Genomic DNA, 72,089 nt, shown 5'->3' on the forward strand with positions numbered 1-72,089 from the left:
GGTCTTTCTCGCAACCTTCGGAAGGCGTCCCTTTTCCCTCCCGAGTTCTAAAGAAAGTTCTTCCTTTTATGTATATTCTGCTGATTCTTGTGACATAGTCACGCTGGTTCTACATTTCGTTATACCTGTCTCTTCACTTTCGAAATTGTCCAAGGGTTTTTTCCCATTTTCTGGAACCTCATTTGCAAACTCGACTTGAGGTGCAGACGCTGACGCTCCTCCAGATGCTGCCTTTTTCAATTTTGTGCACTCTTTTGGTGTTGAAAGCTTTACTAGAATATTTTTCGTGACTTGTCTGTTCCTCTTTATGAATTACGAAATTTAGCTAAAATATTAGAACTAAGAACCACTTACCATGCAATTAGTACTTTCTAGTATCCAAGAAAAATTAATTTCCTGTACTGTAAGACGAGCCTAGGTCCAAGTGGCTGATGGTTGGCCAAAAGTACAGAGCTAAATTATCCAAAGTAATTGGCGAATATTGATCATATAGGTCAGCCGGCAAATATGTACAGCTTAACTGAAATGGTCCGGCAACACCCGCTTGCCTGCCTCTATGCTCACAAGTATGGGGAGATCCGTTGAACACGTTAGCGCCTCTTGTCCGACCATAAAAGGAATCGCGTATATTGTTCACAGGTGCAACAGAAATTTTGCGTCAAACGGGAACTTTAAAACCTATCTGAGGAACTTTAAAATTCCGACTCAAAGAATAATGATTCGATCGGGGGCGGACCTAAAAGACTCATCGCCGAAAACACCCACCTAGAGTCTGCTGGCATTGAAGTGCGGTCTCTGGGTCCCTACCAAACCTTGCCATTTCAATGCCTAAGTGATTCGAAATGCCCCTTTCTCCCTCTCCAGTTACAATCTTTGATCAAAACTTCATGAAAACACAAATCATTCGTTTTGAGAATGAAGGGGGTCCTAAGTCCGCATCAACTTAATGCAGGACCGGACCAATTGAGGAGCAACTTACTCCTTCTTTTCTGGTCCACGGACCCCTCGCTAGGGCTTGCACCCAAACTTTTTTAAAAAAAAAGTCAAGCGACGACGGCTTTACGGTTTCTTACCAGGGTAGAGGCAAATCGTCAGACGCTGCCTCACCTCTGCCCTGGGAGCACCGTGACCGTAGCGGCTCGCAGATGTTGAATGCTCCTTTATATAATTCGTAAAACACGACATGCCTACGAATTATATTGAGCGCAAATCCGCCTTATTGACCAAAGCTGGCCAGAGCGAATTACGAATTATATAAAGGAGCATTCAACATCTGCGAGCCGCTACGGTCACGCTGCTCCCAGGGCAGAGGTGAGGCAGCGTCTGACGATTTGCCTCTGCCCTGGTAAGAAACCGTAAAGCCGTCGTCGCTTGACTTTTTTTTCACAAATCATGTTTGACCGATCGAGGCACTACTATGGAAAACAATTGATTTCCTTTGCTCAAACTGCTGCTGCTGAGGGGGTTAAAAAGTGCGCATTTGAATCTGGGACCTATTCTCTTAGATTAGAATCATACTGAATACATATTCATTAATGTATCATTGTCTCGTTGACCTTGTATTGACAAAATGGGTTGGGGGATGGTCAAAAGACCATCCTGACTACCCGGGGATGGCCAAGAGGAGGGAGCTATCCCAAATACCATGAAGGTGCGCCCGCAAATATTGAAGCTTCATCGAAGTATGTTCCGTCGACACTTGCTTGCATGCCTCTATTCTAGCTAGGCTCGAGAGTGTGGGGATCCTTTGAGCACTTCGATCCCTCACGTGTCAACATACAGATTCAAGAGTACTTTTAACCGATGCGTGGGTTTGTACGGATGCGGAAATTTCGTCATTTAAAGGAGTCATCCCTTAAGTTGTATCCGCGGCATCAATTTTCTTTTATATCAATTGTGTCTAGGTGTAGTGTAGAATATATCGGAAAAGTGACTTTTTGATATTCAGAGTCGTTCGGAAATTATAGTGTCACCGTAATAAAGAGTGTATTTATCGGTCCGAATGACGTTCGAATGACTTCGCTAAAAGGACAAGAATTGAAACCAAGGCTTTACAAGTGTAAGGAAGGAGAGCTGGAAACTAGCAAAAGAGGTATGCTCAGAAGCTAGGCTAAGATGAGCAGTGGGAACTTTTAAACCACTGAAATTTCCCGGAGTAGGTGGAATTTTCCCAGTACTTATCCAGAGAGGCCTAGGAATTATCTTAGAGTCTCTTCTGAGGGTGGTAAGGGGGAGCATAGCACTGGGATACATACCAAGGGCATGGAGACGGGCAAAAGTGGTCTTTATTCCGAAAGCGGGTAAAAAGGATCCTTTTCACCCTAAATTTTTCAGACCAATTTGCCAAACATCGGTGGAGAATGTCATAGACAACTATAGTAGAACTAACGTTCTAAAGCGTAATCCCCTACATCACTGCCAGCACGCTTACTGGGCAGGACGGTCAACTGAAACTGCTCTGTATCAGCTGACAGAGGTACTACGGGATGCCATAGAAACAAAAGAAATTGCACTGTGCGTGTTTTTGGATATCGAAGGAGCATTCGACAACACATCGCACACAGAGATACAAGATGCCCTGAGCCGCAAAGGAAGAGGAAGCGCCCTGGAATCCTGGATGGGTACATGCTAGAAAGCAGGCAAATAGAGGTACCGACAAGTACAAATTCTATTATCATGAACACCACTCAAGGCTGTCCACAGGGTGGGGTACTATCGTCGCTGATGTGGAGTATGGTAGTGGATGAACTCCTGGGCGTGTTAACAAGTATGGGAATACAGGTCCAGGGTTACGCGGACGACATTGTTTTAATCTGTAGGGGCAAATATGAAGATACCCTATGTGATAGAATCCAAACTGAACTAAAGGTTACTAGTGTCTGGTGCAGGAAGGTGAGACTGCGGCTCAACCCAGCCAAAACCACCGTAGTGCCATTCACTAGGAGGCGTAAGCTTGATCACCTGAGAGCCATAACATTACATGGAGGTGAAACGAGAAACAGAGGTCAAATATTTGGGAATCACGCTAGACCAAAAATTACTCTGGAAGACACATGTCGGAAACACTTGTCGGAAAGCCACGAGGGCTCTGATGACTTGCAGATCCATAGCAGGAAAAAAAATGGGGTTGCAGCCCGAAGATACTACTTTGGATATATACTGCAATAGTAACACCAATGATTACCTATGGAGCGGTAATCTGGAAGAACCGAATTCAGCACACAAGCCAGCAAAATTACATAAGTTCCAAAGGCTGGCTTGCGTGTGTATCAGTGGGGCAATGAGGACATGCCCAACGGTATCCCTGGAGGTCCTTCTGCACATACAGATGCAGACAAGGGGGGCAATATTCAGGATGGCCGGTAGTATAAGTGAGGCGGGGAGCTGCCTAAATCGAAGGAAGATTGATATTCTTTCTAGGCGGTATCCCGAATTACTGATACCAAAGGATAACATGACAACGAGGTTTCACTTCGATAAGAAGTTTGAAAGACTTTGGAGTAACAAGGTAAACTGGGAGAGCGTGGCTGCGACATACGACTTAAACTAGCAACTGATTACTTGCTACAACGACGGATCCCTCACAGCAGAGGGAGCGGGTGCCAGTGTCATTGGTCCAAGGAAAATGTACTTTGAGCCAATGGGCAGGTACACTAGCATATCCCAGGCGGAAATATACGCCATAGGCAAATGTGCCTCCTTTAATCTGCAAAGCAACTATAGGGGGCAGAACATAGCTATTCTCACCGATAGCCAAGCAGCGATCAAGGCACTTAGGTCCAACCAGGTGAACTCTAAACTGGTATGGAAATGCCTTGAGGGACTGAACACACTCGGCTGGTCCAACAAGGTCTGGATACTTTGCGTTCCAGGCCATGCTTGGTTGGAAGGCAACGAGGCAGCGGACGCACTAGCCAAGAAGGGAGCAGGGAGGCCTTTACACGGGCCAGAACCCTTCTGGGGAATCGGAAACGGTTTCATGGCTATGAATCTAAGAAGTGAAGAAGAACGGTTAAGGGAACTATACTGGGCGGGCCTACCGGGGATCGAGCAGTCCAGGGTGCTTATTGGGGGATACGAATCCATGCGTACAAAGGATTGCTTAAACCTCACCAAAAGAATCTCCGAATCATAGTGGGAATTCTCACTGGTGATTGTCGGCTGAACTATCACTTAGGGAAGCTAGGGATATCTACGGACCCTGCCTGCAGGTTTTGTGAGGAGGAGGACGAAACCTCTATACACGTCCTGGGACAGTGTCCGGCACTTGTGCAAAGTAGGTCGAGACATCTGGGAGAACACTTACTACCAGATGCAAGGCTGAAAGATCTAGAAGTAGGGAACATTCTAAAGTTCCTAACGGTTATAGGCCTGCTTGAGATACTATGATCAATAGGTACACTATAACCAGTAAAAGGGGCACAATAGTTCTTCAAGGACGCGGTGCGACGTTCCCTTAACAGAACAATAATAATACAAGTGTTTCTTGAAGAAACCTAAGGTTTATGGACTAGGTATAGCAGATTAATGGTAAGTTAAGATTTGATGGCTAAAACTCGCATTCTACTTTTTCAATGCGTTTTTCTCGAAACTGCATATTGAAAATCTACTGCCACCATAGCCTAAAATCTATCCAATTTTCACGACTTATTTCGAACATATGTCTACGGTCCCAGGATAATTGTGATTCATTTGGTAGTTTTTTTATCCATTAAAGAAGTCTTGAAAAAACACAAATTCACAAAGAAAGTTTAACACAGCACCAAAAATTTAGCTTTTAATTTTTTTTTAATAATCCTAGTTTGCGGACCGTAGTTAAAATGACCGCAGCACCCTCTAGCATGACAGCAAAAAAACACCTTTTTTTAGAGATGGGTGTATAAAGTGCTCTGTATTTCAATAATGAACTATGTTATCGGACTGGAAAAATTATTACGCATGCTCGAAGTATTAGTAAATACATGGTGAAAAATGCCTGTATGTATCTTTATCCAGTTCTTCACAAAAAAATTTCTAAAAAAAAGTGAAAAAAACGGCCTTCACACGGGATGTCCCTCTAAATTTTTGGGATAGTTGTCCTTTCTTGGCCGTTTTTGGCACTCAGAATGATCTTTTGACCAACTCCGTTCTGGTGTGTCGGATAGAGATTCAATAGTTCCTAAATATTGTATGTGTGTGACTTCATCTTTCAAGTTTCACTCCTTTTTCCCTAGAAGCAAGTGTGCTTTTGCCTCAATTTCCCTTCCAACTTTGTAGATAGATTTTCTATCCTGATCTTGGTCGTTTCTTGTGCTTGCCTTTAAAACGTCTTGTAGGTGGTCGCCTTCCATAAGTCGCTGGAATTAGAGGTTTATCTTATTTCAACTATTACATGTGGTGTCATAAAATATAATTTCACCTTTATACTGGCGTTCTCGATTCGAGAATGAAAAAAAAGAAGAGCTATTTGTATGCTTTGTTTGCTTTATTTTAATAAATGTTATGCCTTAATAAATGAGCATAAACTTTTTTTAGAGAACATTTTTGAATAAACATATTAAAAACATCCCACTTCCAAAAGGAAGAAGTATTATTATACAATCTATGGATATCAATGACTAAAACAAATTTTAAAAACTAATGACAATGAAATTTAATCAGAGACCGTTCCTGCCGCTTATAAAATTTTTAATTTTTATCTTGTTCGGTTCGTCAGTGTAACGTATCTAATGACAATGAAAACAGAAGATGATCTTATAGGTTAATTAACACATCTAGCAAAGAATTAACTATTACATCCTTGCTTCAAATTGAAATAAATAAGGACCTAGGCGATGTTGTTGTCGAACATTACATTTCAATCTAATTTTCCACATCCTTGACTTTGAATTGCAACTTTCCATCAGGAACATTTATTCCAACTGTCTTAAATTTCAAATCTGGTTGGTCCCATTCAATATAAAAATTGCGGACAAGTTTCGACACAAATACTTCTATTTCGAGTTCGGCTAAACGTCGTCCAATACACATTCGAGGTCCGAATCCAAATGGAAGAAATGTGAATGGACTTACCTTTCTGGCTTCCTTGCTTAGCTCAGATTCCTGATTTTTGAGCCATCGTTCTGGCATGAACTTTTTCCCTCCAGTATATAGTTTCTCATCTACTTGAGTATATAAAGATTGCAATAAAACTAGTGTTCCTTTAGGTATCCTATAACCTTTCAAAACTAAATCCTTTCCCGTTTTGCGGGAATTACCATTCACCACGGGCAAGACCCTCAATGATTCTTTGATGCTTGCTCGAAGGTACGGTAAATTAGACATGTTTTGTTGAGTTAGTGGACTACCCTTTTCGGGGAGAATTTTCCGGAGTTCATTGCGAAGGATTTCTTGCTTATCGGGATTCTTTGCCAGGTTGTATAAGACACTGATGGCAGCCGAACTCGTCTAGGAAATAAGTGAAATTAAACTTTGATGAATGTGCTCACTTGCCTAATTCTGATCATAGAAACTTACTGTGTCGACACCTGCTGTGAACATATCCGTAGCCATGATTACGGCCGTTTTTGGATTGATTCTAATAAGCTTCTCAAAAACGCTCTGTTCTTTTTCACTTTTCGTATTGACTTTGGATTCAAGACGTTTTTTCGCTTCATTCACATGATGGAAACTGAAATCTGTTATAACATCTAAAACGCGCATCATTTCCTTGAAGTCGGCCGTAGGAAATACTTTCCACATCGATGGTTTTAAGTCGAGTACAGACCTCAAATAAATGAATCTTTTCAGAGCTGCTGTAAGTTCATATTCTCTACTATTTTTGTCCAATTCTCCGAAAATTTCGAGGCGACTATCGAGGGCTACTAAGCAAGTAGCCCCTAAGGACCACCTGTCCATTTCTTCTTCGAAATTTTCGGGTAGTTCGTATATGTTTGAATCTCGAATTTTCCTCATTCTACAAATATAAAATGTCCCATTAACCTCATTTTAGCATTGAAGAAAAAAAAATCACCTAATGATAAATTCATCTACGAATTGGTCAATTTGTGGAATATATAGTTTCACAAATTTAGGCTGCATCATGATCGGATTCACGGTTGTCCTGAATTCAGCCCATTCTTTTCCTTGCCTATTCAATTTGTATAGAGTTGAAAATTTTAAAACATATGTACATATACTCTCATCTGTCAAAAAAAAAACATACTCAACCCCCAATCCGCCGCTGTAAAAAGTATCTGGTCGAACCTTCTTTCTGTAATGTTCGACAGTTTCCAAAACGGGACGAAAAGGCCAAATTCCCTCTGTACGATAAATTGTCTCGAAGTCCTTTGGATCAAAAACAAACAAGGTGTCTGGTGTTCCAAATCCCCCGGATATTTTATAAATATTTCCATACTGATGGCGATACTGTTCCAGTACTTCCCCCAAATTTAGAGTTGCCAATTTCCCTAAGGAAAGTTAGTCAAATGCAATTTCTAAGAAAAATAATGGAAACTGAGCCACCTCCAGGTAAACTGTCCTTAATTAGCGTTAGCCGTGATGGTCCCGGGATTTTCTCGTAGGGTAACGCCTTATCCCATTCATTTTGAAATTGTGATTCAGCAACAGGCGGTGACGGAATCTGGAAAAGTACTTTAATTCAATTAATTGGCATAGGGGTGATTGTTCAGTGATGATAAGTAATACAAATTTAAAAGGAGGTTCAAAATTTATTTTGAGTAGCATTCACTACATATATATGACAGTATATCCGTCACCCCTCGGAACATTCTCAAACGTACGATTCTAAGAATAACGACCACAGGGTACATATCTAGTCAGCAACCAACTCTTACAACAGAACTCCTCAATGTGTTGGTCAAGGCTCTCTTCACATATCAATGTTCAAAGGAATGAAAGGCATGATCTTGATATGAGGTTCGCAGATCGTCCTGACCAATACATCCAGAAGTTCGTTGCTGAGAGTTTGGTTACTGATCTATATCTATCCTGTGATCGCAACGATAGGCGCGGTGGAAATGCGTTTTAGGTACCTGACCTATTCAATTTTGACGATTGCCAATTATTGTACCACCAATATCGCGCTGCTTCAAAATGGGAATCACTGCATTCACTTCGGGCTGCTGACAAAAATGATTGGCAAATTTAGAGATACCATGAAGTCCCTGCAATGAATGCTGATGCCATTATTCCCCCTATGAACGAAAAACAGTACATCATGCCACTGAGTACTAAGAGTAGAACTACCAGCTGACTTCCACTACGCGGGCCATATCAAGCAGCGACTTCGTGATTCCGTCCAATGCGAAAGCAACCGACAAATGAAACAAAGATGACACCCGAAGCAGAGAAGATATACCTTAAGATGGTTGCAGAGGAGCAACAAGAAGAGCAGTTCAACTTCGTCTGCCGGCGACAAGAATGGGCAAAGAGCAGCAGGTGAGTACTAAAAGTTTAAATGCTCCGCAAGTACCAAGTATCAGTGCCTCACCATTTAATATCACATATAATGTAACGGAGTCACTGAAATTGCTCAAGGACAAGTGCTTAAAGGCGATCCTAAAAAACACGAAAGGTGATAGCACCCTCATTTCTGCGGAGTACACAGAAGACCACGCCAACATTTTTTCGCTCATGAAATAGCAATGGCTTAACACTATGAGGACACCTCTATCCTTTGGGATTCTGATTGTAATTATCTGTGGTCTCCACAGGAGAACGGATCGCCAAGAAATTATGGCGGAACTCACCTCAGAGTTCTCACATCTGAAGGTTTGCCCCTTTGCAAATTCTGTGAGCTTGAAAAATAAGGCCCTCCACAGAGCGAATCCCTCGCTTTTATAGCTAACCAAGAGGTAAGTGAAGTTTTTAAGGTAAAGGACATCTTTCACCAAAAGTTTACTCTCGAAAAGGTGACATCAGTGGTGCAACTACAGTGTTACAACTACAAAAACGTCTTGCATATCTCCAAAATCGTTCGATAGTGCACAGACCCGTTCAATATACAATGAGCCATCAGCCAAGACTCAAGACTCACGACAGAGGTTCCGCATTGCTGCAACTGGAACAAGCTGGGCGCCTTCCAAAATATGGCAGGTGTCAACTTATAAGGGAATGTTAGCCAGACGGGAATCCGCCAAAAGCCGAAAGGCCACTGAGAAGTGTTCAGCCAAGCCAACGGTGGCTCGACTATCACAGAGCTTGACTACGCACAAGCTGCTAGAAAGTCTCTTTCCGAAGCGGCGGTTCAACCAGATGCCAAGCAGCCAACTATTGATTTCCCAGAGTTGATTGAAGCTCACGTTTTCGTGCCCCGCAACGAGAAGCGGGGTCCGTTCTAAATAAACTTATTCTTAACTTGTGTAGTTAAGTATTGTCACATTTAATTCCTCGTCCTCAATCTAGCACGCCGAATTGTTAAACAGCACACACTGTTACTGTGTTTCGGAGATTCGCCTTAAAAAGGGACATGACATAGACTTCACCAGATGTAACATTATCCAGCACGATAACAATTCCGGCGCTGCAAGTTCGAAAAGATTATGTTTTCGAGGAGATCGGCATCGAGAACTTGCAAATTTCTTCCGCTGCGGCACCAATAGTTAAAACTACATACGAAGACGGATCTTAGTAGTCTCCGCCTCCATCAAATGTAATTCTAGAACTGAGCCTGGAGGCCTTTGGTAATTTTTAATTAAAGTCAAAATACCTCCATCCCGGTTGCAATTTCATCTCGATACACAACCTGGAACCACAAGGCAGGGAAAGCGGCCTTCCAGATACACCCATATGACCAAGTAGTCAGTCTCAGTCTATCCTCGACTACTTTCAACTATCTGCGAAACCAAATAAAGTTTTTAGTTGAAATCCTGTCAAATATCACCAGGTATGTCTGACCATTTTGCAATTGAAGTCCAATTTTACTAATTAAAATCTCAAAAATATCACTATCAGCACGAAACAGCACATGCACTGAGCTACTTTCAGGACACTGTCGTTTCTACACTTAATATTGACAATAAACCAACTGTAGTTTTTGCATTCAACTTAAGAACAGTCTTCGTTTTCATATAAGGTAAACGGACTTATGTATGGTACAAACTAATCTAAAACTTCTTATTTTTCTTCAACCCTTATCCCATTCACAAGCGGGGTCAGCTCGTCGTGATCAGCCTCGCCATTTGACCCTATTAAATGCCTGATCTGGATGCAGTCGTGAGGCTTTTAAATCTCTATCCAGCGTATCAAGCCACCATTGTTTCGGCCTGCCTTTTGATCATTTACCATCGATTTCGATGTTCAGACCAATCTTGGCAAGTGAATTCTTGTTAGCGCGAATTACGTGACGATACCATCGAAGACGCCTTTCTCGTAGTTTTCCCATGATCGGTGCAACTCCGTATCAATCGCGTGTATCCTCATTTCGGATGTGATCAAAACGTGTCACGCGACTAGTCCAATGCAACATCTTTGTCTCCATTACCGCAAGACGCCGTTCATTGTATTTTATAGTTGGCGAACACTCAGAACCATAGCGAGTGACAGGACGGATGACATTGTGGTAAATTTTAGATTTGAGACGTTCGTTGATACGTCGATCACAAAGAATACCAGTTGTGGAACGCCACTTCATTCAGGTTGCGTTAATGCGTAAAGCAACTTCATAACGTAGTTCTCCATTAGCTGATAGCGTTGACCTGAGGTATTTGAATCGCTCAGTTCTGGGCAAGTCAGTGCTGCTGACAATGATTGTGCCTGTTTCATGGGGAAGAGTCGTCAAACAATCAGTTTTATTCAGATTCAATCTGAGACCGTGTTGCATGAGGCGATCATTCCATTTTTGGACAAGTTGCTGGAAATCATTTTTGCTATTAGATGCTAGAAAAACATCATCTGCATAAAGCAGTGTATAGGGTGCTAGACGTTGGATGTCTCGTGTGACGGTGTCCATAACAGAAACAAAGAGGAGTGAGTGGGCGCTTCCTTGATGAACACCAACAGAGACACGAGGCAGTTTTGATACACCCACCACACTTCGAAATTTACCTTTCGGATCGTGGTAGACCAATTGAACCCAGCGATCCGAGTTCTTCTGGCACTAAATGTTATCATGGAGCATACCAGATGCGTGTGGCACACGGTCAAACGGTTTCTCCAGATCCAGAAATACAATGTAACGAGAGCGATGCTTCTCACGGTCACAGTTAGACAGCTACCACACTCCCCCTTGCCCCTCAAGGGGGGAAATCAGTGCGAGTACACACGATTTCAAATTGTTTCGCCCTTGAGCATGAGCGAGATGTAACGAAATTTCGATCAGCTGTGTTTGACATACCGCCTGGACTTGCCAATGAATTGGTGAGATCGGCAAGTTTTTGCTTATGTAGAAGTGAATACGTGAAACAACTTTTTGCTATATGGGTGAGCACGCAAAGTAGCAAAAGCTCACCAATCTCTCTCTTACCAATACGAATTGACCAAGATTATGCCTTTTCCTTGTTTAGCGTCTCTGATGTGTACAGATAAGCTTCTGCAAGCACATTCACAAGTGGGATCATTTTAGTGTGGGTACTGCCTATAGTAGATCTACTGTGCTCACGGTGTTTCTCCATGAGTGACAGTCCACAGTTCTTGGCAAATCGAAAACAACACAATTGCGATTAACAGAATTACCATCAGCTTCTTCTAAGGTAGGCGATAGGAAACGGTGTTCTATGTGAATTTTTCGATCTCTTGCCGGTAACATCAGGAGTATTGCGAAGATCCATTCCTGCATCCACCTTATATAACGTTTTTATTCATTCATTCCTGAGACCGGCACTGAGATTATAAAATATATCAATGATAAGCTGACCTTCGCGTCAATTCTCCACCCCAACAAAGCCGTCAAAACGATACTTGGTACTTTTCTCCATCTATCAGTGAGACACACGTTTAGTAGGATCTACTATATTCTTTCAAAGAAAATAGGTATTAGTGCCAAAGCCAAACTAATACTCTATAAGAATCTGATTAAACCCATCACCTGTCACGGAACACCTATATGGATCAAGTGCTCCAACCATGTCTTAATTAAATGCTAAGCATTTGAGCGCCTAATACTAAGAGTGAATTTACACTCTCGATTTTCTTGCAAGTTAATCACTGCTTCATTATTATTTAAGGGGGTCATCCCGTGTGTCGGATTCGCGGAATCGATTTTTTTTTGGTCAATTGTATCTATATATAGTGTAGAATATATGGGCAAAGTGATTTTTTGATATTCGGAGTCGTTCGGAAATTATAGTGTTAAACACGTGATGAGTCACATGCCAGATTTATGTCGACCGCCGTAATAAAATGCTTATTTATCGGTCCGAATGACGGTCGAATGCCGTCACTAAAAGGACAAGAATTGAAGCCAAGGCTGTACACCTAAGGTTTATGCATTAGGTATGGCATATTAATGGTCAATTAAGGTTTTATGGCTAAAAATCACATTCTACTTTTTAAATGCATTTTTCTCGAAACTACGTGTTGAAAATCGGCTGCCACCATAGCCCAAAATCTATCCAGCGAAATTCTTTGAAATTTTCGCGAATTATTCAGAACGTATTTCTACAGTCTGCAAACTAGGATAATTGCAATTCGTTCAGTAGTTTTTTTTTATTCATCGAAGAAGCCGTAAAAAACACCAAAATTCACAAAAAAAAAGTTTAACACGGCACCAAAAATTTAGCTTTTAATATTTTTTAATAATCCTAGTTCGCGGACTGTAGTTTAGTCTGTACGTTAAAATGCCGTTTACTTTTTAAGGTTTTGTGTAAAACAAAACCTTATTAAAATCGATTCAATGTCTGTCTGTCTGTCTGTCTGTCTGTCACACGCATTTTTCTCCAAAACGGCTAAACCGATCCGAACGAAATTTGGTGGACAGATGGGAACTATGAAAACCCACGCATACAGTGAGTGGCATAAATTTAGGTGGAGTTCAAAGGGGGGCTCCCCATACATGCAAAGGGGGGATTCAAATTTTTTGTTCACCGGATATAGTTGTGTAGGGTATCAAATGAAAGGTCTCGGTTTGTACTTTCCGAAACTGACATTAGTTTTGACATAGATTGCAAAGTGCGTGAGTAAGGAGTCAAAATGTACGCACTTGAAGTGAGACAGGACTCATTTTCGGAAACTACCCAACCTTAAAATCCGCAAAAAATCAGGGTGGTGCGCCTAGATGAAATCTAAGCCTCAAAATATGTCCCATTCCGATATCTGCTCAAATAAACTTACTAATAGTATATTACTACTTTTTAGAAATTTACTGGAAAACCCCCCTTAAATACATCCTAGGACTTCCGAATTTTGTACCAGCATAGGGGACAATATTTCGTATGTATGTGTTAAATTTCATGGAAATCAGGCAATTAACGCCAAAGTTATAGCAGTTCAAACTTAGCAATTTCGCACGAGTTTACTGCTTCCAAAGCCATGCAAATCAGATGCTGACGTCATAATTACCCGGAATAATTGACATTCGCGTGGAATATTAAAGTCGCATTTATGAAGAATCTATTTATCTGCCGCCCTTCTTAAGGTTTTTTGTAAAACACTTATGTGAAATCTAATCTTCGAGAGATGTCCCATTCCGGTATCTGCTGAAAAAATTTACTAATAGTATATTATCAGCTTTTAGAAATTGACTAAAAAACTCCCCTTAAGTTTATCCTAAGTGTACTAAATTTTGCACCGACATAGAGGACAGCCTCGTGCATACACATGCCAAGTTTATGAAAATCCAACTAATATTGGGAAAGTTATAGCAGTTCAAACTTATCAATTTCGTGCTAATTAACAGCATCCTAAGCCATACAAATAAAATGCTGACGTCATAATTAACGAGAATAATTGAAATTCGAGTGAAATATTAAAATTCCATTCAAGAAGAATCTAATTCTCCCTAGCCCTTTTTTATATTTGATGTTGGTTAAATTGTTTTCATTCGCTAATAATATTAACCTGAGGGCGTGAAGCGTATGAGGTTGACCATTATCAACACAGGGCTTTCCATCAAATGATTTATTTAAATCGCTTTCTAGAAAATAGAGGGCAATGGAGTTTTTAGCTATATTACACGGAGCTGTCGTGCACTCGTCGCTCCTCACATCTTTTCCTTTTTCTTCAGCCTTCGGTTCAGAAGCGGGGTCGGCTCGTGGTGATCGGTTTCGTCATTTTATTTTATCAAATGCCTGATCAGAATGTAATCGCGAGACCTTTAAATCCCCATCCAGCGTATCAAGCCACCATTGTTTTGGCCGGCATTTTGGTTGCTTACCATTGCTTTCGATGTTCTGATCAATACTGGTTGTTGAATTCTCGTTGGCGTGAATTACGTGACCACACCATCGAAAACGCCTCTCTTGCAGTTTTTCCACGATCGATGCAAACCCATATCGATCGCGGATATTCTCATTTCAGACGTAATCAAAACGTGTCACGCCACCAGTGCAATGCAACATCTTCGTCCCCATTACCGCAAGACGCCGTTCATTGTCCTTGATAGTCGGCCAACACTCAGAACTATAGAGAGTGGTAGACGGATGACATTGCAGTAAATTTTAGATTTGGGACGTGCGCTGATACGTTGATCAGAAAGAACACCAGTTGGGGAATGCCACTTCATCCAGGTTGCATTAATGCGTGAAACAATTTCATTACGCAGTTCTCCATTAGCTGATAGCGTTGACTCGAGATTTTTAAATCGCTGAGTTCTGACAATGGCAGTAACCTGCCTTCGAGATACTTAAATCGCTCAATTCTGGCAATGGCAGTAACCTGCCCAGAACTGAACGATTTCAATATCTCGGGTCAATGCTATAAGCCAATGGAGAACTACGTTATGCTCCTCACATTGGGAAACACAAAACCTTTTATACCTGAAGCGTCAAGCTTCCGGTTTCCCGACTTGTTTTTCTTTAAGATGATCGCAGCGCCTTCTAACCTGGCAACAGAAAAACACCTTTTTTGGAGATGGTTGTATAAATTGCTCTGTATTTCAATAACGAACTATGCGATCGGACTGGAAAAATTACCATGCACGCTCAATATATTAATAGATATATGATGAACAATTGGTATATGTATCTTTATCCAGTTCTTCACAAAAAATTTCTAAAAAAAGCCAAAAAAAAACCCCTTAAGGGGGTCATTCCGTGTGAAGGTCGTTTTTTTTGCCTTTTTTGAAAAATTATTTTGGAAGGCTGGATAAAGATAGAAACGTGATTTTTTCACTATATGTTTATTGATATCTCTAGTATATGTGATAATGATTGATAATGATGATTTCAGCATGATATCGTGGCTAGTTTTCGGAATACGTGTCAATTTGTGCACCCATCTCCGGAAAAAGGTGTTTTTCTGCTGCCACGCTGGAGGGCGCTGTATTCATCTGACGAAAAAAAACTAAACGGCATTTTAATGTCAATATTCTACGGTCCGCAAACTAGGATAATTAGAAAATATTAAAAGGTAAATTTTTGGTGGGCTTTTAAACTTAATTTTTTGGATTTTGGTGTTTTTTTACGGCTTTTTTTATGAATAAAAAAAAACGACCAGTCCGATTGCAATTATCCTAGTTTGCGGACCGTAGAAATATATATTAAAGAAGTCGTGAAAATTTCAAAGAATTTGGTTGGATAGATTTTGAGCTATGGTGGCAGCCGATTTTCAAGATCCAGTTTCGAGAAAAACGCATTTGAAAATTTAAATGTCGTTATCAACAGTAAAATTTTAACTGACCATTAATCTGCTACACCTGGTTCATAGAGACCACCCTCCGTTTCTTCAAAAAAGTCTTGTAAGGCCGATTGTTGCTCTCTGGTTTCAATTCTGGCTCTTTTAGAGAGGTCAGTCGATCGTCGTTCGGACCGCCAAATTCGCCTTCATTTAGGCGGTCGACATAAACCGGACATATGTGACCAACTTGACATCCCATTGTCACTAGGATTTTGAGAATGCCATTGAATCCTTCATTGAAAATAATTACAGCCAGAAAAGTGACTATTTCTACATCCTTGGCCCCAGAATGAAGGTGTTTAGGAGAGAAAGTCCAGATCAATGCATTTAACGACTCATTGTTATTCTGGGTCTCTGCTCCTAAACATCTGTTCAAGAGATCATCTCGTGACAAATCTTCGTAGATTGGTTTGATGACTGTTTGAACTTCTTCAGTCCGCGTTCCCATTCTTTTCTCGACATGTCCTACACATTCCTTTTTTACTACTACGTATATTTTATTATTTGCAGAAATTTGCAGAAATACCGGAGAAAACTCCAGCAAAATCCAATATATAATACAATATACAAAACTTGTCGCAATTGGAACATCCATGTTCATGCTTGCTAAAAGTTTCTTTGCTGATGTTGATGCGAAGTCCTTTTCCTTCTCTGATAAGTATCGATTCCCATGAAATACTCGTTTTTTAGTGCGAGCATAACGTTGAACGTTAAAGCGATCTCCCTTCGTACGATCCAATTAAAAAAATCACTGAACACACAAACAGCACAATACTTACAAATAATATAGCTGAGTATATCTTGAAAGCCTTTCAGTGCTCACTCTAGACTGGATTATCCTTTTTATTCCAAACAGCAAATAAGTTTAGACAATTGATTGATTTTCCATCTTTTTATATTTATACCTGTGTTCGAATTTATAAGGCTCAGGTAAAAAACTAATAGGTAAAAAAACATTCGATGCTCTTTCTCACCGAGTACTCTAGCCGCGGCGACAAACTCTTTACCTGTTTTACACTGTAATTTCTGAACGACTCGGAATATCGGAAAATCCCTTTGCCCACATATTCTCCACTATATATAGATACAATTCATGCAAGAAAAAAAATCGATTTCTCCAACCCGACACACGGGATGACCCCCTTAAGGCGGGATCTTCACCTAATCGATTTCCATTACTCACTTTGTAAATAGCAGTTCATTCACATCTACCCCACTCTGAATCTATAATCGATAACTTCAAATTTCATTCCCAATCTATCTACTCCATTAGTTGATAACATTAAAGATAACTGAAAATTTAAGGCCACACTAAGTGAAGTAGTTCAACAGCAATGATTCGTAAATTAGGACTAATGAAAACAATAAAAAAGAATGATGGACATGGGGCTCACTAACGCTAATAGTTCACACGAGTCTAAAATTAACAGTTCCCCCCACTGTCACTTGCTCCTTCAACACCTCTTTGGACACAATTTTCGTTTATCCACATCGCATAGCTGCATCAATTACTGGAAATAAGGGAATTAGTGGTCTATATACCTGGGCTGCAAACAGTCGCACTAAACAGTTGCACTGGCCATTACTCTTCACAAACGAGCCACCAACCCGAATCACCTTTGAACCAACTAAAATTAACATGATTTTGTAGGGGTGCGAAGCGAACAGGTGAACGAAACTAAACTTTATATTTGTACGTTTCCAAAAGTGCTACAACCTTATCTACTCAGATAAGGTTTCGCTTCAGCGACCTTCTAGTCAGAATAAATAAACACAATTTTTAGATCAATCAATCAATCTCAAATGCGGGAATATAGTATAAATTAATCTCTTGGAATGCCCTTAAAACGCAGGTTATTTCGTAGATTCGAATTTTCCGCAGGGTCTTTAGTGGATTGTAATTCTAACAAATGTCTACTGATCGTTGTACCTTCCAAGTCATATTTCCTCAGTATATTATTGATACCTGAACTTCTGACTCTGATCCAATTTTTTGGCTCTTTGTTGTTTATTGATCATTGTCAGGACCCGATGTCCAAAGTGCAGACATGGCAGCAAAAGAATCTCGATATGAATTCGAACGACACTAAGGGGGTGAAATACGAAATTCCTGACCAAAATCCTTAAAATAAATATAACTATCTGCGATAATATCCTTTAAATAGGTGGTTTTAGTGTGTATGACCCTAAAATAACAGAGAAATAAACAATCAACATCTTAGCTAGAAACTATTTTAAGCTTCTGTGAGCCTTATTCTAGTCGTGGACGTACTTTGCTTGCCCTTACAGGGAAGTATCTTCATGCGTTTTTATCTTTCTAACTTAGGAAATAAAGTTATCATATTTAAAGAGTGGGATTTATCTCTTTACCATGATGTGTTTACAAAGGTCAACTTTTACCTTAGATAGGGATTGGAGTCATCCCTCTCCTTTGTTTTCCCACAGCCTTTTCGGCGTCCGGGAGCACGGGCGGTGCGCAATCATCCTCCTCCCAGTTCCACGAGACGAATCGAAGAAGGTCCCTGGAAGCAGTAGACCCAATAAATATCAGACGCCGGACAGTCACTCTTGAGGAGGTGTGCCGGGCCCCTCTTCAAGTTGCAAAGGAAGTGTGTACTATGGTCTTTCGACGGCCAAGAGAAGGACGAAAGGTCATGGACTGACTTCTATACATAAGTGAATTTTTGCCCAGGATTTCTTAGGATAGCGTCTCTCTTCATCGAGACTAATGTAGTGGAAATGCCGACGCGGCATTGTAGAGTCACATACGTCAGTTACCCGCTGAACTAGCTTACTCGCCTTTTCCAGCGCGGTTCCTTTCAGGTCATGACCTTTTTCTAAAGCCGCCAGGAACGTCCTTTCCTCGAAAGCTCCAGGATATCAGCCAGATATCCGGGTTTCTCGACTCCTGTTGCACATTCGGCTGTCACCTCCTTCTCCATTTGTAATGCCAAGAAGATGACTTGGTCGTCATTATGGGTGTAGTGTTCATACATCCGCCAAATCATCTCTCTCATCAACGAGGTACTAAAGTAAGTCAGATCGAGAATAAAGCCTAATCTTCTGCTTCGGAAGGTGGGCACGCATCCTACCTTGGCTGGTAAGATGTCCAGCTCCGCGAAAGTTCCAAGTAGGATCTCGCCTCTGGTGTTTGTCACTCAGCTTCCCCAGTTCAAGACCCACACGTGGAAACCGCCAGCAATAATTTTAGGACTGAAATCTCAAGTGTCCAATACTAAGGTCTCTCAACGAGGGAAGTAACAGCTGTATATATGGACGCCGTTGACTTTTGCCCTTACAAAGCAAGCGGTTATGCTGTTTTAATATCAAAAGGGTGTGATTTAGTTTTGAACCACACATTTGAAAAGAGTATGGAGGGAATGGTAGAAGAAACAACAGGTCCTTTCTCTCCAAACCCTTTAAAAAATTGCGGTGGTCACCCCCACTTAACGGGTTATGTCTGTTTGGAATTTTGCTTCTCCATTTCTTTATTGGTTGAAAATACACTAAACGTTCCTAGATTTATAATCTATACCATTCTTGTATAAAAACAATCAGAAATATTTTTAAAATTAGTTTCTCTGGAGTAACTTTTAAAAAATAAACCGTATTCAAGCGACTAAAAACTCAATCTCCTATATGGCGAAGAGGATCTGAGCAGCATTACAGCAACCAAAATGAGCTGGAACAGCAAAATATGACTGTGGGGTGTGACTGACAGGCGATTGATAAAATGATATTGCAGAGTTAAGGTAAAAAAAATATTTATGAACCATTATTATGATTTGGAGAAGTTCTAGCGTTTTCAAACTTAAAAAGCGTTTTTCTTGAAAACCTCTTTGGGGAATCGACGAGCAGTAGAACTCGTAGAATTGTCAACTAAGCAATACAAAAATTTAACTCTAATTTCTTCATTTGATTATCTAGTAAAGTACATCTGACAATTAATGAAATAATTTTTTTTTATAAGAAATTTAACTCAATTTTTTCGTCGAAAAAAAGAAGCTTCCAGCGGCGGAAGACCTTCAAAGAATCTTGCTTTGTAATATATGGTCAAACAGTGATAATTTTGTAAAAAAGTTGAGTTGCTTACTCGATTGGTATATTTGTATATTTGAATATATTTTGGTATATTTTATTTTCATTTAAAAATGTACTAACAGAAAAATATTGAAAAACCCCCTTTTTCGGACTCCAAACAGAAATCATCTTAAGACTTGCAATTTCGTTCAGAGCAGAGGCAATTTATCGGATACTACCTCCCCTCTGCTCTGGGAGCAGCGTGACTGAAGTGGCTATTAGGTGGTATTTGCTGCTTCATATAAATTCAGAAACACCATATTTGTACGAATTATATTCAGGATAAAACTGCCTACTAAAAATTGAGGCCTAAAGCCGGCCGAAGCAAGACTAAATTTTGTTTGCCTCGGCCGGTTTTTATGTGTGAAAATACATCCCCCCTTATACGTAATATAGGAAATAATTCTGAACGAAATCCAGTTATTATTAACAAAGTTGTTGGAAGCCAAATTTCATATTAATTTATTGCATTCTAGGACGTGTATGACGTCAGCATCATATGTATAAAGTGAACTTATATGAAAGGCGGAGTCAAGGAGGCCATTTTGTTTTTTTAGTTATTTGAATATCAGTATCAATTACTGGAGACAGGCATGTGTGTGTATATGCTAATGAAATTTGCTTGTAGTATTCAATGAGATGGACGTTTGTATACGTATGAATGCTTTCGTGCACAGAGTGAAGTGGAAATGCGTTAGATCAATTTTGTGCGCAATATTTATGTCTTTGATATGTATGTACATATGCATATTTTGTTTAGCAATATATGACGGATTATTTAGCATTTTTTTATGTATATATGGATGAAACAGGGGGATGCAGAAAAACAAATGCAAGGGAACAAATACTGCTAGAGACATTCTCGCGTTTAAATTCATACTTGCGAAATCTGGGGAGCCAACACACACCGGAGGGGAGAATTACAATCGGTAGTAGACCTCACTTTCGTCAGTGACACCCTTATCAAAGACTTGCAGTGGCATGTCAGCGAAGAGTACACACACAGCGATCATCAGGCTATTGTCTTCCAAACCTGGCGTAGGAATTATATGAAGCCACCAAAAAGAATAACGATGAGTTGGGTAACTAACAAATTCGATGAAGAAATATTTAAGGAGGTACTTCTAGATGACACATTATTATCGGGAAGCGCACAAGAAAAAGAAGCTTTACAGGTCGCGGAAAAATTGCAGCAGGCACGTGATGCCTCTATGCCACGGCATATCGCTTTCCGAAGACGAAATCTCAATTTCTGGTGGAATTCAGAAATTGGGGAATGTCGGAGAAACTGCCTCAGAGCTAGGAGATGCTCCCAGCGCAGAAGAAATCAACCTGAATTCGTTGAGCTACACATGCAATACATGAACGCGAGGAAAAAATTGCAAGTAACTATCACAAAGAGCAAATCCGAAAATTTCAAGCGGATGTGTACTGAAGCTGATTCTGATCCATGGGGTAGCGCCTACAGGTCTGCAATATCATCACTGAAAGGCAAGCGCTCCCCATCGATTACCTGTCCGAAATTATTACAAAACATAGTGGACACTCTCTTCCCAGAGGATGTGAACTACACAAATCTGCCTAAAGTCCATGTAAACCCCGACGAAATTCCTGTAGTGGTAGAAGATGAAATTTTTGATGCTGCAAGGAAATTCGCTGAAAATAAGACCCCAGCGCCAGATGGAATCCCGAATATCGCCCTGAAAGTGGCAGCCAGGTCAGCACCAGGTATGTTTGCCAAAGTTTTTACGGCATGCCTTAGAGAAGGAGAATTCCCGAGAGAAATGGAAGCTGCAAAAGTTGATACTTATTCCGAAGCCACGTAAACCATTGGGAGATCCCTCCTCAGTTACGTCATCAATACAACTCGATAACGCACCGCGATATCATAATGCGTCATCAATACCTGGGTTTTAAAACATAATTAGGGTGTTTGTCGGAAAAATACAAGACGATCATTAAGACATGCAAAATCCCTAGGTAATTAGGGTAAAGATAAAGATAGGATGTGGAAAATCCCACAAAAGATAAAATTGTGTATTAGAAACGTAAGTGTAAACCTAAGAAGAAATTTGTATCTGGTTTAGTATTAAAATTGTACTCGAGAAAGAACCAAGTCTTTTCTTTCGAAACGAAGATCGAAAACCGATCTTTTAAGTCCTCATATCGACCGATATGTTTCGTTAATACCATTGGTAAACTATTTGAACGAATATTATACAACAGGCTGCTCGCTGTTGCGGAAAAGGAAGGAGGGCTATCCGATAAGCAATTCGGGTTTCGTAAGGGGAGATCAACCATCGATGCAATCAACATGGTGACTGACCTGGCTTGCGCTGCAATACAAGATGACAAATGCTGCACAGTGGTGACACTCGATGTAAAAAATGCATTCAACACTACAAAGTGGACGAAAATCGTAGAGGCTCAAACCAAACTACAGGCTCCGAAGTACATTGTACGCATCGTTGTTACATTTCTTCTTGGAAGAAGATTAGATTGCGACTCGGACGATGGACAGAAATTATTCCCAATGACGTGCGGCGTACCACAGGTCCCTTACTATGGTTAATTATGTACAATGGAGTGCTGCCGCTACGCGTTCCTAACTATAACTATTGGCTTTGGACGATATCGGGGTAACAATAGTGGCAAAACGCTTAGACCAGATCGAAATCTATGCAAATGAAGCGATATGGGAGATCAATTCCTGGTTGAAAAAGTCCGGTCTATCACTTGCTGAACATAAAACGGAGCTAGTGCTAATCAGCAAAAGAATTAAAGACACGACCGGGAAAATTAAAGTTGGTGAAAAAACAATTTACTCCCAAGAGTCGCTTAAATATTTGGGAGTAATGATTGACAAAAGACTCAACTTTAAAAAAGACATTGAGTGCGCTGCAACTAAAGCATCTTGCATCGCTGTAACGCAGCTCCAGTTTGGGCAACCGTTCTGGAGAACAAATCAAACTGCGGAAAACTAGGAATGGCGTATCGACTAAGCGTACTCCGGGTATGCAGTGCTTATCGAACGACATCAGAAGAAGCAGCATATGTACTGGCAGGGACAATCCCCATAGACACCTTGCAGATGAAGGTCGGCGTCTCTACGACAAAATGTATGCAATCGGGGAATCTGTTGAATTTCGACGACAACTAGCACGGCGGGAATCCATCGCAAAATGGCAAAAGAGATGGAACGAGGCACAAACTGGCCGTTGGACTTACTGTATCATTCCACACATTCGAAGATGGATTGAAAGAAGCCACGGGGAACCAAGCTACGAGCTAACACAGTTTTTAAGTGGACATGGAGGTTATCGGGCTTATCTATAATATATCGATTTGGACACGACAAGTTACCATGATGACCAAGATGTGGTAACGTGGCTGAGAATGCGGGGCATGTTGTATTTGAGTGCCCAAGGTTTACAGCACACCGAACTAGGCTGGAGGCGACCGCAGACAGGCGCTTAACACCGTGAAATATAGTAGAGTTTATGTTGGAATCAACGGAGGCTTGGAATCAAGTGGTAATTGAGCTGAAAATGATTCATCAACCGCTAAGGCATGAAGAGCTGCGAAGAAAGGGAGCGAATAGTAATGCACCGCACTCAAGAACTGATCCAGCCCCGCGATGCAATGCTTATAGCAGTCCCGTGAGGAGAGTGGAAGAAGAAGGAGGTAGTTTTAGTGAGTAGGAGTCTCACATAACACTGATTTTAAAAAGGTTTTGTTTTGCGAACAAAACCTTAAAAAGGTTCATAGAGAGTTACTCACATAAGATGAACACAAAACCTTTATACCGGAGCCGAGCTTGATGCCATCATGGTAAATTTTGATTTACCATCCCCACCCCCAAAGAAGGCGAAGGCCAGCAAGGTTCACATGCAACCTTTCTTTTCTTCCTAACTCTATTAAAAAATTGCAGTGGTCACCCGTCCTTAGATTAAGGAAGAATCAAAATCAAGAGGAAAAATTACAGAATCAAAAGATTGCGTAAAGTACGTCTATTTAAGATAAATTGTTTGAGGTCCGGCTTTCATAATGGGGCGCAAAAGAACACTATGTCTTATTTAAACTATTCCACGTCGTGTCGCATTGCATAATATGATATCCACCATATTCTGACATATCCCACCTCAGGAGCACGGTTCCATTTTTAACTTCCAATTGAAAAAAAAAACAGAAAAGACAACTGTTTGAACACCTACTTCACTAATTTTATTTCCGTAAGTTTTATGCAAATATAGGAAATATATACATATATGTAAAAATTTTTTGTGGAGAATTATGCTAATACATTATACATTACAGTCAAAACATCTCATTTCTATTCCAGGAGAAAGTACCACAATCCATGGATATCAATGACTAAAATACATTTCAAAAACTAATGACATTAATTAACAAAAAAAAAACGAAGATCAACATGTACCTCAATTGACGAATCTCGCATTTATTACAACAATACCAATTTCCTTTGTGTGCTGCATCCCATATGCAAATTCAAAAACTAAATGAGGACTTACTAAATGCGCACTCAATTCAGTGGAAAATGCAGAGGAATCTCTTGGAAAATAATAAACGTTGTTGTTATCTAGATCTACCATTACATTTCAATCTAATTTTCCACATCCTTTATTTTAAATTGTAGTTTGCCATCAGGGACGTTAATTGCGACTGTCTTAAATTTCAAATCTGGTTGATCCCACTCAATATAAAAATTCCGAACAAGCTTCGAAACAAAAACTTCTATTTCGAGTTCAGCAAAACGGCGGCCAATACACATACGAGGTCCGAAACCGAATGGAAGAAATGTGAATGGATTCACCTTTTTGGCTTCCTTGCTAAGTTCAGATTCCTGATTTTTAAGCCATCTTTCGGGCATGAACTTTTTTCCGCCGGTATACAGTTTTTCATCCACCTGAGTATATGCAGATTGCAATAAAACCTGTGTTCCTTTAGGTATCTTGTAACCCTTCAACACTAAATCTTGTCCAGTCCGGCGAGCATTACCATTAACAACAGGTAAAATCCTCAAAGATTCTTTGATACATGCTCGAAAGTATGGTAAGTTAGACATGCTTTGTGGAGTTAGTGGACTATCCTTCTCGGGAAGAATTTTTCGTAATTCATTGCGAAGAATCTCCTGCTTATCGGGATTCTTTGCAAGAGTGAACAAAATACTGGTGATAGCCGAACTCGTCTATAAAATAAATTAATGTAATGAAAGCTTTCAACAAAGTCGTCGTAGTTCTAATCTTAGAAACTTACAGTATCAACACCTGCTATTACCATATCCGTAGCCATGACTGTAGCCACTTTTGAATCGATTTCAATAAGTTTCTCAAGAACGCTTTGTTCTTTTTCACCTTTTATATCCGTTTTGGATTCCAAACGTTTTTTCGCTTCATTCACATGGTGGAAACTGAAATCTGTTATAACATCTAAAACACGCATCATTTCCTTGAAGTCTGCGGTGGGAAATACTTTCCACATTGATGGTTTTAAGTCGAGTACAGACATCAAATAAAAGAATCTCTTCACAGCAGCTATAAATTTATGTTCTTTACTATTTCTGTCCAAGTTTCCCATAATTCCGAGGCGTGTGTCGAGGGCTATTATGCAAATAGCCTCCAAAGACCACCTGTTCAATTCCTCCTCGAAATTTTCGGGTAGTTCATTTGTATTTGAATCTCGAATTTTCTTCAATCTGAAAGTAATGAATAGCTGATTAAACACTTTTTAGCATCGAAACAAAAGAATTTTACCTAACGATAAATTCATCTACGAATTTATCAATTTGTGGAACATATAATTTCACAATCTTAGGTTTCATCATCACCGGATTTACGGCTGTCCTGAATTCAGCCCATTCTTTTCCTTGCCTATTCAATTTCAATTTGTATAATATATAATATATATATGTATATATTGTTACATATCGGAAAACTTACTCATTTCCCAGTCCACCGGTCGAATAAATATCTGGTCGAATCTTCTTCCTGTAATATGCGACGGTCTCCAAACTGGGACGAACAGGCCAAACACCTTCTGTGCGATAAATTGCTTCGAAGTCCTTTGGATCAAAAACAACCGTAGTATCAGGTTTTCCAAACATTCCAGGTAGTTTATAAATTTCTCCATATTGATGACGGTACTCTTCCATTACGTCGCCCAGATTCAGAGTTGTGAATTTACCTAAGCAAAATTAATCAAAGGCAATTTATAACCAGAATAATGGAGAATGAGCAACCTCCAGGTAAACTATCTTTTATTAGGGTTAGCCGTGATGGTCCGGGAATCTTTTCGTATGGTAACGCCATATTCCAGTCATTTTGAAATTGTGTTTCCGTAACGGGTAAGGAAGCAACCTGTAAAAATACTGCATTTCAATTAATCCAACTTGTTACAACGATGATGATATTCAATGCAAATTTGAAAGCACGCGCAATGTATACTTCTTTAGTTCATTGTAGACTGTGAAGTAATGCAAGCTGGTTCTCAAAGAAACCTTCAGAGTTCATTTTTAACATTTTGTGCGAACAAAACTCTATTATAGATTTACCCCCGTTTTTTGTTGAATCATCAATATTATCACCACATCAATATCACCAGTGCCGGTGTTGCTTGATTCCCACTGTTAATTCCAGTCTTTCTCAGTCCCCTCTACTAATTTATACAACCATTGAAAACAGTATTAATCTAAACTTAACTTAGATACCGAAGCGGTACCAATTTTTTTAACATCCGTCGAGCGCAATTTACTTAATCCAAGGCTCAAATCCCTAACATACTTATCCAGTTGACCCTTTTTAAACTCCTGCTCCGGTTAATACATCCACTGTTGAGAGATGACCGAGCCAACTCTGAAGGAACATGAGACCAGCTGAAATGATAAAATCAAAGAACTTCTCTCCTCCAGGATTGGATTTGCTACCGCCCCAACAAATATGCACAGCGTTCGCATCACAATCTATTAAGAGTTCACCCACTTAATTCTGCATACACTTCCAGATCCCTTAGTTCTTACGTCGGCGGAAAACACAAAGGATCATAGGATAAGTAAGCAGAGACAGCTGTGATCTTTCATCTCTTGCCATTAACTTGGTATTGTAAGTTTTCCGCTCAAGGTCCTGCGAACATAGTTGCCTATAACAATATCGACATCAGGACGCAATTTTGCTAGCCTTGCTGCTAGTAGATAGGAAGAGGTTTATCTTTATGTTTGTAGACCCAAGTGAAGTCTAATGTGAAAACCGCCGCGCCGTTAACTGTCTCCTGTGTGGATCCGCTACACTTGATGGTGTAGCAACCTCCATATCCTCATTATCAACAAACTTCGCCTTCTTTCGGAGTTCCTTCCGATATCGTCGGCTGCAAGCCCTTTCAGCTTCGTGGTATCCATGCTGCATGGATCTGTTCCCATATACCGAAACTAGAAAAGTTACGTCTACATCACCAGCTTCCCTTTCTTCCGCTTTTTGCTGGCGGAGACGGAAGAGAAGGTTCTCACAGACAAGTCAGTAGTCCTTTCTTCTTTTGCAGCTGAAGTTTTCTTCTGCCGAGCCTTTCTCTCCCGTTTTCAAGGAAAGTTAGGTAACAGCATCATCGACAGGCCCACCGCAGTCGGTTTTCCACTTCCTGCCATTAAGAAAGTTGGCGTACTATCCTTTCTGGTTGACCGAACCGTAGACACCGGGGGCAGGTTTTCGACTGAAAAGGAGAGCCTGTCTCATTTCAGACGTGATCAAAACGTGTTATAATCGGCCAACACTCAGAACTAGCCGCAGACGGACGATATTGTGATAAATTTTAGATTTGGGACGTGCGCTGATACGAGATATTTAAATCGCTCAGTTCTGGCAATGGCAGTAACCTGCCCATAACTGAGCGATTTAAATATCTCAGGCCAATACTATCAGTCAATGGAGAACTATGATACGTTATGCTTCTCACATAGGGATACACAAAACCTTTTATACCTGAAGCGTCAAGCTTCCGGTTTCCCGACTTGTTTTATTTAATATGCACTTTTGCTTAGAATTTGCCATTTAATCGATCTCTGTGTGGTGGAGGTGCATATAGGCGCTATATAACTATATAACTTCTGTTTCTTATGCCACCGTCTAACCCCCCTCCCTCCCTCCGAAATTTCATGCAGAATTCGCAGGTCGAAAGCTTTGAAAACTGGACTAAAAAGCTTTCAACAACTCTCCGGCCATCTCAATTTGGTAGCATTCCTGCTATCAGTGCTCCTGTATTTCATATTTTGGTTACTACGCACCCCAGGTGTGGTTTGGAATTTAGCTTACGATAGATTGTCACCCCTAAGTACCTGAGAATGAATTTTTTGCGCTCCAACTTTAATTTTTAAAGGCGTACACTTTCTCCGCTTGGTGATAAGTACTACTGCATGTTTCATTTTGTGTTCAATAGACCACTATTCTTCCAACGAGACTTAACACTATTAATTGCTTCGTTCGAATAAATATCGTTTTCTTCGGAGAAGCATGAAACAATTGCTAGTCCAATGCCGAGCCCAAAACTATCAGTGACCACACCAAAAAGAGATTTACCGTCAGTACTCGACTATACATAATTATCTACAAAACTGGGACTAGAAAGTATCCTTGTGGGATACTGATGTTGTTCGATACAATTTTGGTACTTCATCGGGATTACAGCACAGAAGCCTCCCGATTAGAAATATAGTTATGATATGCACCAATTACTCTGATTTGTCTAATTTGATTGGGTCGTTGACTATTTTGCTATATCTCGCGTTAACCTTAGGAGTCACCATGTCAACTGCATCGATCGCGGTTCTTTGGATCGTCTTAACTTCCTAAGAAAGGGAGCTAAGGAGGGAAGGCACTTTCCTTCCCGTCTTTGCTCTGGCTGTAGGATTGGCACATCAAAATTTACCAGGATGATATCAAAACACCTTTCGTATCGTAATTTTTTAAGCAGGACCGACCAGGACGATTTTTGAAAGAGGCCCTTCCGTTTCCCCCTTCATGCCCTCTCTAGCCTCTTCAAGTAGTTTTCAAAATTAAACCCTACCGTTTTGACATCAAAAGAGCCCCAGCGTTGGATTAATGGGGAGGAACTCCGAACTCTCGGGGGTAGTGCTGAAAATGTTAACTTCAGCATGAGCTATCAAACAATCTCACATTGACTCGCCATCATTTGTTAAAAGGGATATTCTGCTCTAGTTTTCATAGGGGTTATAGATGGGGACCTCCGCTTTTCCTCCCTAAACCATTCCCCTTGTCCGGCAATTGGCTTGAAAAATTTAAACTTAACCAATTTCTTATTAGGAATTTTTGTTGCACTTGGTGCCATCAAACTACTACTCCAACCTACCTTGTCACCACCAGTAAATCTAGCGATTGGCGACTGGCAAGTTCAATAGGGAAGGTGAATATGGAGGAAGAAAGTGAAAATAAAAATGAGCAAAAGAAATTAATTAAATGGTTGTTTATACAAAGATAGCCAATCGGTTTTACGTGACCGCTTGTCCTCGAACTCTTTTCACCACCTACACAATTTTCTATACTTCCTTCTCGTTATTTTCGCAATGAATTGTGAACTCCATCAAAAACACCAAGGCCGTTTCACAAGGGAGGAGTGACGAGTCACTATAGTCTTAATGTCTGTGTAGCACGGTGCTATCTCAAGAAGTAAATGCGGGTTCAATAGTATCTACTAATTAGATCAAAATTTATGAGCAGGTGACCTACAAACGTTATTCATCCAGGACATGAACTAATTTTAGAATTTTTAGACATTACGAGAAGAGAAGGCCGATACTTTTTACGAAGAACTGAATGCAGTCCAAGAGAGTCTTCCTAAAGGGGACATTATGATCACGATGAGTGATCTGAATGCCTGGACGATAGTGGTAGTTCCACCGCCTTCTCACTGGTGGTAACATATATTGTTCGATCACAGAGCCTATCAGCTGGGTTTAAGCTAACCGGCAATGTATGTGCAATCAGATTGACCACATTATGGTCAGCAATAGATTTCTGAGTCGACTTCTGGTCATGTGTAAAAAGAGGCCCACTGATATCGGTTTCGAATTGAATCATCATCTATTATTCTTCTAACTTCGTTTGGATATTACGTACGCTATTTCTCACATTCGACGACGATTGAATAAACCACCTGAAAGTATTGATGAGTATTAGGTTGCTACTCAGGCCAGCGGAAATGTTTGAAAGGATCATCACAAGAACTGGTTAAAGGTAGTAACAGATCTCTCTATGGTCTGGTCTAGAACATTAGCGGCCGACTCCACATTCACGATGATGAGCACCTGGAGGGGTGAAAGACATCTCGTGCAGCTCCACTTCTCGAGAAAGAAATTTCTAGCCTTCGTAGTATGAGAACACGGATTGAGGGATACTAAATCCAAATGTACTTGATGTCGGACAATTTTGAAAGAAAAATTTTAGCTTTAGTCAAATCTTGCTCTAAAATATAGGCGGATTTATATTTCCTCTGCCTTCATACGAAAACGTAAGACAACCCTCGCTGCCGCCTGAAGAGTCTGCAGTATATTCGGCCTGCTGAACTGGAAACACTATACACCTACCAGCAAGCCGGATGGCACAATGTGTTCAACTGTGGCCATGTAAGGCATTCATAAAATATGCTTACCAGCGGTGAAGATGCGGCCTAATCATCTTCACCTCTTAATGTGACCGATTGACATGAAATTTGAGGTGGAGTAAAAGGTGACATAAGAAACAAAATGTTATATAGCGCCGATATTCGCCTCCCCCGGTAGGAGTGCGGAATTTTTTTTCCAAATACCCACAGAAATCGAGTAAATAGTCAATTCTAAACAAAAAATGTTTAGTCAAAGTTGTTCGCACAAATAGTAGTTTTCCAGTTATTTATGTTCAAACATATTGTTTTTTATCGAAAAAATACATTTTTCTCAACGGCCTTTCGCACTCTAAACCCATGCATTTCATGTTGAAATGATATTAAGCAGAAACAAACCATATGTACGGTAGGTATATAAGAAGTCAGTGCGCTGGATAATAACGGAGCTACGATCAAAATAATGTAATTACTAATTACATTACATACATACAATTACATGTAATTTTTGAAATAAAAATCAGTTAAAGCAAAATCCGGTTTTCTGGTATAAATTGAAAATCAGCCGAATCCATTGCAAATCTACTGTACTTAAACCCCGGCAATAAATTCTGAAAATTTGATGAATGTATAGAGTGCGTAGTTTCAGAAAAAAGTGTGATTTTTGTTTCCATCTGAAAAAATAAAAAAGATAGTGAAGAAATATTAAAGTACTAAAATGTCGCTCCTCGCTAAAATATTAAGTCGGCATTTTTTCACTATCATCTTTATTTTTTGAGATATTTTTAAAAAATGAGAGTTGGAAAAATAGAATAAAATGGTTGGGAGTTAATCACATTTTTTTCCGAAACTACGGGGTCTATACACATCAAATTCTCAAAATTTATCACTAGGGCTTAAATACAGTAGATTCTCAAAGGTTTCGGTTTACTTTCAATTGGTATTAGAAAACCAGGTTTTGTTTTTACTGATTGTTATATCAAAAATTCAGGTAATTACGTTATTTTGATCGCAGCTCCATTATTATTTATCGCACTGACTCCTATCATACCCCTTTTTAAAAGTTTTCTCAAGCATTTTAAGGGAGTTTTAGAGCAATTTCCACTAATAGTTACTGGTTTTGTGTTATTTGACATTGAAAATATAAATTTTTTTAGACATTAGGGATTTACAGCTATAGCTCAGTTCATATTGCACCTACAAAAAAAAACAAAAAGATTCATTCTTTTTGTTATTTAATATGATTGTTTCTGCTCAATATCATCTCTATGGATGCAGCATAAAACCTGGAAAACGCCTGCTGAGCCAACACCAGCAGCTCTACAACCAAACCCTATCTCCACCTCCACTTAGTGATCGCTGGGAGTTCTTCCTTCGTAAAAAACTGCTCCCGCGCCTGAAAACGAGACAAAATGTACCAACTGCATTTTCTCATGGAACGTACGCTCCCTGTAAAGACTGAATGCTGTTGAGCAGCTAGCCAATACCCTGTCCCAATATAAGGCTGATGTAACAGCGTTGTAAGAGATGCGATGGACAGGGACCGGTTTCCTGGAGAAGAGCCGCTCCACCATATATTATAGCGGCCATCCAGTAAACCATGTGTTCGAAGTAGGTTTCTTAGTCAGCCAAAAAATAAAACCTGCTGTTACCGGCTTTGAAAATATAAGTGAAAGGATATGCACTCTGCGTTTGCGAGGCAAGTTTAGAAATATAAGCCTCATAAACGTCCACGGCAGAATCGGAGAAGGACCCTCGAAGCCTGTCCCAAGTATGATAGCAAAATCATACATGGAAATTTCAACAGTCAAGTAGGGTCCCATATTCAAGCATAACTACGACTCCCATAGCTTACAATTTATACCGTAAAATTTGTACTGTAATAACCGCAGTCAGCAGAAATCCTGGAGATAAAGCATCAACAAATTATCTTCAGAACCACCTGAAGAACGTTATCATAAATACGGCCACAAACATACTTGGCCCCAGCCGCAAAAAGAGTCGGAACGGCTGCTTCGACGATGAATGTAAGCTAGCAGGGGAACAGAAGAATGCCGCATGCCAAGCAATGTTGCATTCTCAAAGAACGCGGACATGCGCAGAGACTTATCACGAACTTCTCGAGGGGAGAAGCGACTTCACAGACGGAAAAATGAAGCCTGGGAAAACCAATAAGTCTGTGAACTAGAAGAGTACAGAGAGCAACCGCACCAGGCGCGCAAGTTTTACCAACAAGTCAGCAGGATGAAGCCTTACACACCTCGATGCTTATCCTGCCGAGACAAAAGGGGAAATCTGATTTCCGACAGAATGGGCATATTGGAGTGATGAGTTGAGTACTTTGATGAGCTGCTGAACAACCTGAACATCGGTGAGTTGAAGGTCCCGCCAACTGAAGACGAAGGACAAATGCTGCCACCACCAAGCATAGAAGAAACAGCCCGTGCAATTCATTGGCTTAAAAACCATAAGTCGCCAGGAGTCGATGGAATTACAGGCGAATTGGTTAAATATGGAGGCGACCAATTACACCAAGTGATTCATCAACTGATGCTCACAGTATGGAACAGCGAATCTATGCCTCACGACTGGCAACGGGGCATTATCTGTCCCATACATAAAAAGGGGGGGATAAGACGCAGTGCAGCAATTATAGAGGTGTCACATTACTGAGTAATATATACAAGATGTTCTCCTCTATCTTGTTAAGCCGGATAGCTCCACACGCTCAGAACATCATTGGCCCATACCAAAGAGGCTTCACTCCAGGCAAATCAGCAAGAGATCAGATTTTTATCTGAGTGAAATTATACGGTGTTTCCAACTATTAATTATCTGAAATAATAAAAACTTGTTGTTTCTTTTTCGTTCGTAACAAGTTCTGTTAGCACTGATGAAGGGAACAAGTGGTTCCCGAAATATCGGTATTTGCAAGAATAAATATTCACATCAACAAAAAAGAAACAACAAGTTTTTATTATTTCAGATCAGATTTTCTCTCTGCGGCAAGCGATGAAAAAACTGTTGGAATATGGACATCAGTTGCACCACCTTTTCCAACGTGCGAGGCCAGATAAAAGCAGCAGGATCACTCTCAAGACCATAACATCAACAACAGTCTAAAACAAGAGGATGCCCCATCATGGGTCCTTTTTAGACTGGCCTTGGAGAAAGTGATTCGTGATGCCGATGTTAATACGAGAGGCACCATCGTCTTCAAGTCCACCCAAATACTGACCTACGCTGACGATATTGACTTCATGGGAAGAACAACCCGAGATGTACAGTCTGCCTTCATCCAGATCGAGCAGGCAGCAATTGGCGTGAGATCTTGAGCTGCACATTAATGAAGGCAAGGCGATGTACATAGTGGCAACGTCAGCACCAAAACCAAAACCGAAAGAACGAACAACATCGAATCGCACTGGTCAAACGAAAACAATGAAGATAGGAGACTAAAATTTTGAGAGCTTTGAAAATTTCTCCTACCTAGGGTCGAAAATTACAACCGATAATAGCTATGACAATTAAATTCGCGCACGGTTGTTGACGGCCAACAGAGCCTATTTCAGCTTACAACGACTGGTCCGCTATACAAGACTATGATCTTGCCAGTCCTTATGTGTTCCTCGGAGAATTGTGTTCTTAGCAAAAAAAACTCTTGGCCATGGAATCCTCCGAAGAATTGTTGGCCCCCTATATGAGAATGGACGTTTCTTTAGCCTACATAATGACGAAATCTATGAGTGATTCCACGAGCGTCTGGTTGTGTATAAAATCCGGCTCAATATGTTGCGGTGGGCGGGTCACTTAATCCGTATGGATGAGGATGATCCAGCCCGAAAAGCCTATAAGGGCAATATCTATGGTAGAAAAAGAAGTCGACTGCCTGAGATGGAGCGATGGCGTAGGTCAGGACGCCAGACAACTTTTAGGGATATCGAATCGGTGGACCTCGGCGCAAAACCGGGATGTCTGGAGTTCCTAGGGAGTATTAAGGCAGGCCTAGATCGGATACCGGTTGTTGAGCATTTCTACGTGAAATGCATGTTTTTCGAGTTATTTGCAAAAAAAAACCGTTGAAAAACATGCATTTTTTCAATGAAAAAACAACATGTTTGAACATAAATAACTCGAAAACTGCTATTTGTACGAAAAATGTTCATAAAGCACGTTTTTCTTAGAATTGGCCATTTAATCGATTTCTGTGGTTATTTCGAAAAAAATTTTACCTGGAAGGGGGGTGCCACACCCCTCCGGGAAGGCGCACATCGGCGCTATATAACTTTTATTTCTTATGCCACCCTTTACTCCACCCTAAATTTCATATCAATCGGTTTTGACTGAAAGAGTTCGGCGGTCGCAACCGATTTTCAGCTTTAATGACTTGACTATATGACGAATCGGGATGCGAACCCGGGATCACCAAGTAATGGAGAGGTTGACGGTCAACGACCGGCTCCATCTGGTGCCGGATTTGTAAATATTGGCATATTCCTGTCGTTTTTCTAGCAAATGTAAACTATCATTGGAACGGAGGCATTCACTTCATCGATTTCCACTACTCATTCTATAAACACGAGTTCACTTATATCTATGGCACTCTGAATCTTTGACCGATAACTGCGCATAACTCGAAACTTTGCTAGAAATTTGTCTGCTAGGTTAGTTAATAGCATTAAAGATAAGTGGAAGTTCATGGTCACACTACGTGAATTAGTTTAACAGCAATAACCCGTAAATTAAAACTAACAGAAACCAAAACAGAGCATGTTTCTCAGTAATGGGCGACGAGACTAAAGCTAGCTTTAAAGCTTCCCACTATCATCTGCTCGCTCAAAACATCTTTGGACGCAAATTTCATTTGTCCGCATCGCATTGCTGCATCCAAACTTGCCACAAACCAACAAATTAGTCCTTTATATACCTGGGTTGCAAACAGTCGCACTAAACAGTTGCCCTGGCCACTACCCCTTACAAGGGAACCACCAACCCGAATCATCTTTGTATCAATTAAAATTAACGCGATTTAGCAGGGGACGAACTGAGCGAGCAGGTGAACCAAACTAAACTTTATATTCATACATTCTCAAAACTTCTGCAATCTTATCTAGTCAGACAAGCTTTCGCTTCAGCGAGAGCATCTAGTCATAATAAATAAACACAATTTTTAGAAAATATTGGTCAATCTCTAGCGCGGCAAATATAGAAACGTAGCTGAGCGGTTTAAACGCAACATCACCCGCACCCGAAAAGTAGCAAACGCGCGGTTGGATGAAAACATGGAGTTAGTTAGCATAGACGATGAAAAGTTTAGCTAGGGAAATTCAGAGTTGATCTAAGATGGTCACTTTTGTATTTGGGCATGAATGTTTAAAACAATAGGACAACTCGCAAGTTGGGAGCTGGATGCATCCGTCGCAAATTACCCCAGCAACCATGTGCTTAATCTACACTTCATACTTGTACAGCGCGCGAAATAATTATGGAGGACAGTAATTATTTTTATTACATATTTAATTAATTACTCCATTTGTAATCGGTAAAAAGGGAATATCACTGAAAAATGAAGCGTTCATGCTACAGTGCGAAATAATTATAAGTACAAAGGATACAAGTTCGATAAAATAATAATATTTTCGGCTATTTTGTATTGAAAGTTAGTGAGTAAAAAACTATAAACATTTGACAATTTTTTATAATAAAAGACATTTCAGTAAACAAAAATTTCCAATGTCGTGAAGTAAATTGTTTAGCAAGCAAATTGCGATACAAATTCATCGAAATAAGGGCACTGTTACTACTGATTACCTCAAAAGTCCTAGTGGTCCACCGAAAATCGATTCAAGGACGAAAAGACAAAAAAGATCATGCTACCACCAAAAAGGACTTGCTGTCAACAAAAAAAGAATACCAGCAATGGTTGCTGTTGCGCAATAAATGTAAAATTCATGTGTGAAATATCCTAAATTAAAGTATTAAAGTTAATTTTGCTTACAAATGCAATTCCTCTTAAAACTACTTTTGTTTATGGCGGAAGTTCTCCAATTTACTTTATAACCCGTAAAATGAACTCTGGCTACTATTATGGCTAGTTGGAGAATTTCAGATTTTGGTGATTATCCATGGGGTTCCACGTTTCGAAATGAACTACATATTTTTTGGCGTTGAAGAATATCGCGATGTTGGAATTCCCGGCTGTAAGTCCTGATCTAAACCCCATAATATCAATGGGTCAGTTTATCTAACCATTGGAAAACAAACTGTTAAAATACATTTTCAAGGTTTTGTGTGAAACAAAACCTTATTAGAATCGAGACGGTGACTGTCTGTCTGTCACACCCGATTTATTCGGCAACGCCTTGACAGATTGTCACGAAAACTGGTAAGAGTATGTGATCTGCTGTTCCCTTTACATGCAGCATATGACGCCATTTTGTGTTAAGTTTAAGGGGGGCTCCCCATACATGTGAATAGAGGGTGTAACATTTTTTTCATCAAATGTGGCCATATGGGGTATCAAATGAAAGGTCTCAGTTAGTACTTTTCAAAACTGGTTCCATATTTGATATTGGGTGAAACATAGGGGAGAGAGGGCTCAAAATATGACCCCCAAAAAGTGTAACAGGTCTCGTTCTCAGAACCTATCCAACCGAAAAATCTGAAAAAACCCCCTTATATTCATCCCAGAAGTACAAAATTTGGCATAGGTATAAGGAACTACATAATGCACAATTTGACCCAACTATTATTAACATTTTTTATGAATTTCGTGTATTCAGATAGATATATTTGTACATTAAACCAGCCGTATTTAATATACGTACTATATATGTACATATGTATGCTTTTGTGCACGAAGTAAATCGGAAATATGGGTACGAGTTTATATACGTGTATATAAATGTACAGTATTTAGAAATAGACAGTTTGTTTGTTTAGGGTGAGTATAATATCTATGGCTGTAATATGTACGTATGTTTTTTAGTTTGAAAAAATATGAAGGAATAGGATGGATTTGGAGCTATATGCGTTGAAGTTTCTTACATAAGATGAACACAAAACCTTTATACCCGAAGTGCGAGCTTCCGGTATTCCGACTTGTTTTCTAATTAAATCCATTATTTGGAAATGTTTATACTTGTCCGGTATATTTATTTCATTTGATTTGCTTGTTTATTATTGTTTTTTTGCTGCTATATATTATTAATTAGTGAAGTAAGTATCTATTGCTTTATGTAGCAAAATAAATTAAGTGATTTTGTAATAAATAAAATATTTTACCGATTTTGAGATACGCAAATCACCACTTTTCCCTCATTGTCATGCATTGATTTGGTGGAATAATTCATTTAATTGTAGGCGGCATATTTCTTTTTCTTTCTTTTCTCCTATCTAGCGTTTTTCGTCATCTCCGTCACTCCGCTTTCAATTTCCTACATCCCATTCCAACTCGAAAATATTGAAAAGCGTCGAAACCTCCTTCATTCTGTTGTCACTACGAGGGAAATCGGCAGACGAGCTGGCATTGGCGCGAAGGTGCATAACATATAGAACATAGTTCGAAAGTCAATGCTTATTTAAAGTAGGAAACTAAAACGGAAACCACCGCTGATAGCATAGAAACAAGGAACATCGTTTCAAATTTTGCAAACGCGAATTCCATGGGGAAAAAAGTGGAAAATTTTGTTTTTTCCGACGAGAAAAAAGTTAGTTTAGATGGTCCAGATGACTAAAGGTATTATTTCTTTTATTCTCTAAGCTAGGTGGAGTATGGTGAAGAATCCTCGATGTCGCGTTTAATGGTCGGTCGGAAATCGTGTCTAATAATCATTAATCATTTCATATGCTCCACCAATTTTTCAGCAAAACAATGTTTTTTCCAAGAACACTACACACTGGAGGTACAACTCCCGACACAATGCTCGAGTTTGTGTGGTGGAAGCAAAAAAGATTACACAACAACACACATTTACACAACAAATCGAATTTCTAGGGGCCACAAAATGTCATTGCATATACCCGAAGTTAGGTACGAGGTAGCTTACTTTGGCATGTGTCGATGAAGCCGAGATCGTTTTCTTGTGTATGCTTCTCCATCACATACAGCAGATCAATACCAGAAAAAAAATCTGGGGAATTTTTCACGCGCAGGTATTTGGAAGAAAGTCGAATATGCGCAATGTTTTTATTTCACCATACAAATTCAAGCAGTGCACCGGGAGATGAATCTGCTGTGTGTAATCTTCTTTGGCGGAAGAAAAGCATAGCAGTAATGCGACATATTGGCTGCGCAACTTCATTTGCAGGTATTAGTGCGCGTATGCGCTGCAAGTCTCACAACAATTTAAGCTAGGGTGCTCAAAGGTGACGGTGAGGAAGACGGGGCGGCAACCCTGGCGGCTGAACCAAAACCAAGTAACCGAGGAGAATCTCCATAGTGGTGGCACCGGGTGACGCTGTATCGCATTGACTTGCCGGCCGTGATGCAGTAGGCGAATGCTCCAAAGTCCTAATCAGGGCGATCAGACCCTAGTCTGCACGAGAACTCATCTAAACTGGCAATTGGTCACGAAACCTTACGAGAGGTATACTGATACCATGGGAACCGGGATAGCCCCTGGACTCACATACTTCGTGAGAATTCCTGTTGTATGTGAGTACAGCTCGGTTGTTTGCGGTTGGCCCCCTAGTTGAAGCTTCATGGGGGTTGCGGTTACGTTCATGCGAACAGAGACCTTCGGACCTCGACGTGGTGTTGCGTTTCAACACGGGTACCGTACTCCGTAGTTTGGTAGAGATTTAGGTAGGTATTGCATCCACCAGTATGAATGTTAAGCCATGCACCCGGTATAGACTGATACCGTCGTAGCTTGCTTCGGCGGGGCTCTGATTGTGGTCAGAAAATCAATCCGTGTCTTAAGAAGACCGTGGGATTAAGTCTACACGGCAGGTACTCACTTTAAACCCCCCAGAACTGACAACAATTTAAGCAAGCCAAGTCCCAAGACGACTATTCATTTCTAGTTAAGATCTTAATATGTTTCTTGGATCACAATTTGTTAACATCAGAACACTTACAATACATGTAAGTTTACATTTAACAATTTCTTATTGCAGCGTCACTTTGTCATGCTATTTATGACTTGTCACAGAAACATTGATTGATTGCAGGCAGGGTATTCCATTTTGTATCAAATCACGAACTGGCTCACTTGCGTGTGGTTTTCTTGGTCTTTTCATAGTGCCAGAAAACTGAAATTTTTCTTCCCGAGAGAAAGAAATCGAACTTCTGATTGTTCAATATGATTATCCAATGTGAAAACAATAAGAAATTATTGAAGACAGCTGAGTCGACGTGTCCTCGCCGGAGGGAGCCAATAAACCTTATCTTCAGTTTTTTTTATTATTTCCTCCAGGTTTGCTATGTTTTCTACCCACCTGAAGATTATAAAATTCTCCAGAATACTGTAATCTTGGAGAAAAATCTAATTTTTTTCATTTTAGTCGACGAGCGCAATCTGCAATACATTTTGTTAGCCTCCAATCTACGGGAGACAACGGAAAATTTTCAGGTGTGCTGTCTTTTTTACGGGCTGTGTATATGCTATGCGTGCAATTAGGTGCATTGTTCGCTAAATGGCGCAGACAATAAAGCAATATTTGTGTACAGCCGTTGTTAGCCTGCACATTTTTTATAAATTTTCGATATTCGTTGGAGAATTGTGTGAAACAAAACCTTATTAGAATTGACTCGATGTCTGTCTGTCACACCCGTTTTTTTCGGAAACGACTGAACCGATTATCACGAAAATTGCGCTTGTTGTCTTTTGTTCCCTTTTCATGGAGTAAATGGCGCCATTTTGTGTTAAGTTTAAGGGAAGGCTCCCCGTACATGCAAAAATAAAAAAAAAACACAGTGGTGTATCTAAACGAAATCTAAGCCTCAAAATGCATCCCGTTCCGAAATCGACACAAGTAAAGTTAATAATAGCATATAATAATAGCATATTTTAGAAATTTGATCGCAAACTCCTTTTAAGTTCGTGCTGGAAGTGCAAAATTTGGCAGTGGTATAAGGGCATAAGGCATAAAGAGAAAGTTTAAAGGAAAACCGATTATTTTTAACAAAATTATTCTCACACTTCTCTGGAAAGGTACAGGATTTCCGCACGAGTGAAAGTAGCAGATGTACAGAAACTGTATAATAACTAACGAGAGAGACGATCAAGTGCAGCAACTCCATCCCGTTCGAGTGCATTGACGACCGAGATGGGTTCTCTTCTATTTTTAGGAGCGGCCTGTATTCACAGTTTATGGTGACTAACTATTTTATCCACAAGAGAACCAAATGTAATGCGGTTAAGTCCCGTGATGAAGTGTTCTTTCCACCTATTCAGTTCCTCGTCATCGTCAATGAGGAGCCGATCTTTAATGTCCCTCCAATCACAGGACTATCGAGAAGTTTGCGAGTATATACAAGGTCTTTGTAATGCGCTACACATTTCTAAAATCATTGCATTCTGCGGCATCTCCCACTTCCTTGAACAACGCAATAGAAAAATTCCCATTTGTCACGGCGCCCACTATGTTGAACTTCCTGCGATTTCGCACCGTATCGGGGTTTGAGCGCGTCACGCCCGCCCGCCCCCATTCGTTCATCAATTCCCTTCCACGATTCCGTAGTAAATTAGATCTCCAACCCTATGAGAAGTAGCGGACGCAACACGCAACCGAACGTAAGCGAGCATTATATGGTCGTGTACAGTAAGAGCTTTGACCCTATGGTGAGACGTTTCGAGCGGAACAGTTTTTGTAAGCTGAAATAGGCTCTGTTGGCTGCCAACAATCGTGGGCGGATTACATCATCATAGCTGTTATCGGTTGTGATTTTCGACCCTAGATAGGAGAAATTATCAACGGTCTCAAAGTTGTAGTCTCCTATCTTTATTCTTCCCGTTTGACCAGTGCGGTTTAATGTTGTTGGTTTTTGGCGCTGACGCTGCCATCATATACTTTGTTTTGCCTTCATTGATGTGCAGCGCAAGATCTTGCGCCGATTACCGGCTGCTCGATCTGGATGAAGGCAGTTTGTACGTCTCGGGTCATTCCATAGAATATTCAATTTCTATTCTGACTAACCTAACTGACGGACCCAGGGTAAGGAAATCGAGAGCCTAAATTTCAACCAACTCCAACACACTTTCTTGTATCGGATTTGTAAAATTAACTTATGAACTATAGTCCTTTTGTTTTTCTAACGAATGGGTTACAACATTATAAATTATTACTTAGCAAGGGGCATTCACCCCATGGATTTGCGCGGTTCACTTTATAAACAACAATTCACTCGTATCTACCGCACTTTGTATCTATCCCCGATATCTTCCCATAACTTCAAATTTCTTTGTCAATTCATCTTCTCCATTAGTTAATGATATTAAAGAAGACTCATGGGCACACCAAGTGAAGTAATTTAATGGAATCGATTCGTGCATTAGAACTAATAAAAGTAGAACAAAGCCGAAAGACGAAAATGAGCTATAAACCCTCCCACTATCGCACTAGACGCAAATTTCGCTTACGCATATCACACTATTGCACCCAAAATCTCGGGAAGTTAGGAAGTTTGTCCCCTACATACCTGGGTTACAAACAATCGCACAAAACAGGTGCACTGGCCATTATTTCTTATAAATGAATTGCCGACCCGAATCATATTCAAATCTATTAGAGTTAACACGGTTTTGTAGAATGCGAACTAAGCAGACCGGTCAACGAAACTAAACTCTATACTCAAACTTTTCCAAAACTGATACAATCTTGGCTAGTCAGACAAGCTTTCGCTTCAGCGAGCATCATAATGATTGAACACAATTTTTAATCAATCTCAAATGAGGCCATCTAAATAGATACGTAGCTAAGCAGCTCAAACGCAACATCAACCGCAGCCAAAAAATTGCAAACGCGCGGTACAAAGAAATCTTAGCAAATTTTCGAAGTTCCTTGGTTTATGCAATGAAAATTTGCCGAAATAGTCTATTAGTTACGGAAAAATCAAAATAAGTCTTTGTAAGAATTTGTTTACCCAAAATTGTTGTTACGAAACATAACAGCCGACAATCAGAAGGTTCACTGGAAGACAAGTGCATGGCTTGTAAAACTGTTGACAAAAAAATGTACTACCAGCGAGGCTGTATTTTTGCACAGGGCACCAAACAAAAATCAGCAAATACCCGAAACATAATGTCAGAAGGGAAAGTGGAAAATTAAATTTACTTATTGAGAAGAACTTCTGAGAATTTGCATTAAGATTGTTTATGTATAGAAGAAACCACATGCAACATGCTAGAAGACAAAGTAGAAGAGACCATACATGTCCTGTAGCATATCTAACAATTTTCTTAAAAATTCATAAAGGAGCCAAATGGACGACTCTTTCCGTAAAGGCGCCTGCATTATCAGGTTGATCTAACTACACCTCTACGAAGGTCTGTTCATCCAAAGATTTTGCAGACCAGTGTGAAATCTTTTCGGTTTCGGGCATGATAACTCTTTGCCCTATGGCTGGACACATGCTTCAAAGAAGATTGCCTGGTGATCGCTGTAGGTGTAGCATTTGTTGACGCACCAGCACATATCACGCGCCAGCTCATGACTGACGAAAGTCAGGTCTACAATCGGGCCTGACCCCTTTCTGAAAGGTGTTTACAACACAGTACACAGCACAGTGCAATGATTCTGATTTATTTGAATAAACCTCATTTTCTCATTGCAGTGAGCGCCTTCGTAAATTCCGGACATTTACCACTTCTGGCAATATCCCAGTTATCCTGTCCCTATTTTACTTCGCACAATAGGCATTTGGGGTCCCTATTGCACTCTCTGGCAATATGGCCTTTCTCCCACACCTTCTGCATCGATCGGATCGATCAATGCTGCTGGTGCATGCCTTCGCGAAGTGCCCAAACATGAGACATTGAAAGCACCTCTTTAGTGAAGTTTGTTCTCTTAAATGGCATCCAATCCGAATCCTTCTGGCAGCTAACAACATCTGCGCTGCCTCCGCTGGTACTCGTATTGTGGCCGTTTGAGTACCACCATAGGCTTTCCGTAAGCCCACAACAGACTCCTCAATAAGTTTCTTCAACTTGAATTACTCTTTCAGAGGAGCACAAATTTCTCCTTTCTATGTCACTTCATCGAGATCCTCACATTGTATATTGATCTCATGCTTTTAGGAACGCTTTTAGCCGCCGCAACCATATTGTGATTTTGCTCCCGTCCAACGCTGTGTGTCAATCTTCTGCATAAGAAGATTCTCAAGCTTTGAGGATCGGTAACATGCGCTTTTCCAATAAAATTACGTCGCACTGAGAAGGGATTCCCTTGATTCGAAGCAGATATTGCATTTCGAGAAATTTACCGCGTTTCTACTTATAGGATAATAACACACTCCGAACAACCTTCCATTTAATATTACTTCCCAAACTCCACTACTTATAAATTTTTCTGGTGAAGATAAGCATTCGTACTTTGAAAGTACTTTAATCGGAGAGTGGAGTATGCAATATTGATTTATTTTCCTTTCGAAAAAATAGTCACCATTATTCAGTACTTTTTCCAACACAAGGATCGTGGTGCTATTCACAATACCCAGTATCAAGCTCCAATCTTAAAGGAAGCAGAAAATGGCTCTTCATTAGACCTCCTACACGACTCTCTAAGACCCCATGGTCAAAAACAAACGAAAAAAACGGTACTCCCCTCGAAAAAGCGCTCAATTGCGCTCCACCAATCGCATGCTGCATACGTTTAGCGGTACATAAATCAATAAATGTTTCCCAATTACCTGAACCAATTGGACAGGCGAAAGTGCATTTGCTAGCGGTCATCATGGGTTTTAGGGAATATATGTAAATGCTTTTGTGTGATATGAAGTCGGGAAAAAAGGGATTTGGGAATTTGAAAAGGAATAATGAAGGTAGTAAACGATTTTTTTGACCCTCTACAGAAGGTTGGACGATTCTGTAGTCTATAATATGAAAAAAATATATGACGACTCTTTGGTTGCGAATAAAATCCCTCTGAATAGACTGCGATGTTCGCATTCGCCCACCACACCCTGAAAAGTTTATAGAGGTACGTAGAAAAAAAAGATGTGGCCGCCCCTGTTATAGTTTATTGAAAGCCTCTGTTACATTTGACCAGTTGAAGAACAGAAAGAACGACTTGAATATTTCATCTGTTTTATTTTGATAAGTTTTGAACTATAAGGAAAAAATATAAAATTTGCTTGGGAAAAACATATCACAAATACTCGCATTAATTATAAAAATAACAATTTCCCTAGTATCCACCATAATAATAACTGTTGTATCACTGGTTCAAATAAAAATAAAGAAGACCGTTGCTGTGTGTTGTGGCCCCCTCAGTGGAAATGCCGAGTAAAGCTTTCAAGAAATAGCAAACTATTTTAACGATGACAACATTTCAATCTAATTTTCCACATCCTTAATTTTAAATTGCAGCTTTCCATCAGGGATGTTTATCGCAGCTGTTTTAAACTTCAAATCTGGTCTGTCCCATTCAATATAAAAGTTCCGAACAAGCTTAGAAACAAATACCTCTATCTCGAGTTCAGCAAAGCGCCGTCCAATACACATTCTTGGTCCAAATCCGAATGGAAGAAACGTGAATGGACTCACGCTTTTCGTTTCCTTACTAAGCTCAGATTCCTGATTTTTAAGCCATCGTTCGGGAATGAATTTTTTCGCGTTTGTATATAGTTTATCGTCCACTTGAGTAAATGCAGATTGCAATAACACTTGTGTACCTTTAGGTATCCTGTAACCCCTCAAAACTAAATCTTTTCCAGTCTCGCGGAAGTTACCATTCACCACAGGCAAGATTCTCATCGCTTCCTTGATGCATGCTCGAAGGTATGGTAAATTGGACATGTTTTGTGGAGTCAGAGGACTGTCCTTTTCGGGAAGAATTTTTCGTAACTCATTACGGAGGAGTTCTTGCTTATCAGGATTCTTTGCCAGGTTGTATACGACGCTAGTGACAGCCGAACTCGTCTAGGAAATAGATAAAATTTAACTTTGAACAATGCCCCGTCATTCTATGATAGAAACTTACTGTATCCACGCCTGCTACGACCATATCCGTAGCCATGACTGTGGCCACTTTTGGATTGATTTTAATAAGCTTCTCAAGGACGCTTTGCTCTTTCTCACTTTGCATATTGGTTTTGGATTCCAAACGTTTTTTAGCTTCATCCACATGGTGGTAACTAAAGTTTGTTATAACATCTAAAACACGCATCATTTCCTTGAAGTCTGCAGTGGGAAATACTTTCCACATAGATGGTTTTAAGTCGAGTACAGTAAGCAAATAAAAGAAAGATTTCACAGCGGCAATAAATTCATGCTCTTTACTATTTTTATCCAAATTTCCCATAATTCCGAGACGTGTATCCAGAGCTATTATGCAAATAGCCTCCAATGACCACCTATTCAATTCATCCTCGAAATTTTCAGGTAGTTCGTATGTGCTCGGATCTCGAATTTTCTTCATTCTGAAAATAACGAATAATTTATTAAATACATTTCAGCATCGAACCAGAAACTAGGAAACATCCTAAGTATACCACAAAAAACTTACCTAACCATAAAGTCATCCATAAATTTGTCGATTTGTGGAACATATAGTTTCACAATTTTAGGTTGCATCATCACCGGATTCACGGCTGTCCTGAATTCAGCCCATTCTTTTCCTTGCCTATTAAATTCAAATAGAATAAAACATTTTAAAATATACATATATATTTTGTCATATATTGAAAAACATACTCAATTCCCAGTCCCCCGCTGAAGAATATATCCGGTCGAACCTTCTTTCTGTAATGAGTGACGGTGTCCAAACCAGGACGAACAGGCCAAACGCCTTCTGTACGATAAATTGCTTCGAAATCTTTTGGATCAAAAACAAGGGCCATGTCAGGTTTTTCAAACATTCCAGGCATTTTATAAATTTCTCCATACTCATGACGGTACTGTTCCAATACTTCAGTCATATCGCGAGTTCGAAATTTTCCTAAGGGAAACTAATCAAATATAATTTATAAAAGGAAAAATCGAGAACAGGCAACCTCCAGGTAAAATATCTTTTAACAGTGTTAGCCGCGATGGTCCCGGTAGCTTCTCGTACGGTAGCGCCATATTCCATTCTTGTTGAAATTGTGTTTCCGCAGCAGGGGCGGAAGCGACCTGCAAAAATACTTCATTTTAATCTATGAAATACATACAATTCGTCCAACTAGGCTGAGCGGAAATGATTGGTAATATTAGTCAATGCAAACTTCAAAGGAGGCAGTCATTTCAAAATTCTATTCGAAAAGCGCGCACTTTATTTCTTCCCTTCGTTGTAGGTTGTGGAGTAATACCAACTGACCCTCATTGTATCTTGTTGTTATCATCACTATGGTTCACATTTAGTTCCTTTCTTTTCTTTAGCATGTAACCATCGTTACTGTCCTCCGCCCTTTGAGAAACACAAAAGTAATCAGACCTAAAAATGATCTTGTTAATCCATATGACATCAACAACAAGAATATCCCTCGCTCGTAGTTTTTCTGATTTGGGTCGACATTTCTTGAAATACCCTTCCAATATTCAGTTCGTTTCAGTTGATTGTGCATATGTACACATTATATATTGGCATTGTAAAAGGTTTCTGAATCTAAGTACATATCGTGGTGATGAGGGAGCTCAGTAGGGAAGATCTCCTAGGAAGTCAGAAGTGTCACCTGAAGCTAAGCCAAGGCGTGACTATCGTGCCAAGGGCTGAATTGTCACAGGAGTTAAGATGAAGCCATGAATGATGAACTCTGGGTACCAGGCGGCCCCCAGCTTGAACTAGTCTTGACTGTGGAAAGCGACTATGCCGAGATCGACTTATTTTCTCCGGTAAAACTAAGGTCATCGCAGCCAATTAAGAAAGAAAACAAAAAACGAAAACCTATAAAATTAAAACTAAATCTCAATCGTGACGATCCAACCCTGAGTGAAAGGGCAACCGTAAGCTCATCATTGGAGAACCTGAGTCTAAACTCAGATTCTCCACTTACTCAAGTGAGAACCAATCGGATTGAACCCAGTCATTAATGGACGAGCCGAAGCAGGCTCCTCCTGTCAGCACTCCTGACCCCGGGCTCAAATCGGCGCAACCTGCTGAGGCTAAAGTCTTGCTCACGGGTAAACATCTGTCTTTGTCTGCCTTCTGGTAAACCGTCTCCGGGTAAACCACCTCCAGGCAAATCACAACCCATGGGCTGCGGCAAGGTTGCCAAGGAACATCCGAAGCACCTGCGGTCAAGGGCAAGCTAAAGCTTCAGCGGACCTCGGACGATCCCAACTCTTCGTCACAAACGACAGCAAAGAGGGCCCGGCCGGCAATGACTAGGCCTTTATTTGCAGCCAAGGCTATCGAAGCCGATGGATAAATCTTGTATGACGACACCAACCTATCCGGTTACGATACGTGCGAACAACTTAGGAGGAAACTCATTCTTGCAGGGCATTAAGCTTCGCTTTAAGACGGTAGGTGTATACCGTTATGTTACGGCTAAACTGGCTCAGGCAGTATTGCTCGTCGATCAGTAATGTGTAGGAGTGGACGCGACTTAACCTGAAAGGGGTCTCTGAGCTTCCATTGTTCAAAAAGTGCTCCTCGTGGCTTCCAGAAGATGAGCCTAATGGTGCCGAGGTTTTAAAACAACTTAGTGTCAACACCTCCACCTATGACGCAGAAGAAGTTCCCAGTGGAACATTCATCGGAACTATCCAATATGTCAAAAGTAAAGGCAAGGGGTAATAGCAGGATTTGGCGTCAGCGCAACGCAAGACGATTGAGAATAATTAAAGTATCTGATGGGAACCGATCTGCAGATCCTCAATTTTTGTAATGAACCAATTTTCTTCAACGTGGTCAGGCGAGAGATCATCAATATCACAGTTGCAACCCCTGGTATTACGACTCTAGTCGGAAAGTGGAAAGTACCAAACGATATCAGAATTTCTGATCGCAGACGCATTGATTTCGTAGTGAACATGGATCTATCTTCAACCACTCCATTTCGGAATCCGTGGAAGACAGATTGGGTGATGTATAAAATAGAACTGAGCGCCCGAGTTACAATATCTAGAAGGCGCATCAAATCCATTGCTGGAATTGAAAAAACAACTAGCATGAGAAAAAGCTTCCGCAGGAAGCTGCCTACTCAAGACGCCAAAGGAAGGTAAAACACCATGGTTGAATTCGGATTTGGTAAAACAGAGGAAAACGGTATGGGTGCTCCTCAATCGTGGTCTGAAGTCTGATTCAGCCGCTGTGTGGAATCGGTATAAAGAGACTAACTCCCTTGAGGCAACCTCAAAGCAGAAGCGGATCCTTGTCAAAGAACATGACCAGAAGCTGGGTTATATACATATGTATACAGAGCGAGAAGTAAACAGAAAACGATGAAGAAACGGCAAACCATTTGGTTGAAGTGCATTTCCAAAGAAAAGTCCAAAATCTCAAATCGGAGTCAACAGGTGCATACAGTTCTTTACCGAGAAACTTGAATCTGGCACGCAGGCTAGTATCACTAAAGCGAATAAAATGGGCATATACATAAATGCAAGTCTGTAGGTCCGGATGGCATCATTCCTACTCTAGTAAGAGAGGGACTTGATGCCCTGGGTCGCCGAATTCGGAATACCGTGCATATCTAGCGCACGTTCATATGAAAGTGATATTCATTCCCAAACCAAAGAAAGAAGTCTAACGTCCTTTCTGCTAAAAGGACTAAAAACACTAGTAGATCGGATCATAAAGTATACATACATTCTTAAGTGGCCACTTCGCTACACACACACACCAACCAGAAAATCATATCCACGAAAGCAGCATTCCATGACCTCACGGCAAAAATTGAAAAGGCGATGTCCGAAAAACAATACACCTAAAGCACATTCATAGAATTCGCGGCAGTTTGTAGCGCGGCGAGGCAGCATGGAATCGATCCGCTGTTAATTAGTTGGATCCTTCACATGCTGAAATGGACAAAAAACCAGAAACTGGTGGCCCAGAATTCTATTGGCCCACAGGGAGAGGTTCTCTCTCCCCTGTTGTAGCTCCTAGTAGTTACAATCGCTCCTAGAGGATGCGAAGGCAAAAGCCTTTACGAGCGATCTAGCCATAATAATCACCGGCAAGTATGCGGGCATGGTATGTGACCGCTTAAGTGCAACTCGGGGCAATCCACTCGAAGCTATCCTAAACCTACTCCTCATTCATTTCTATGTGATCCGGAAAGCATCCAACGACGCATATGGACTCGATACTATTGGTGCGTGGAAAGGCAGCCATGCGTCCTTCTGGAATTTCCTTGACAAACATCCAGTAGCTGTGATCTCGACCGATCATATGGTTTCCAAATTTGTCTTTGAAAATACATACTCTGTCGTAATCACCAAAAAAGAAGAAGAAAAAGCCACGAATCTTTTGGGATTATAGACCTAATAATCTTCACCGATGGGTCAATCATGGAAGAGGGATGGGGTGCAGCGGTGCTCTCGAGTAATCCCATTACGAAACTGACCTGACCCCTCCGAAAAATGGCGACCATATTCTATGCGATATATTCCATTTTAATGGCAGCAGAAGAATACTTACGACAAAAATGGCGCACCATTCGAATCTGCTCCGACAGTCCGGCAGCGTTTTCAGCACTAAACAGCAACAGCATATCAAGCCAGAAGCAAGAACTTTCCACGAAGCATTTCTGATGTGGGTACCAGGGCACACAAAAATCGCTGGTAATGAGGAAGCTGACAGACTGACCCGCCAAGGATCGTGATCCACAATGGTGGGACCAGGACCACCCACTGTCAAGTCTACAATGAAGGACGAATTTGCAAGGAATCACCCAGCCGAGTGGGGAAGTTTGCACTCTTGCCGGTAGCCCAAAATCCTTGTGAAAGAACCCGACGCCGCTGGAACGATATTTGTGTTGTCCCCTAGAAGTAGTACACGAAAACCCCAGTAGGGCATTTACCGGGGTACTGCTTCTCAAACTATAATTCGAAAAAAGATGGGGTGGTGGTTTCGGCGATATACAGCCAATTTGAGGGGGAGCAAGAGACTCAGATCCCAGATTTGCCAACGCTGGGAACAACACGACACGACAGTCCACCGTTCAATCAGATCTGAAAGAGACTGCAAGAAGATCGATTTTGATAAGCTTTTGTTTTACACAAAACTTTAAAAATAAAGGGAATCCAGAAGAGTGTTTAAATTACCGTCCGATCTGGTTACTGTCCCATTCCATGAACATTTTTGAACACATTCTGGAAAACCGTATTCGCGACATCGTTCAAATTACCGTGAATCAAGCGGCGTTTGTCATGAACTGCGGAACCATGAGAAGTATCGCCCTGCTAACATTGCATTTCTCGGTCGTTCAGCGTGCCAAACGAATGCTTCCGGTATGCTCTGCGGCAACACCTAGTACCCGAAGAATACATATCTGCATCGGTATTCATCAATTAAATGCCCTCTCACCACTCTGCTTTGTTCTTGTTATCCAACGTCCAACGGAGCAAAGCAAAATGGAATTATCGCCTCATGCAACACGGTCTCAGATGGAATTTAAATAAAACTATCAACCCTAATGAAACATGCACTATCACTGTCAGTGGTAGTGACCAGCTCAGAACCGAGTGATTTAAATACTATATAATATTTCGGATTCCTGGCATATCATTTAGGAAATGGCAGTTTTCAAAGACATCAGCACCCTTGACGTGTAAGGGAGACTTCCAGGCTGTGCAGAATCCTTAATAAGGATGAGTCGGCCGAGTTGAACTCTATTTGAAAACCAGATGGTACTTTCGCGAACTCCAAAGTTGAGTCTGTACAGACCCTCTTGGAATTACACCACCCCGAATAATAAGTCTCAGAAGAGGGAGAAAAAGAATTGGCAGTTTCTGCAAACCCTTCAACACGATGGTGTTTGCCGAAAGCCCCTAAGGCCACACAATATTCACTAAATGAAAACCAACATGCTAACCAGCGTGGAAAGTCCTGTGAGTCTACTCTTCAATCTTTGGTTTCAAAGATAGAGGACGCATCTCTGAAGAGCGGGTACGCGATGTGGGGCTCGTGGACATTGAAGACGCGTTTTACTGTGCGCCCTTCCAAAAGCTCTGTGATGCCACCAGAGAGCATGGTGTTGATGAAACTTTAATTAAGTAGATCTATTACTATGCTTACGCAAAGATTGCTGTGTGCTGAAGCGGGGTATTGATCGCTACCTAAAAACGGAAGCGAAGAAAGGTTGCTCACAAGGAGGTGTGCTATCGCCGTTTCTGTGGAGTATATTGATCGACACATACTATGCCAACTGCAAAATCTGCCAATACATGCTCAAGCTTATGCAGATGACATGGCTGTGCTCATGTTGGTGGTCGATATCTCGGAACGGTGTGTAGAAATAGATAACGCGCCGTTGATTTGATTGACAGTTGGTGCCTCAGGCATGGACTTTCAGTAAATCCACAATTACAAAAAGGAGGAAACCGAATGGTCTTTGCCTTCCAGAGGTGAGGAGTAAAATCCTTCAACTCTCCAAAGAAGAAAAATATTTGGGAGTTATTCTAGACAAGAAGCTTCTTCGGAACAGACATGTAGAGGTGAAAGATTAAGTGAGCACTCATATGGACATATTTTGTTATCATTAAGCTGATGTTCGCTTATGCATCCGAAGTGTCGTTAGTTAAGGTGAAACAAAAGAGATTTCGTTGTAAACTAACCACATAGCAAAGAACTGTGTGTCTGGATATCACCGGTGCCATGAGCACGACATCCGGTGCAGCTCTGAATGCATTACTTTATTTGCAGCCCTTGGATTTATTTATACAGAGCACTGCAATGAGAGCAGCTCATAGACCAATTCAATTAGATCTATGGGGAAGCAATGGGCATGGGAGAGCACAGAGCATTGGAAGCGTTATTGGGAGAACTGAATCCGGTTTTCGCAAGGCCTTCTTATTCTCGGATCCTCATAAACCTGTTTGGTAGAAAATTTGAAGTTATCTTGAAACGAAGATAAATCTAGGATTAACCAGAATAATGCGTATCAGGATATATTAACGTCTTTTACACCGATGGCTCAAAAACAGAACAGGGTTCTTCGATACCCTTCGAATAAAACCGGGAAGTGAGCATTTACCTTGGGACAATATTCATTAGTCTTTCAGGCTGAAATGTATGCGATCTTTAGGGCGGCAACCTGGATGATTGACGAGCGGTTGAAGGACAGGCGCATCGCAATCTATAGCGATATTCAAGCTACATTGAGAGCTTTGAGTAGTCTTCGACCTCTTCAAAAATCGTTCAGGAATGTAGAAATCGATTGAACTCTGTTTCTAGATTCAATACGATGGAACTACTCTGTGCACCCGGTCATTGTGGTGTAGAGGAAAATGAAATTTCAGATGCTTTAGCAAAAGAGGGTTCAATTTCCCCCGGACCGGAACGAGGAATTGGGGTTTCATTAACATTGGACAATACTGCTATTAAAAGCTGGGAACAAGCTTCCCATATTGACAGGTAGCTGAGCGTTAATGTTGCTAAACACACCAGCACACAACAGCAAAGTTTATCCTGGCAAAAAGGAGGAATTCACTAGCTGGGCATGTGTTCAGAATAGGTTTTCTCCAAGATGATACGTGCCCATTATGTAATGAGGAAGCGGAGCCCATGGACCGGTTTCTATGTGAGTGCCCCGCCTATGTACGTATCAGACATCAGATTTTTGGTACTGATGTGCTACAACTACTGCGAATAGCATCACATCCACTAACGGAAATCCTGGGATACATATACGAATCCGGAATATTCCGTTAGACGGGGTAATCGATTACAACGGACCACTAAGGACTGAGTGCTCAGAGATTTTGCCTCTCCCCCACCTCAAACAACAAACATGGTAGGAGGAGATCGATGAGATGATTCAGAACGAGCATGTAAATAGCATGTGCCTCCTGCATGAATTAAGACATTTAGCGCTGGTAAAGTCCAGAAAGTTTAAAGCGAGTTCCACAAAGAACCATGCTGCTCTTTCGCTATGAAGTGACCGCAATGCGTCCTCAACCAGTCGTTGATCTATCTCTCGAGGGTTTCGAAGCAAGAGAAGGGGGGAGAGATAGAACGATAACTCATAGCTAGACCAAGGTATTCGCTTCTAAGGATAGGGGTAATAAGGACCTCTTTACAAAGATGAGGAAAGTAGCAATCCTCAAGACCTTTCTTGAAGATTATACATAAGTGGGGATGTATTGTTCTTAGTTAACAGGGAAAGGGTTCGAATGCCTATCAGAATCAGGTTCGACATTGATGTCAAACTTACTAATGAGGAGCACAACCAAAGAAAGAGTAAGAAGAAGTACGTCTTGCGATTCAGACCAGTCTGCACCTAAAAGACCTAGAGGCCTTTGTGACCGAGAAAATAAACACGGAAGAAGTAAAAACAGTGTATAGTATGTAACAGTAGAAGTTGGCAGCGTAATCAGCAAAATTGCTAGAAGCTGGGGTAGATTGAGATGAGAAAAACGGTTTTAGATCACCGCAACCAAGGACAGCCTCGATGCTCATCAAGTATTGCTTATGCTCTTAGACTTAATATGAACAAGGATGGGAGCACTTTTAAAATCCATACATTTTTCTGATGGTGGTTTTTATGGATCTCCGCAGTGGACCAAGTTGGATATGAGCACAAACATTTAGGAGCAGCATTGACGTATCTGGCGAGAAGATCGGAAGGGATAATATGAAAAATAATAAAAGCTTGGTCACACGTTAAGTTAGATAATACGCAATCCCAATTGATTGATGCTAAGGCTAAATTGAGAGGGTGCTCCTGAGCCAGCGCGAACAAATTGAAAACCCTCAACTTGTTACTTGAGCCTTCAAAACATTCTGTTAAAACAAATGGGCAAATAAGACGCAATCAATTTTATAGGTACAGCGGTTCAAACTCAAAATCGGACAAAAAGTGATTCATGTTTTGAACATTTTTTTTGAACTAATTTATTACTTTTTTTTGCAAAATTTATATGCTCTTTTGAGTTAATGAACAGACCTTTTAAGAGAAGTATATAATATTATATAATATATTTTTGTTAAACATCCCTATAAAAAACGTAACAACAAAACATAAGCAAACATTTATGTCAAACAAATAATCGGACAACCGCTTGAAAAACGGGGTTTCAATATTTTGAAGCATTTCCTTTCGCTTTTATCACTGCTTCTATGCGTTGGGTTATCGAGCGTACGAGATTCGTACCAAATTTTTGGAGAAATATTATTCCGCTCCTTCTTAATAGCCTCCTTAAACCTCTCTATATTTTTAAATCTTAATTTCTCTAATTCTCCACTTAATGGCGGACCTGACCAGGTGGAAAGCACCATTTTTTCCCATGGTCCAGACAATTCTACCCCCTCTATGTAGGTTTATTATTAGGTGGCATATTTTAAAAGTTATTAAGCACCGGTTAGCACCGATTTCTCTGTGTGTCCGATAATTCGTTTGATATGATTTTTTGCTTATTCCTTGTGTTTTGATTTTTTATAATAACGTTTATTGAAAATGTATTATGTTATTAATATCTCTTGAAAGGTAATTTGTTATCTAAAAGCTGCATATAAATTTTGAGAAAAAAACTTATAATTTAATGGAAATAAACATGTTCAAAACATGAAGCACCCTTTGTCCGATTATGCGTTTGTACATCGGCGTAGGAGGCGGGCTGTACTAAATTTTACTCGGGAATCGAAGCGTTTGCACGGTTTGATGAACATATCTTCCAGCCAGAAAGAAGGATTGGCGATCGAGACAAATTCGTTGGGATAAGTTAAATTGAACGATCCTATCGCTTCTCCGGGGTTGCTACTTTTAGTAAGTTTAACATATGACGGTAGTGAAAGTGAGCCAAATTTCGTCTCGATTTACTCCAATGCCTCATCACATCTTTCATTTGATAGGTGATCGTCGATTGATTTTCTAGTTCAAGCATTACCCATAAACATTCAAGCTGAAGCAGGCATCTTTTTAGGAGCTTTACATTTTCGTACCACGAAAAAATATTACGGCCAACACGACAACCATTATTGATATTTTTGAATGTCTCTAATTGATATACATTTATACATATGTGAATCATAAATGATGTTTGTTTGTTTACAAAAACGATAATAATAGTATATTCTTAAATATCTCAAATATCAACAATCAAGGCTTGTCGTATAGGTCACAGTGCAAAAAAAACGTAATCAGCTTCTCAAAAATAAAACATTTCTGGGAAAAACTTTCGTTCCAACAATATTATAAAAAATCTCCATAAATAAGTTCAGTCGTCTCATCAATTTACACCATTCAATCTACAAATACTACATAGACTCATTCATGCCTACTTAGTATCTGTTACTGATAAAATGAAGTAATTATTTGCCTGTGTAACTCGCTATTTTGATTTTCAGTTTATCGTTTCGAATATTGTGTGATACTGAAGATAACTAGAAATTCATGGCCACATTGGATGAAGTGGTTCAACAATAATGATTCGTAAATTCAGACAAAATATTTACATGTGACTCATTTTAATAGTCGACATGATGCTAAAATTAGCTTTCCAGCTTCCCAGTATCAGCTGTTTCCACGAAGCAACTTTGGATGCGAGTTAACCTAATCTATACTCTACATACCTGGGTTGCAAATAGTCGAACTAAATAGTTGCACTGGCCATTACTCCTTACAAAGGAACTGCCGACCCGAATCATCTTTGAATCAGTTTAAATTAACACAATAAGGTACGAACCAAACGAACAGCTCAGCGAAACTAACTTTACAATCCTATTTTTCAAATATGTCTGAATCTTATCTAAGCAGACAAGCTTTCGCTTCAAAGAACACCCAATCATCATAAATAAACACATTTATTTGAAAAAAAACAACCCCAAACGCGCGGTTTGAACGCAAAACCAACCGCAACCGAAAAATCGCAAAAGCACAGTTAAATTGGAACGAGAAAATTCCGGTGTTTGTTGGCATGTGCGACGAAAAGTTGCTTGTCCCAATAATTTGTCATGCATTGTACTACTATATTTGTTGGGAAAGGTCAGTTTGTCTAAGATGCTCATCTCTCTATTTGGACTTAACTGCTAAAAAAACAGACATTTCGGAATTCGGACGTTGGATGCTTCACCGATAGTTTCCTAGTTTTATCGATGGAAGAAATTCTTAGTTCTAAAATTAAATCTATTAAATTGCTCCATCAAAGATAAGAGCATTTTTGTTTTCAAGATATCGCGCAGAAAAAGGTTTATAATGGATTCGTAATGAGAATTCATGAAGTGATTAATAAAAATCAAAGGCAAAACAGTAATATGGAACGCTCAAGAAAGCGCCGCGAGTTATGTATCAGGTAACGTCTGTAGAGAGTATTACTTAGATCGTAGATCCATGTAAGTAGGAAGTTCCGTGAATAAAGTAGTTGAAATAGTAATTCATAATTTGTTTGATTCATTCCGGATCTCAGGGGACTTGGAGTCCATTTCTTTTTTAAACACTTTCGGCCCACGGCATGTAACTGGCGCAGTCGCGAAAAACTCTAACATATAATCAATAATAACCAAAACGTGTAACTTGAAAGAAATCGTGAAGATATACCGGGAAAAAACGCGTACATCTATATATATAAAAGAAAGTGGTGTTAGTTACACTATTTATAACTCAAGAACGGCTGAAGCAGTTTGGCTGAAAATTGGTGTAGAGGTAGCTTAGAACCAGGAGACGGACATAGGATACTTTTTATCCCGGCCGACCGCGTTTCCGTCAAGTCACTATAAAACGTGGTATAACAAAAAAGCATCTGACATTTAATAACAAAACGCAAATGACAGTGGAATAACAAAACGTAAATGACAGCTAAACGTAATTTGTCTTTGGTTAAGTATGGTAAAAAATTTGACAATTATAAAAATTATAGCTAAATGTAATTGAAAATATCATCAGTAATTTGTTTTCTCTTTGAATCATTATTAACAATGCCGCGACCAAGACGACCGAATCTTTCCCGACAAAGCCATAATGCAAGAAAAGAGCAAAGCAAGGCAGCCCGTGAAACGGCTCGGTTGGCAATGCGAAATCGTCGAGCGAATAACAGAGATCAACAAGTAGATAATTTTCGACGCACAAGAAGAGATTTATCAAGTGCTGATTTGAATCGAGCAGCGTTTCGATATGAAATTATCGGCGGAGACCGTCACTGGCAACGATGGTTATCCACTGTATCGCCGTCGATCACCCGATGATAACGGTCGAACTATCACAACAAAAGTGAAAAGAATAGATTTCGTTGTCGACAACCGTTGGATTGTTCCATATTCGTTACTTATTTCCAAAACGATCAAGACACATTGCAACGTTGAGTATTGCAATTGAGTAAAGTCCATAAAACACATTTGCAAATATGTCACGAAAGACAGCGATATGGCCGTTTTTGACATCTAATCCTCCAATACCAACGATGAAATTGCGCGCTATCAAGTTGGTCGTTATGTGAACTGCAATGAGGCGATTTGGCGTATATTCGCATTTCCTATTCACGAACGTCATCCTACTGTTGTGCATCTGGAGAATGGTCAACGAGTATATTTCACGGCTTCGAATGTTGTTCAACGTGCTGAAATACCTCCAGCGACAACATTGACCAGTTTCTTTGCGATCTGCCAAAGCGATCCGTTTGCAGGAACTTTGCTATACTCGGAGATGTCACGTTATTACACTTAGAATGCTTCATCGAAGAATTTTCAACGACGGCTGTGCATTCTACTGATACATTTGGTCGTATGTATACAGTTGATCCAAAGAATGATGAATGCTTCTATTTGCGGTTGTTACTGGTAAATGTGCGTGAGCCAACGTCGTTTGAGTCACTACGGACTATTAATGGTACAATATTCCCAATATATCATGCTGCAAGTGCAAAACTCAATTCACTAGAAAACAGTACCCATTGGGATACGACAATCGTTGAAGTCTCTGCATCTTCAAGTCAGATACGCACATTACTTGCTATCATCATTTCGACATGCTTTCCATCGAACCCATCTAACCTGTGGCACAAATACAAGGATAATGTGTCACAAGATATTTTACATCAAATTCGTATCAGTTTCAGGAATCCAGATATTGAGATGAATGAGGAGATACATAATCGGGCTTTACTTTTGATCGAAGACATGTGTTACCTTATGTGCGGTAGTTTATTAGACAGACTAGGAATGTCAGCGCCAAATCGCGAAATGAATGACGCCTTTAATCGAAAATTGGAACGGAAACGTGAATATGATCACCAGGAATTAGATTTAGTAGTTTAAATGAATGTACCACTAATGAATCCCCAACAAAAGGAAGTTTATAATACATTAATGACGGCAATTGATGATGGAAATGGGGGTTTATATTTCCTGGATGCCCCTGGTGGAACTGGTAAGACATTCCTCATGTCAGTAGGTTTAGCGACTGTTCGTGCGAGATCCAACATTGCGCTTGCGGTTGCTTCTTCTGGAATGGCAGCCACATTGTTATAAGGATGCCGTACCGTTCATTCAGCATTAAAATTGCCGTTAGAGCTTCAAAATATTGAAGAGCCAACATGTAATATTTCAAAAAAACTCCGCAATGGCCAAAGTTTTATCAATATCGAAAATCATAATATGGGACGAATGCACAATGAAATGAAACCGAACATTGAAAGATCTACGCAATGACTCGAGATGTTTTGAAGGGCAAAGATTTTACTGTCTGGCGATTTCCGCTAAACACTGCCAGTAATTCCAAGATCAACGGCTGCCGACGAAATAAACGCTTGCCTCAAATCATCGAATCTATGGCGCTATGTGAAGAAACTTCAGCTAACAAGTAACATGAGAGCTGTATTGCTAATGATACATCTGCTGAAGATTTCTCTGAGCAATTGCGGATTGATTTTTTTTTTCTCAGAATTTCTCATTGAAAAACGAACTTATCAACAAAGTATTCCCAAACATCATTACTAACTACAAAAATAATGAATGGTTGAGTGAACGAGCAGTTTTAGCGACTAAGAATAAAGATGTAGATGACGTAAACTACATAATTCAGAATGATATCATTGGAACAATGCATTCATTCAAATCCATTGACAGTGTAACAAATGAAGATGAAGCCACCAACTATCCAACTGAATTTTTAAACTCCTTAGATGTGCCTGGCTTACCACCGCACAATTTACGCCTAAAGTTTGGCTCCGTAGTAATCATGCTTCGAAACATAAACCCACCAAAACTTTGCAATAATACGCGTCTGGTGGTAAGTAAATTGATGAACAATGTAATTTACGCCACGATACTCAAAGGAAAATTCGAAGATGAGGAAGTTCTCATTCCGAGGATCTCGATGAACCCAACCGATATGCGATTTGAGTTCAAAAGACTTCAGTTTCCCATCTGTCTTGCATTCGCTGTGACTATTCAAATCACAAAACCAATCCTTGAAAGTTTGTGATCTGAATCTGGAAAATCAATGTTTTTCACATGGTCAATTATATGTGGCGGGTCGGAAGACATCTGCGTTGTTTGTTCTTGCGCCTGATAATAAAACAAAAAATGTCCTGTATCACAAGGTGAAGAGTGCAACCTATTAATCATTAATCATTGAAATACTTGATTAATAAAAAAAATTAACTCAATAAAATCACCGCCTCTGAGACGGAATAAAGTTCGCCAGGTCAGCTAGTTATTGATAAAACATATTTGGGACGACCATCGTAGTTTAAATTTAATTTAAACTTACGGAAGCATTTATTAGGCCGTTGAAATCTTTACGCTGAAGCTGGCTAACGACCCAAAACTTTTAAAAAACCGTTTCCGATGCAAGAACGGACCCACAAATTGTGGTTGACCAAGTATTGAAGGAGACTTAACAAAAAGTGTTTGAAAAGTGGAAGGAAAACCCTGCCTCTAAATAGTCGAGTGGATGGAAGAAAGGAGAATTATAACACGGAGCCTTTTCAATTTTGCCAGAGATTTTGAACCAGTTGAAGTGGTGGAGCAAAGGATTGATGCCTTGCAACAACAACTACGAGAGCGAGAAGGAGAAGTAGCCCAACTATCTGCAGCAGTGCAGCAACTTATGCCAAATAGCCAAAAGAATCAGAATCGAGATATTCCGATCAACCAGCTGTAGTGACCGCGGCTGCGCGACAGGAGCGGAATCTCATTCGGCTCTTTCTCAATTAATTTGCTGCATTTAATAATGTGCAATTACCCTAATGTTCGCCGCAGATTGCACATTATTGAATGCATTCGGGCGAATTGATCTTGACAGAGGCGAATGATTTGCCGCATCCGCAGGCGCATGCGCATGTTGCCGCAACATTGACTAGACAGATTTCAAAGCAATGTAGCGGAAAATGAAGCGGTGCGGGAAAAAAGAGGAGGACCGTTTGTTTTGCTTTGGAGAGAAAGGAAGTGAGTTTTTTGGAGGGAAGACGGAATCATTTCAAAAGGTGTGAAGATGTTCGCGAGGAAAATAAAAGAATTCGACCAAGAAAACTAACACCACATCGTGCTAAACCATAACTCAAGTGTATTTTAAACGAAAGATTCCGAGAATAAGTTCAAATTGTTGACAAGAGTAACAAATGATAAATGCACAGTGATTTAAAGAAAAAAACGGGAGGCCGAAGACCGGGAAGTCTTTGTTTTTGAACTGTTGGCGGGGACGTGAACGGCACGAACCCTTTGTCTTCTCTGTTCCGGACAAAGGAAGTCTCCAAGACTGCTTCGAAGACTAACCGTGACGCGGTTTAAATTAATATTAGTATCAAAAATTATAACATTCTTGGAAATAAAGTGTTACATCAGAAAACAGCAGAAGAAAGGAGAAGAGCCGGCTCCAGTGGATGTGAAATTTTCGGGGAGGTTTTGCCGCAACAACTCTTCACCAAGCGGATTTGGAAGAGCAAATGAAAAGAAAAGAGAATTGAAACAAGGAGAAAGGACACACAAAAAAACGATTCAATTAAAAATATTTATTTTAGGATGTTCAGATTCTAGCATATCCTTCTTTAATGAATTTCTTATTAATACAGCAGCATCCTTCGAGCCCGGAGTGACGGCCTAAGTGAGTTTTTTTCTTAAATTTTCTTTGTTTTTTTTCTTTTAGTTTTTTTTTCTTTTTATTGCATTTCTTTAATTTAAGTTAATTTTTTTTTCTATTTTTGTCTTTATTATATATTTATAATTTGTTTTTTCCTTTAATATACTATGAATCGTGAATAATTCTAGCGTAATTTGAGGACTTCCTCCCTCTCTTTTCCACCTTGTTCCCGCAGAACCTGTATCGAAAGGGACATCCTCAAACATGACAAACTGGCCTGGGGATGTCAAGGAAGGGTGGGAGCCTCATGGGCCGCGCCTCATTCAAGATCTGAGGCGGAAGAGGCAATAATCGGGGTTGTGATCCGTCGTGGATCTTCCCCTCCTTGATCGCGGCACTCGGGTCCAGAGACTTACGGCTCCACGCGCGCGGTCGAGCCCTTTTTTTTTATTTTCCAATTTTAGTTCGCGTTCTGGTTGCTATTCGATAGGCCGTCGCGAATTCCCTAGTCTTGTCTATTGTGGAATCCGGTGCGGACCCACTCATCGGAATAGACACGTTGATTTTTGGTAGTAATGAAGCGTGAGGGATCAAAGCGCTCAAAGGACCCCCCCACATTCCCGAGCCTGGCTAGCACATAGGCGTGCGAGAACGTGTCGACCGAGCACTTTGATGGAGCTTCAATCTTTGCGGGCGGACCTTCACGGTCAACTTAGCCAATTTGTTTAGGTTTCTAGGATAGCTCTGCCCTCTAGGTCGTTATCGGCCACTTAGGATGATCGCTCTGATCATTCTATCCATCTAATTCATTACACAGCTGGTAGCGGCATTGCAACAAATTTCAGTTCGCAACCTATCATCCGATCCGAGAGAAAAAGTCCTGAAAAAAATCAGGCATATGAGTAATTTCACTGGCTCTGGCGACGTATCGATAAATGCATTTGTGAGCAGTATCGAATATTATCTAAATACAATCCAAGATCCAGAATTGCAGAGAATTGCAACCCGAACTATTTTCTTTGGGAAAATACAGGGTGGAGCCAAGGATGTGATTATAAACTTACCCGAGCCCGACAATTAGGAATTACCAAAATCGGACACGGAGCCGTCCGAAATCTCCCACCCTCAGTTCCCGACTTCCAGCGTGCAAACTGGAAGCATATCAACCTGGCCCTCAAAACCAAACTTCAACCTTTCCTACTCCCATCCAACCGTACAGTTCCTAATGAGTCCATCGACCTGACAGTTCATCAATACACCGAAGCAGTTCGGCAAGTATGCGACAAATTGATCCCTTCCCGTCTCTTAAATTACCGCAACCTAATCACCCTTCCCGACGATATCCTATCCGACATCCAATACAAAAAGACCCTCAGGCGGAGATTATTTAGGAATAAATACTCTCCGCAATCCTCTCACCTCCTCACCCAAATCCGCGACAAGTCCATCCGCGAAAGAATCCTCACCCTATACACCCAATATCTCCACAACCGCCTCTCCAATACTGAACTGAACCCTGGTACATACAGGGAACTCAGGAAGACCTGCCCGCGTGTGGGCAAATCAGTCCAACAAAACGCAATCCTACCCCAAAACATCCCCCACAGAAAAAGTGAACGTCTTCGCTGACCACTTCCTACAAGCACACCACTGCACCCTCCACTTCCGTGAACCAAGTTTCGATAACGAGGTAAACGGAAAGATCTCCCAACTCCTAGCCCGCCCTTCCCATCTCATTCCCCAACCCGCACAAAATCCCTTCACCCATGCCCTCGCCGACCCAAGTCAGCGAGAGAATATGCTCCCCATTCACTTCGTCAGTCCAGACTCCGTCAGGGCGGCCATCGCCGCCTCCAAAAACAAGAAATCGGTTGGGCTCGACAAAATCCCCTCCATCGTCCTCAAGAAATGCGCCCCAAGCATTGCCCCCATTATGTCCTCCATCATCAACCACTACCTTATCAACGCCCACTTCCCAACAGATTGGAAGAGTGCTCGAATTGTTCCTATTCCCGAAATCCCGAAAATCCACTAAATCCCGATAGCTACAGGCCTATCTCAATCCTCCGCCAAGGTTTTCGAACGGACCATAAAACTTATCATCGACGAGGACTGTGACTCCAACCATTCAATCCCACAATTCCAATTCGCCAACCGCCCGAAACACTCAGTCCAGCATGTACTACTCGTACTCAAATCGGACGTCCTCCTCGACCTCAACCGGAACGCACCGACCATAGCCTGTCTCCTCGACATAAAGAAAGCTTTCGACTCCGTATGGCAATACGGACTCGCATACAAGCTTTCCGAAGTCCTCCAGTTCCATCCGCACCTCTGCAAGCTAATTCTTAGCTTTCTTGATGGCCGGAAATCCGGAAGTCCGACTCCGTGAACACCTCTCCTCCCCATACTCTAGCCCGGCTGGCATCCCTCAGGGGTCAGTCCTCTATGCTACCCTTTTTCCCTGTTCACCGCAGACCTTTCCAAACCAACTCCACCCCCAAATCCAATCCGAATCCTCCAAAAAGCGGATGATCTCATCCTCTACAATTCTACCATAAACATCCCTGCCGGTGAAACCCGCCTGAATTCCTATTTGGACGAGCTCTACCGGTATTTCACCCGCTGGAAACGGTCCCTAAACCCACAAAAATGCGAAACGATCGTATTCCGTGGTACCGCGAGGATGACACCGAAAATGACATTTCAACCCTATCCCTAAAGATTCACAACGACACCGTTCCAACCGTCAAAGAAGTCACCTACCTTGGAGTGACAATCAATTCCCGCCTATCCCACGTCCCACATATCACGAAGGCACTGAACCGTGCAACAGGTGCCTTCAAATCCCTCTACCCAATCCTAAAATACAGTAGCCCACCACCTCAGAAAGTCAAACTGTTTTGCTACAAACATCTTCTGGTGCGACGCTTCCCCCCACCAAATCGAACGACTCCGCTGCAAAGAGCGCAGAATCCTCCGCCACTGTACCAATATCTTCAAGAACGAAGACCGCTCCAAATACATCTCAAACCAGATCCTCTCCGACTCCTCTCAAACGCCCCACATTGACGCCCTCCTAGCTCGTCATGCCCTCAAATTCCTAGACAAATCCATATCCCATCCAAATCCACTTATCTCCCAGGCCATGCAGATCGGGATCGTCGAAGAGAATCTTCTACGAACTCATCTGTTCCCTCAAATCCTCTTATCTCTCGTGTCCCGTAACCTCCTTTTCGACCCCGGCGGTACAGTAATCTTCTACAACGGCATTTACTCCTCATCCCAGTTTTCAAAACCCACCCATCCTCAGCGCCACTCCTAGCTTCCTTTCCCAAAAACACTGGTAAATGCAGCAAAAGAAATAACGCAAGGCGTCTTATTAGATAAAATAATCGAACTATCGAAATTAGCAGATATAACAAGTCGGGAAACCGGAAGCTGGACGTTTCAGGTACGAAAGGTTTTGTGTATTTCTTAGTACGTAGCACGTAATATATCCATATATTATGTGAGAGTATCCACTTTCGGGTGATATTGACATTCATAGTCTTCAATTTTCAAAGAAGCAACAAATTTGAGGTATTATAACTTTGTTAGTAATAGTGCGATTTCCACCAAACTTGGTAAGATCATGATCTATATTATAGCCTATATCACTGCAAAATTTCATGGTACTAGGATGAACTTAAGGGGGTTTCTAACCAATTAAAAAAAATTGTAGTAATATACTATTATTAACTTTATTTAAACAGACATCGGCATGGAAGGTATTTCGGAGCCCAGGCACCATATAGTGGCAGCCTCCTGATTTTTTTCAGATTTTTGGGTTTGGTAGTTTCTGAGAATGGCCCCCTTAAAGAAGTAATCACTTTCAACCCCCCGCGCTCCCCACCCTTCCAACGAATGTCAAAACTAAGACCAGCTTTGAAAAGTACTAACTGAGACCTTTAATTTGATACCCCACACTATATTTGATTAAAAAAAAATTGTACACAACCCTTTTGCATGTATGGGGACCCCCCCTTAAATTCGACGTAAAAGGATATAATTCACTGTATGCACGTTCACAGTTCCCACCTTTCTACCAAATTTGGTGTCAATCGCTATAACCGTCTCCGAGAAAAATACGTGTGACGGACAGACAGACAGAGAGACGGACAGACAGACAAACAGACAGCTCAGAAGGAGGAAAGCATACAGCGAATCTAGGAAACTCGACCAGCGTTTCGAAGCCCAAAACGAATGAAAACGATGGATGGACTAAAGTTACCAGCAAAAAAGCGAAACGAAAAGCAAAAGTGCGAACTCGTCCAGATGCGATTGTTATCTCCAGTAAGGGTAATCTGTCCTACGCGGAGATACTCAAAAAGGTCAAAGCTGATCCCGACCTAAAAGATCTGAGCGGAAATGTGAACAGAATCCGAAGAACCCAGAAATGGGATCTCATGTTCGAGCTGAAAAGATCCAGCGATGGCAAAACTGATGACTTTCGAACTCAAGTGAAAAACTCTCTTGGGGAGAATGCCGCAGTGCGTGCTCAAAAACATGAGATCTATATACAATGTAAGGATCTCGATGAAGTTACATAGAAAGGAGAAATTTGCACTGCTCTGAAGGAACAATTCAAGTTGAAAAAACTTACAGAGGAGTCTGTTGTGGGTCTACGGAAAGCCTATGGTGGCACTCCAACGGCCACCATACGAGTGCTAGCGCAGGCAGCGCAGATGTTGTTAGCTGCCGGAAGGGTTCAGATTGGATGGGTTGTCTGCCGTTTAAGGGAGCAAACTTCACTAAAGAGGAGCTTTAAATGCCTCATGTTTGGGCACTTTGCGAAGGCATACACCAGCAGCATTGATCGGTCCGATCGATGCAGAAGGTGTGGGGAGAAAGGCCATATTGCCAGAGAGTGCAATAGGGACCCCAAATGCCTATTCTGCGAAGCAAAAGAGGGGCATTATAACCGGCACATTGCCGGAAGTGGCAAATGTCCAGAATTTAGGAAGGCGCTCACTGCAATGAGAAAATGAGGTTTATTCAAATAAACCTGAATCTTTGCATGGTCGCTCAGGATTTACTTGAGCAGGCCACGTTCGAATCTGAGATGGAAATCGCCATCATAAGCGAACCGTATAGACACCGTCACGGTGGCATATGGATCACAGATTCGACTGGTGGAGCAGCGATATGGGCTTGCGGTCGACAGACCATACAATGTACTGTAAGTCAGGCAGCCAGTGGCTTTGTGTGGGCGAAAATAAGTGGTGTATATGTATACAGCTGCTACGCCCCACAAAGAGCTATCATACCCGAAACCGAAAAAGGTTTCAGGTTTCAGGCTGGTCTGCAAAATCTTTGGATGAGGAGACCTTCATACAGGTGTGGTTAGATCAACCTGATAAAGCAGGCGCCTCTACGGAAAGAGCCGTCCATCTGGCTCAATGCATCGCCAAAGCATGTGACGCGTCTATGCCTAGGAGGTGCTCATTCCCCAGTAGAAGACCAAACTACTGGTGGAATGATGAACTGACCAGTCTTCGATCAGCCTGCCACCGAGCCAAAAGAGCGGCTCAGAGGGCGGTAGGTAGAGTCGATCAGGGGCAGAAAGAGTGCGCCTATAAGGCAGCCCGCAAAACCCTCAAGCTCGCCATCCACCGAAGCAAAGCGAAATGCTTTAAGGAGCTCTGCTCAGAAGCGGACAAAAACCCGTGGGGGAGTGCTTATAGAATAGTGATGGGACGATTCGGTGCCTCTCTCTTGCTGAAAATCATCCAGGGGTTATTCCCCCAGCAAGAGGAGAGCACCGACATATTCAAACCACCTCTGAATGTGGCGGCAATTCCGCCAGTCACCAGAGACGAACTGCTGGAGATCTGCGGCAGAATAGGATACAATAAAGCGCCGGGCCTGGACGGAGTACCGAATAAGGCCCTTAAGCTTGCCGTGAAATCCAGGCCGGACATGTTCGCTGAGTTGTTCCAAGCGTGCATGTCCGAAGGAATATTTCCGGCGGCTTGGAAGCGACAGAAGTTGGTATTTTTGCCTAAGCCTGGTAAACCTCCAGGTGAACCATCTCATACCGACCCATATGTCTTTTGGACACTGTGGGGAAAATGTTGGAGCGGGTAATCTATAATAGATTACTCCCGGTTGTTGAGAGCCAAGGCAGTCTTTCAGATCGGCAGTATGGGTTCCGAAAAGCCAGATCAACCATTGATACCATCAAATTGGTTACTGGCTTGGCCGAATATGCAATTCACGGAAAGGGTAGTACAAGCAAATATTGCGTGGTAGTAATTTAGTAATAGTCTTTTTCCGCACTTGTAGGAGACTGACCGATGGAGCCCTGAAACTCTTCAAACTTTAATCAAACAGAATTTTTCACACTTCACGAGGCGGAATCGAAAATTGTCCGTTCGCACGACAAGCTCGCTCTTGTGAGATGCCCGGGGAATTTTCGTTGTAACTTTCGGGTGTCGAGGACAGTAAATAGAAAAGTCGAGATCGGAGCGAAAGCAAAGGAAAGGTTGGACTTGTAATGATTTGACTTGATTTATTTTCACTATTTAACTCTTACTTTTTTGATTATAATATTTTTTTTTAATGATCGCGCTGAAGTGTTCCGTGTCGCGGTTGGGAACAGAAGAGACCGACTTATTTCCATGCGGTCCTTACTGTCCCAACCAACGGCACTTTTTTACCGCTGGCTCTCCACTTCCCGGGTGCGTTCTGAAAACGCGTGAGTGGAGAGTTTCCACGTTCAGCGCCATCTACCCGTCCGCATCCGCAACATCCGAAATAAATTTCGAATGCTGCAGATCCTGCCGCGCCACATCACTCCGCCCCCAGACGAAACCTAGGGGGTTTCGGCGACGGATCCCCGAACTTCGTTCGCCGTTAATCCACAAAGCGGACACGACGTTGCTTCGGGGCGCACACGGGTTTCAGCCTGGCCAAAGAGACCGCCTTTTTGTGACCACCGATCTCGAGCTGGAAGAAATGTTCTCCCCTCTCGAGGACGCGGTACGGGCCCTCATATGGAGGCTGCAGCGGCTTCCGGACGGCATCCGTCCTGATCAGCACGTGCGTGCACGTGTCCAGTTCCTTGGGCGAACAAGCAGGTATGGACGAGTGTCGAGTGGGCGGTGGCGCTTTGATGCGTCGGAGATTGTCCCTCAGCAGACGCACCAACCCCGACTCCGTGAGACCCGATCTCTTGTCGAAGACCGGATCGCTTGGGAGTCTTGGGTTCTCCCCGTAAACCAGCTCCGCGGGGCTGGCAGCAAATTCCTCTCGGCGGGTTGTTCGAAGGCCGAGTAGGACGAGAGGCAAGACTTGAGTCCAGGACGGGTCGTCGCGTGCCATAATGGCGGCTTTCAGCGTCCGGTGCCAACGTTCTAGCATCCCATTGGACTGCGGGTGGTATGCAGTAGTCCGCTGGCGTTTAAAACCCAGGAGTTTGCCTAACTCGGAGAAAAGGGTGGACTCAAATTGCATTCCCTGGTCAGTGATGATCACTGCAGGGACGCCAAAGCGAGGTATCCACTCTCGGCAGAGGGCTTCGGCACAAGATTGCGCCGTAATGTCCTTCAGAGGTATTGCCTCAGGCCACCGCGTGAACCTGTCGATGATTGTGAGGCAATACTTGTAACCGTGCGAGTCTCGCAAAGGCCCTATTATGTCGAGGTGTATTGTGTGGAAACGCTTGGTAGTGCGGGGGAATGAGCCCACTTCTTTCCTTACATGCCTGGAGACTTTACACTTCTGGCATGCGATGCACTCTCTGGCCCAGGAATTGATATCCTTGTTCATGGAGGGCCAGAAGTATTTTCCGGTGACTAACCGGTTTGTTGTCCTGATGCCGGGATGCGCCAAGTCGTGAACTGCGTGGAACACTTCCTTGCGAAATGTGGCCGGAATGTATGGCCGAGGTCCCTTTTCCGAGTCTTCGCAGCAGAGCGAGAGGTTTGAGCCGAAGATGGGCAACTCCCGAAATTTGTATTTGGGGTTGGACTTGAGGCTCTGAAGTGCTGCGTCATCCACTTGCGCCTTGGCAATAGCCGAGAAATCGAGTGAGGCGGGGATGTTAACTTCGGAGACACGAGACAAAGCGTCAGCAACAATGTTGTCCTTCCCGGACACGTGCTGGATGTCTGACGTGAACTGGCTTATGAAGCTCAGGTGTCGAAGCTGACGAGGGGACGCTTTGTCGGGCTTCTGTTTCAAAGCGAACGTGAGAGGCTTATGGTCCGTGAACACTGTGAACGGCCTGCCTTCTAGGGAGAAACGGAAGTATTTGATGGACAGGTATGCGGCGAGCAGTTCGCGATCGTAGGTACTGTAGTTCCGTTGAGCGGGATTCAACTGCTTCGAGAAGAAGCTCAACGGCTGCCAAACTTGGTCCACCTTTTGGTGAAGGGCAGCACCTACTGCGATGTCAGAGGCATCAACAAAAACGGCTAGGGGTGCATCTTGTAGAGGAAATGCCAAGAGTGTAGCGTCAGCCAGTTGCTGTCTGGATTTATTGAACGCGCAGACAGCCTCTTCAGACCACACAATCTCTCGTGTGTCTTTTGTTTTGGGGCCAGACAAGTACGCGTTCAAAACGGACTGGTGATGGGCGGCCTTGGGCAGGAAACGACGGTAAAAGTTTAGCATGCCCAAGAACCTCCTCAACTCCCTCACTGTTTTTGGACGCGGGAAGCTTGTTATTGCTTGCACCTTGTCTGGGTCGGGCTGTATTCCTTCAGAGGAAATGGAGTGGCCGAGGAATCTCACCTGTTTTTGAAGGAATTTGCACTTCTCAACGTTTAAGACTAAACCGGCCTCAAGGAGACGTTGAAAAATGCACTCGAGATGGGCTAAGTGCTCAGACTCAGTAGAAGAAGCGACCAAAACATCATCCAAATAGACGAAACAGAAATCGAGGTTTCGCAGGACTGAGTGAATGAACCTTTGAAAGGTTTGCGCCGCATTGCACAATCCGAAAGTCATTCGGGTGAACTCGAAGAGTCCAAAGGGTGTGCATATTGCCGTCTTTGGAATGTCTTCAGGAGCTACTGGGATTTGGTGGTATGCCTTGGCTAAGTCCAAGGTCGAAAAGATGCGGCAATTCGCGAGGTGATGCGCAAAGTCGTGGATGAGTGGAATCGGATATCGGTCAGGAACAGTCTGTGCGTTTAGCCTTCTGTAATCCCCACAGGGACGCCATTCGCCATTTGGCTTAGGGACCATATGTAAAGGGGAAGACCAACAGCTGTTTGAGGGCCTGCAGATACCCTGTTGAACAAGTTGTTCAAATTCTTTCCGCGCGATAGCCAGTTTCTGGGGTGGTAGAGGACGCACCTTTGAGAAAATCGGGGAACCAGTAGTATTTATGTGGTGCTGCACATTGTGCTTTACTGGTTTCGAGAGACTACATTCGGTAGTTATCTGGCTGAACTTTTGGAGGAGTGTCCGAACACGAGAGTCGGAGATGTCTTCCAAAAGAACGGAAAGGTTATTGTCAGCGTGAGATACAATTTGGTCCGACGAATTTAGTTTGGTTGTGGGGTCTATAAGGGACTTATGTTGCAAGTCCACCAGCAACCCATAGTGACACAAGAAGTCTGCGCCTAATATGGGGAAGCTGACATCCGCCAGGATGAAACGCCACGGAAACGTCCTACGCAAGCCAAGACTCACGTCCACTTGCCTGTACCCGTATGTATTGATGCGGGATGAATTTGCTGCCGCCAGTTTGAGGGGTTGTGGATATAGTCGATGATGCTGGGGTACGGGAAGAACCGAAACCTCCGCACCCGTGTCGACGAGGTAGTTGCGCCTGCTGAGGGGGTCGAAAATAGTTAGGCGACGTGGCGCTGCGCTCTGGGTGGCCGTCGCCAAGACCCCCCGCGGACCTAGTTTTTTGTGGTAGGCGCGAATTTGCAAGGTAGCGTACATCTTGTCGCTTTATCTCCGAAGTTACGATGATACCAGCAAATACCCTGGTCCGCAGGCTGTCTTGACGACCTGCTACCCGAACGCCCTTTTCGTGTGGCAGACCGTGAGCGAGCTCGCGGCCTGGCACTCGAACGCTGAGCGTCCAACGTCGCCCGCATCTCGGCCACGCTGGCAGTTAAGGCCGCGATCTCGCGCCGTAAGTCGCCGACCTCATCCGACGGTGGTTGAACGGCCGCTATGGTTGGGCGAACGTACACCTCCTGTACTTGATCGGCCGTTGCTGCCAGTTCCTCCAAGGAACCGGAGACGCAGGCTAGGATCGCCTGGGTGCCCTCCGGGAGCCGACGCAGCCAGAGCGACTTGATCAGGTCGTCGCCGATCTTGCTCCCACCCAATTGCCTCATTTCACGAAGCAATTGGCTGGGAGTTCGATCACCCA

At 41.6% G+C, this 72,089-nt stretch overlaps 3 protein-coding genes and 1 long non-coding RNA gene across 7 annotated transcripts; 1 reads left to right on the forward strand and 3 right to left on the reverse strand.

The window, feature by feature from the left end:
• Nucleotides 1–5,451: 5,451 nt before the first annotated feature.
• LOC119655954 (probable cytochrome P450 12a5, mitochondrial) lies at nt 5,452–17,423 on the reverse strand. The gene is made up of 6 exons (XM_038062170.1): nt 17,293–17,423; nt 7,483–7,600; nt 7,184–7,427; nt 6,992–7,108; nt 6,496–6,934; nt 5,452–6,426 (listed from the first exon to the last, which is right to left on the reverse strand). Exons 1-6 carry the CDS (start codon nt 17,389–17,391, stop codon nt 5,842–5,844), a joined length of 1,602 nt encoding a protein of 533 aa, XP_037918098.1. The 5' UTR covers nt 17,392–17,423; the 3' UTR covers nt 5,452–5,841.
• A 6,604-nt stretch (nt 17,424–24,027) lies between these two features.
• Nucleotides 24,028–42,248, reverse strand: LOC119655958 (probable cytochrome P450 12a5, mitochondrial). 3 transcript variants are annotated; one of them, XM_038062194.1, is made up of 6 exons: nt 42,095–42,248; nt 26,090–26,207; nt 25,791–26,034; nt 25,605–25,721; nt 25,108–25,546; nt 24,028–25,039 (listed from the first exon to the last, which is right to left on the reverse strand). In XM_038062194.1, exons 1-6 carry the CDS (start codon nt 42,167–42,169, stop codon nt 24,455–24,457), a joined length of 1,578 nt encoding a protein of 525 aa, XP_037918122.1. In that variant the 5' UTR covers nt 42,170–42,248; the 3' UTR covers nt 24,028–24,454. The 3 variants fall into 3 exon arrangements, with proteins under 3 accessions (XP_037918122.1, XP_037918112.1, XP_037918129.1); XM_038062184.1 differs by lacking the exon at nt 42,095–42,248 and adding an exon at nt 35,378–35,530; XM_038062201.1 differs by lacking the exon at nt 42,095–42,248 and adding an exon at nt 26,402–27,070.
• LOC119655975 lies at nt 35,638–36,358 on the forward strand. The gene is made up of 2 exons (XR_005249974.1): nt 35,638–36,109; nt 36,168–36,358. It is a non-coding gene; the product is annotated as an uncharacterized LOC119655975 (long non-coding RNA).
• Nucleotides 42,249–44,682: 2,434 nt separating the features above from the next.
• On the reverse strand, nt 44,683–56,426 carry LOC119651766 (probable cytochrome P450 12a4, mitochondrial). 2 transcript variants are annotated; one of them, XM_038055509.1, is made up of 6 exons: nt 56,269–56,424; nt 46,607–46,724; nt 46,308–46,551; nt 46,120–46,236; nt 45,595–46,033; nt 44,683–45,533 (listed from the first exon to the last, which is right to left on the reverse strand). In XM_038055509.1, exons 1-6 carry the CDS (start codon nt 56,341–56,343, stop codon nt 44,949–44,951), a joined length of 1,578 nt encoding a protein of 525 aa, XP_037911437.1. In that variant the 5' UTR covers nt 56,344–56,424; the 3' UTR covers nt 44,683–44,948. The 2 variants fall into 2 exon arrangements, with proteins under 2 accessions (XP_037911437.1, XP_037911447.1); XM_038055519.1 differs by lacking the exon at nt 46,607–46,724 and having other exon boundaries at nt 46,308–46,561; nt 56,269–56,426.
• Nucleotides 56,427–72,089: the final 15,663 nt, after the last annotated feature.

This window comes from Hermetia illucens, chromosome 1 (genome assembly GCF_905115235.1).
Source record: "Hermetia illucens chromosome 1, iHerIll2.2.curated.20191125, whole genome shotgun sequence".
Lineage (NCBI taxonomy): Eukaryota > Metazoa > Arthropoda > Insecta > Diptera > Stratiomyidae > Hermetia > Hermetia illucens.

Coding starts and splice junctions, on each gene's coding strand:
- LOC119651766 (XM_038055509.1), bottom strand. CDS start 56,343: ATGATTCGGGTCGGCAGTTCCTTTGTAAGGAGTAATGGCCAGTGCAAC. Junction 46,034..46,119: donor ATGGATGACTTTATGGTTAG/GTAAGTTTTTTG, acceptor CGTTATTTTCAG/AATGAAGAAAATTCGAGATC. Junction 45,534..45,594: donor TCGTAGCAGGCGTGGATACA/GTAAGTTTCTAT, acceptor TCTATTTCCTAG/ACGAGTTCGGCTGTCACTAG.
- LOC119655958 (XM_038062194.1), bottom strand. CDS start 42,169: ATGATTCGGGTCGGCAATTCATTTATAAGAAATAATGGCCAGTGCACC. Junction 25,547..25,604: donor GTAGATGAATTTATCGTTAG/GTAAAATTCTTT, acceptor CATTACTTTCAG/ATTGAAGAAAATTCGAGATT. Junction 25,040..25,107: donor TAATAGCAGGTGTTGATACT/GTAAGTTTCTAA, acceptor TTTATTTTATAG/ACGAGTTCGGCTATCACCAG.
- LOC119655954 (XM_038062170.1), bottom strand. CDS start 17,391: ATGTTAATTTTAGTTGGTTCAAAGGTGATTCGGGTTGGTGGCTCGTTT. Junction 7,428..7,482: donor TAAGGACAGTTTACCTGGAG/GTGGCTCAGTTT, acceptor AACTTTCCTTAG/GGAAATTGGCAACTCTAAAT. Junction 6,427..6,495: donor TCACAGCAGGTGTCGACACA/GTAAGTTTCTAT, acceptor CTTATTTCCTAG/ACGAGTTCGGCTGCCATCAG.